The sequence below is a fragment of the Musca autumnalis genome, unplaced genomic scaffold (assembly GCF_047663935.1).
Source record: "Musca autumnalis isolate F117 unplaced genomic scaffold, ASM4766393v1 scaffold_4, whole genome shotgun sequence".
NCBI classification, from domain to species: Eukaryota; Metazoa; Arthropoda; class Insecta; order Diptera; family Muscidae; genus Musca; species Musca autumnalis.
In genome coordinates, this window is record NW_027411977.1 from 19,553,445 (window position 1) to 19,605,429 (window position 51,985).

Sequence of the window (51,985 nt, forward strand, 5' to 3'; positions counted from 1 at the left end):
CCAAAAGTAAAAGTCTATGTTTTATTGTATGTTTGTCCATAAATTCGATATGAACAGCTATAAAGTGACAATTTTACTTCATTTATTAATATATTTGGTAAATTTGTATTTTTACCGTAGAATGGTACCTATCGATATTCGGTATTTTAAAGATTTCTACCACATTATCCAACCGAAACGGCTAGGATTTGGTATTTAGTCTCCGTGGGGGTTATGCATACACTCCTATAAACATTTTCGGTATAGGACCATGTTTTCATATAGCCCCCATAGACCGGTACCACCGATTTCGGTAATTTTGGAGATTTTAGCCATATTATCCAACCGATATAGCTGAAAGTTGACATTTAGTCTTCGTTGGTGGTATAAAATATTCCGACGGAGAATTTTCGGCACAGGTACACGCATTGATATGGCCCCCATAGAAAGGTACCGCTCTAATTTCAGAATTTTTACATAAAAAATGATATTAATAAAAATAGTAATAAAATAAAATGTTGCAGTTTGTTGCAGCTAAAATTTTACAAATTAGTTAAGAACTATGTGTACTAAAAATAAAATAAAAAATCTACGCGCCATCCCGCGACACTCCTTAGTAATAGCTTTAAGAAAGTGCTCATTTTGGAAACAAATCGGATGTCACATGTTTTAAGTGTAAAATCCGAGTTGCAATAAATAACATCTTATATTCAACATTTTTTAAATCACCTGCTTCACGAAATGTTAAATTCAATAAAGCTTTAAAATTACTTTGTAGGAAGAGTGTATGCGACGATCACAAATTTACTACTAAACTATATTATGAAAACTAGTTAAAAAAATATCAACCAAAAACGGACCGTTATTCCGCTTAGACTGATGCAAAACAAATTATTTTAAATGCCGTTGCATTCTGTGGACACCTTAGATTAATACTGCAACAATCATTTTTAAATTGGCGTATGTGATTTTTTTGACTTTTGGCGCGCTAGATCAGTATTTTTTTCCACTGTGACACGGTGTCATAGGGTTTTTGTAACTTTCAGGCTATTTTCTCAGGAAGTATGGACTTGCCCCTAATGAAACTTACAGCGTCGTATAGAGGACAGCGAATACAACTTGCGTAAACAAAAATCAAAGCGATTCGAAACCAGGTCCTAAACTCAACTTTTCCGAAATTTTGTTTGGGAGGTACCCGAAGGAGTGGACCGATTGAGTCCATATTGGAACCTAATCTAAGTTTGGTAGAAATTACACGATGTGCAAAGTATGGATCAAATCGGTTATTCCCTACCAGAGTTATCGTGCGCACAAGTTTTGCGACAATTTTTGAACATTTGTGGGGGAGGTACCTGAAGGAGAGGGCCTGTATGGCCCATCTTCGAACTTAAATCGAATCTGGACAAAATATTTCAATACCCAAAATTTGAACCGAATCGATTGATCCGTTCGAGAGTTATCGTGCGCACCAGCCAGACACACCGACAGACAGACAGGCGGACGGACATTGCTAGATCTACTCAAAATTGTCTGAAACGGATATCGTACAAACATACTTGGGGTCTAAAACCATTATTGCGATGAGGCACATTTTTGGTCGTATCAAAGTGTAAATACCCTCTTTAGCCTAAAGGCTGAGGGTATAATTACTTTACAATATTAGATATTATATGGAGAAATGATTTGTTAAACTTTTAGATTCTTAATTAAAATGTATTCCATACTGAGTCATAATCTCCTAAGAAGAAATGTTCCAAATCAAATTTCAATTCAAGTCTATGTTGTCGTATGTTTTTACAGCTTTATTATCTATCTCGGCAATTATAGACATTAAACCCCTCATGGATCTATGTTGACAAATTTTGGTGGAAAAGTTTTTACCACTAGAAACCTCAAATGTCAAACAACTGGTAGTTCAGTAACAAAAATGTAGCTAAATCCCTCAAAATATCGAAAATAGGGAGGTACCGCAATATGGGGTATGTACCAAAACATGGACCTATTTTCACAATTTTTTTGCTGGAATTACGTGACTGTAGGGACCTCAAATGTCAAATTACGCCGATGTTTGTCAAGGAATGTAGCTATAACTCTCCAACAAGCCAAAATCGGAACGTATCGATCAATATATGGACCTATGTTGAAAATTTTTGATGGAGAAGTTTTTGATCACTGGGGACCTCAAATGTCAAATAACTGGTAGTTCGGTCAACAAATGTATCTAAAACCCGCAAAATACCGAAAATCGGGAGGTACCGCAATATGGGGTATGTACCAAAACATGGACCTATTTTGAAAATTTTTGCTGGAATGCCAAATTACGGGTAGGTTAGTCAAGAAATGTAACTATAACCGCCAAAATGTCGAAAATCGGGAGGTACCCTTATATGGGGGGTATAACAAAACTTTAAAATTCTGCAAAAACACTGAAATTCGAGAAGTACCGTTAAATGGGGCATATATTCGATGACCACTTTCCATATACAATATACAATAGGTCCCATAGAATTTTCGATTTTCGGTATTTTGAAAGTTGTGGCCTAACTATTCCCCCGAAATGGCTGAAATTTGGTATATAGTCTTCGTTGGAGGTATAAAACTTTCCCCCAGAAATTTTTCGGTACAGGTCCACGCCGATTTTCGGTATTTTGAAGGTTATGGCCACAATAATCCATGGAAATGGCTGAAATTTGGTATTTAGTCTTCGTTGGGGGTTTTCAACGTTCCCCTATTAATTTGTCGGTATGGGTCTACGCCTGAATATAAGTGTACATCCCAATTTTCGGTATTTAAATTAAATTTATTACTTAGTCTTCGTTAGTGGTATAACATTTTTTCAGAAAATTGTCGGAACAAGTTGTGGTTGTGGCCACAAAAGCCCACCGAAATGACCGCAATTCGGTATTTGGTCTACATTGGAGGTTAAAACCTCTTCGATTGAAATTTGTTGGAATAGCCCACATAGAACGGCAATATGCCACTGAAATGACAGAAATTCGTTATTTAGTCTTCCATGGGGTTATAAAATATTCCAGAAGAGAATCAGAATAGGTAAGATAATGTGGTTAAAACCTAAAATTAAGAGGTACACTTCTATGGTGGATATAGGAAGACGTGGCTATATCCCCCATAAAAGCGCATCTCTTTCCATTTGAAGACCTTCAACGGTTTTCTGTTGCCTTTAGAATATTTCAGAAGGTCTTCTGTTGTCTTTAGAAGACCTCAAGAGGTCTTCTGCTGTCTATAGAAGACCTCCAAAGGTCTTCGATTGACTTCAGGATACATCTAAAAGTTTCCATTAGTTTCCAGTAGAAGACTTCAAGAGGTCTTCTGCTGTCAATAGAAGACCTCCAAAGGTCTTCGATTGTCTTCAGGATACATCTAAAGGTCTTCAGTTTCCATTAGAAGTCCTCCAACGGTTTTCTGTTGCCTTTAGAATACTTCAGAAGGTCTTCTGTTGTCTGCTGTCTATAGAAGACCTCCATAGGTCTTCGATTGTCTTCAGGATACATTTAAATGTTTTCAGTTTCCATTAGAAGACCTCCAACGGTTTTCTGTTGCCTTTAGAATACTTCAGAAAGTCTTCTGTTGTCTTTAGAAGACCTCAAGAGGTCTTCTGCTGTCTATAGAAGACCTCCAAAGGTCTTCGATTGTCTTCAGGACACATCTAAAGGTCTTCAGTCGCCTTTAGAAACCCGTCAAAAATTCTCTGTGTTCTTTAGAAGACCTCCAAAGTTCTTTTGTGGCCTGTAGAAGACCACCAGAGGTTTTCTGTTGTTTTTAGAAGATCACCAAAAGGCTTCTGTTGGCTTTAGAAGACCTCCAAAGGTCTTCTGTTGGCTTTAGAAGACCTCCAAAGGTCTTCGATTGACTTCAGGATACATCTAAAGGTCTTCAGTTTCCATTAAAACACCTTCAACGGGTTTCTGTTGCCTTTAGAGTACTTCAGAAGGTTTTCCAAGAGGTCTTCTGCTGTCTATAGAAGACCTCCAAAGGTCTTCGATTGTCTTCAGGATACATCTAAAGGTCTTCAGTTGCCTTTAGAAACCCGTCAAAAGTCCTCTGTGTTCTTTAGAAGACCTCCAAAGGACTTATGTTGTCTGTAGAAGACCACCAGAGGTTTTCTGTTGTTTTTAGAAGATCCCCAAAAGGCTTCTGTTGGCTTTAGAAGACTTGGAAAGGTCTTCTGTTTAGCTAAAACCAAAAATCAATAGATACCGTTATATGGGAGCTATACCAAAACATGGACCTATAGTAAAAATTTTTGTGCAGAAGCTTTGTGCTGTATTTCGGTCCAAAAATGTAGCTATCTGGTCCTGGTTTCTTTGTACTCATATACAAAAGTTCTACAACTTAGCCAAACAGATGAAGCGTATCGCACGATCCCAGTTCACAAGCTGAACAATTCGGTACCAATACCAATTGAGACGGCTGGATCGTCCTGTTCTTAATTTAGCTGCTGTGATGGATGGTGGTGGTCTCCATGTAAGACACTAAGAATTGACTGTGGCACTGCATTAGTGTGAATGATTTCCAAGCCTGCTCGTAGTTTTGGAGCTTGAATCGTTGATTGATGTTATACCTTAGATCATGAAAATATCTCCTGGCGTGATTGGATGAGGGAAGCTTATCCACAAAATTGTGACAGGGATTCTCACGGTAATACCACACAAGCCGGTGCGGAATCTACGACATGTTTTTGTGTTGATGCGCCGGTAAAATCTTAGGCTCCTAATAAAGGTGGTCCACGGATGGTGTCAAAGATATCAATGGTAAAGCAAATTGATAATGTGCAATTTTTAATCTCATCTCATTTCCTTCTATATGCGTCGAGCCGTCCATGGCTATTTTCAATAACCATGGATTTTATTCTCAATCATACCCCCTGTATAACACCCTTTTCTAATTCGCCATTACAGATCTGTATCTCGTCAAATCTTAATTTAATAAACATTTGCTTTTACAAGAATCGAATGGCATGACATTTAACTACAAAACTTGCTGCATTCACACAGTAGACCACTATAACAGTGTCGAGAACACACACACTTACAACAGTTTGCACAAATGCAAAAGTGAAGTAAAAGTAATGGTCTAGTGTTTATAATACTAAACTCTCGATAGTTGTTCAGTAAACTTTCCCGACACGAGGACGAGAGCAGTTTGGCCCAAAGTAAAACTGTGTTATCCGAGTAATATTTGTAATTTTATAGCAGGGAAGCTGTTGGTGGGCCACAAATCAGTGAGTGTGGGCGTCTCTGGGCGAAAGTAACGTGAAGGGAAACGCGAACCCAAATACATCAATAAACAGATCAGGAATTGAATACATCGTGCACATGGTACAAGTTAAAGTGCAGTCATACGATGAGCATAACAGCAAAAGTATTAGAAATACTTTACATCATGCTTTGGGGCCATGTAAGTGTTAGTTGGAGTGTGAAAAGATTTCGAGAGTGGTGAAGGTGTGGCTGGAAGTGGGAAATTATATTTTATTTTATATTCGATATGAAAGTTTAAGGTTTAATTTTAAATTCAATTGTTTCAAATATTTTATAGTTTAGCACGCTCGACCCGTACAAGGAAGGTCGTAGTTTTAAGCTAGATATCATAACGTCTTTCGGAGCCCACACAGTAAAGATTTAAAATCCGTGGATTAAAAAAAATAAGTACCATCACATCTCTAAGCGTAAATTTTTTAAAAAAATTTGTTTGAGGGACCATCACACTTCTAGGCCGGGATTTTTTAACACATTTCTTAGGGACTATCACAGCTCTAGGCGTTAATTTTTAACCACTTATTTTGGGGGACCATCACAGCTCTAGGCGTGGATTTATAAAAAAATTTTTGTGGGATCATCACTGCTCCAGGCGTGGATTTATAAACAAATTTTTTTGTGGGACCATCACAGCTCTCGGCGTGGATTTTTAAACAATTTTTTGAGTGGCCATCACAGCCCTATGCGTGAATTTTTAAACACATTTTTTTGAGAAACCATCACAACTCTAAGCGTGGATTTTTAAACAATTCTTTTTGAGGGACCATCACAGCTCTAGGCGTGGATTTTTAAACAATTCTTTTTGAGGGACCATCACAGCTCTAGGCGTGGATTTTTAAACAATTCTTTTTGAGGGACCATCACAGCTCTAGGCGTGGATTTTTAAACAATTCTTTTTGAGGGACCATCACAGCTCTAGGCGTGGATTTTTAAACAATTCTTTTTGAGGGACCATCACAGCTCTAGGCGTGGATTTTTAAACAATCCTTTTTGAGGGACCATCACAGCTCTAGGCGTGGATTTTTAAACAATTCTTTTTGAGGGACCATCACAGCTCTAGGCGTGGATTTTTAAACAATTCTTTTTGAGGGACCATCACAGCTCTAGGCGTGGATTTTTAAACAATTCTTTTTGAGGGACCATCACAGCTCTAGGCGTGGATTTTTAAACAATTCTTTTTGAGGGACCATCACAGCTCTAGGCGTGGATTTTTAAACAATTCTTTTTGAGGGACCATCACAGCTCTAGGCGTGGATTTTTAAACAATTCTTTTTGAGGGACCATCACAGCTCTAGGCGTGGATTTTTAAACAATTCTTTTTGAGGGACCATCACAGCTCTAGGCGTGGATTTTTAAACAATTCTTTTTGAGGGACCATCACAGCTCTAGGCGTGGATTTTTAAACAATTCTTTTTGAGGGACCATCACAGCTCTAGGCGTGGATTTTTAAACAATTCTTTTTGAGGGACCATCACAGCTCTAGGCGTGGATTTTTAAACAATTCTTTTTGAGGGACCATCACAGCTCTAGGCGTGGATTTTTAAACAATTCTTTTTGAGGGACCATCACAGCTCTAGGCGTGGATTTTTAAACAATTCTTTTTGAGGGACCATCACAGCTCTAGGCGTGGATTTTTAAACAATTCTTTTTGAGGGACCATCACAGCTCTAGGCGTGGATTTTTAAACAATTCTTTTTGAGGGACCATCACAGCTCTAGGCGTGGATTTTTAAACAATTCTTTTTGAGGGACCATCACAGCTCTAGGCGTGGATTTTTAAACAATTCTTTTTGAGGGACCATCACAGCTCTAGGCGTGGATTTTTAAACAATTCTTTTTGAGGGACCATCACAGCTCTAGGCGTGGATTTTTAAACAATTCTTTTTGAGGGACCATCACAGCTCTAGGCGTGGATTTTTAAACAATTCTTTTTGAGGGACCATCACAGCTCTAGGCGTGGATTTTTAAACAATTCTTTTTGAGGGACCATCACAGCTCTAGGCGTGGATTTTTAAACAATTCTTTTTGAGGGACCATCACAGCTCTAGGCGTGGATTTTTAAACAATTCTTTTTGAGGGACCATCACAGCTCTAGGCGTGGATTTTTAAACAATTCTTTTTGAGGGACCATCACAGCTCTAGGCGTGGATTTTTAAACAATTCTTTTTGAGGGACCATCACAGCTCTAGGCGTGGATTTTTAAACAATTCTTTTTGAGGGACCATCACAGCTCTAGGCGTGGATTTTTAAACAATTCTTTTTGAGGGACCATCACAGCTCTAGGCGTGGATTTTTAAACAATTCTTTTTGAGGGACCATCACAGCTCTAGGCGTGGATTTTTAAACAAATTTTTTTGAGGGAACATCACAGCTCTGGGCGTGGATTTTTAAACAAATTTTTTTGAGGGAACATCACAGCTCTGGGCGTGGATTTTTAAACAAATTTTTTTGAGGGAACATCACAGCTCTGGGCGTGGATTTTTAAACAAATTTTTTTGAGGGAACATCACAGCTCTGGGCGTGGATTTTTAAACAAATTTTTTTGAGGGAACATCACAGCTCTGGGCGTGGATTTTTAAACAAATTTTTTTGAGGGAACATCACAGCTCTGGGCGTGGATTTTTAAACAAATTTTTTTGAGGGACAAATTTCACCAGCTTTACAACAGAATTTATTTAAACAAAAAATATATGTATTAAAGCTATATATGAGTAATTCATTTTCAAAACAAACTCCATGTTGGTCTTTATTTCCTACCTATCCCTGGGGCTACATAAAACATAATGTCACTTCCATGTGCCTTTTTTCCTGAAATGCAAATTGAAATAGCTCCTTCCCCATACCTGTATCATTTAATGCTGTCCTGGTGTTGTCATTACACGTATCACCACAATCGTCTTCTTTGTTTCGGTAGTTTTGGTTTTGTCATGTTTCTTTGGCACCATGCCGGTTCTGGGAGTATGGCCTCAAGCAGATGTCGCATTGGTGCGTTTCAAATGGTTTAGCCTGCCCGTGTTGTTGACACTTACGTTGTGCATATTTGCGACCATCGACTTGTTTCTTTCGCTTAAAGTTCTTGCTGATATGGGAATAATGCTTACAACAACAGGTAAACAAAACATTAGACAATCAACAAACAGCAAACAGTTTGTCTAATATATTCTCCATCTCTCTCTCTCTCTAGGACCATTAAGCTTTAGCATTGAGTGCCTTACCGGCTTTATTGTATTCTTATGGCTATCACGTAAGTGGCCAAATTTGATTAAGTCCACGCGCCGCCTGGAAGTGATATTTCTTCGTGGACCCTATGCAGCATGTCCAGAATCACAAATACTGAGTCGTCGTATACGTCTTACGGGGACATTATTCCTTGTGGGATCAGTAGGTATGTGTGTATGAATGTGTGCATCTATGAATGTATGCATGTTAAATTAATTTTGCTCTTGATTTGTATAGTTCTATTTGATTTCTTTATTCATGTTGTTTGTTGTTTTTATTTTTGGTTGTTGTATTCTTTTTATTGCAATTACTTGAGCCAGTGGAACACTTGTGCTATGTGGCCAGTGGACTTTATAGCAATCACTTGCAAATCAAAGAATGTAATGTAACTGCGGGGTTTTGGAAAAACTATTATATGCGGGAACGTTTACAATTCTTCTCCCTTATCGATTATACCGTGTGGTTGGTTCCGCTATTGCAGGTATGTATTAATTACATTTGAAAAACAAGTATGGAAATGCTATAAAAACTTACGAACATGGTTGGTTTTGATATAAAGCTTAGAAGAATAGAAGCCGAGATATCTGCCATTCGACAAACTGGAAATTGGGATAGCCAAGCATCGTTATCTTTATCGGTGATAATTTGAAAATTGTTGGTAACATGGTGCCACATTAAAGCTCAGATAGTCTTCTTCAAAATTGGCCACATTAAAAATAGGAAATGGAGAAATGGGATTGGTTAGCGACGATTCTCAATATTCTTTGCAACAGTGTTAAGGTGAAATGTTCTACTTTCATTGACATACAGTCAAAGAATAAAGTCTACATACACCCTATAAATCTCGAATTTAAAGGGTAAGGAAACATTTTTTATGAAAATCCAAGCACTTAGTTCTATTTCATATTAGGGATATGAAACAAAATTAAATAAATGCATCAGGCGTACGCAGGAAAATAATGGGTTATTTAAAATTTTACATGGCAAAATTACTTACTTTACTCTCTTTACGTATGGGATGGAAGATACCAAGGAACGGTCCTGACCGGCTTTAACATGCCAAAGCCCAGGATTTATTTTGGTTCCTCTTTCATCTCAAGTGGACACTGACATCCCGGTGGTGTCACCTGGGGAACTGCCTTTAACACCCGTTAAAGGTAGTGAGCTAACATGTGCCGCGCGTTCACCCATAAGAACGTTAAAAACTTGGGTTTGGGCGTCGGGTTAGTAACCCTCCCCTAGAAAAAAAGCCTACTATCAAAAAGCGAAAGAAAAGAAAAACAAACCCCTCTAAAGCTGACGAACCCAGCAAACGTTTTAAGGACTATGATCTGCGAATCTGCACCTCGAATGTTCGCACTCTTTATAGAGAAGGTGCAGTTTATGCATTGTCAGATTTACTTGAAAGTACAAGGACGACATTACAGTCATACAGGAAATACGATGTAATGGGAAAGGCGTCACAACAACACCTAAAGGTGACGCGCAGTATTATAGCTGCCATGACACAAAGCATGAGTTTGGTTGCGGATTTGTAGTTAGTCGGAGGTTAAAACATGTGGTCTCCAGCTTCACCTCAGTGAATGAAAGACTCGCTGCAATTCGATTAAAAGCAAAATTCTTCAACGTCAGCTTTATTTGCGCTGTTGGTCCCACTGAAGACAATGACGAACAGACCAAAGATATATTTTACGAGCGCTTAGAAGAAACTTATGACCGTTGCCCTGCCCATGACATTAAAATTATACTAGGCGATTTTAATGCCAAAATTGGAAAGGAGAATATCTTTGGCCCAACAGTCGGGAAATTCAGTCTCCACAGTGAAACATCTGACAATGGTATGAGGCAGATAGACTTTGCAGTGCAAGAAACATGGTAGATGGCAGTACTAGATTTAAGCAACTTGATATTCATAAAGCCACTTGGCTGTCGCCAGATCAAAGAACAAGTAATCAAATTGATCACGTTGTGATATATGGAAGACATACATCAAGCGTGTTGGATGTACGATCGTTCTGAGGTGCAAACATAGACTCGGACCACTACCTTGTTGCAGCAAAGGTACGTACCAGACTAAACGTAGCAAACAAAGTGTGAACAGACACAACACGGAAGCTGGACATCGGTAAGCTGCAATCACAACAGATAGCCACAGAATATTCCACTCAACTGGCCCAATTGCTCCTAATCATCCCGATAACATATCAGCGCAATGGCAAAGCATTGCCCACTCCATGCAAACAGCCGCCAAATCAGAACTTGAATACCAGAGACCTCCACCAAGGAATCCATGGTATGACCAGGAGTGTCGTGCTGCTACCGAAGAGAAAATGCGGCATATAGGGCTACTTTACAATCAGTAGCAACGAGTAGCGAACAAGAGAGGTACCGGGAGAAAAGGAGAGAGGAGAAACGTCTTTCCGCAAGAAAAAAAGAGAGATGGATAAGCGATAATGTGAACAAATCGAAATGTACGGGGGACAGAATGAAGTCCGAAAATTCTACCAAAGAGTGAAACATCAAACAGGCACATCCTCCTGTAGAGACCAGCAAGGTAATCTGGTATCCAATAGTAGCGAAGTCGACGAAGATGCCACAGATCTAATCCCAGAAGATGGTATTGAATATATACCACCCGGCCAAGACAGCAATAAACCGGCTGAAGAATAATAAGGCAGCAGGAACTAATGGCCTACCAGCCGAGCTGTTTAAAACCGGAGGCGAAACGCTTATACGGTGTATGCATCAGCTAGTTAGCTGCTGAGCATCCTGTTTCCCGTCCATAAGAAAGGAGATAAGACTTTATGCTCCAACTATAGGGGCATAAGTCTTCTCCCTATCGCCTACAAGATAGTGTCAGGGATATTGTGCGAACGACTAAACCAAATGGCCAAGGAGATAATTGGACCATACCAATGCGGCTTTAGACCTGGCAAGTCCACCATTGACCAGATATTTACCCTGTGGCAAATCCTGGAGAAGACCCAAGAGATGCAGATCGACACCTACCACATTTTTTGTCGATTATAAAGCAGCCTTCGAAAGCCCGCTATGTTCAAAGGTATTCCAAGCCATGTCTGAATTTGGTATCCCCGTAAAGCTCATTCGGCTTTGTAAAATGACTCTAACTGACACAAGATCTTCAATTAAAATAGGAAAGAACCTCTCCGAAGAGTTTTGTACCAAAAGAGGTTTCAGACAAGAAGATAGGCTTTCGTGTGATCTTTTCAACATCCTGCTAGAAAAGGTTATACGAGAGGCAAACATCAAAAGAAGTGGCACAATCTACACCAACAGCTACATGTTACTTGCTTATGCTGATGATATAGACATCATGGGACGATCAGTAAAAGAAGTAACGGATATCTTTATGAAGGTCGAAGGAGAATCTGCTAAAGTTGGTCTGGCGGTAAACGGCGAGAAGACCACGTTAATGGTGTCGAAATCGGAGCAACTGTTGGAGTTGGTTCCTATAATTTTGAGGTAGTAAAAGACTTCGTATACCTCGGCACCGCCGTAAACCAGTTGTTACAATGGCTTAAGTAAGCACTTCAAAAACAAAACCACAACTCGTCAAACAAAAATAACGCCCTACAAAACACTGATACTGCCCGTGCTGATGTATGGTTCCGAAGCATGGGTACTTGCGCAAGCAGATAAGGCAGTGCTTGGCGTGTTTGAGAGAAAAATTATTCGAAGGATCTACGGACCAATCTGCGTTAACGGTTAATATCGACGTCGTATGAACCACAAGCTGTATCTGATATACAACGACATGAATATAGTTAAAGGTATCGAGATGCAACGATTGCGTTGGCTAGACCATATCATAAGAACGAGCGATGATGAACCCGCTAAAAAGGCGTGTTCCGCAAAAAGCAATAAAATTTTTTCAAATGGAAATACAATAGAAATTTATTTTTTACCATATATGATATTTTAATTAATTCTCTTTCAAGTTGAGCTGTTACGACCTAAGAGCTACATTGGATAATTTGGAGTCTACCAAAGTCCCACTCTGTCATCCATTATGTTACGTTTCACGTGTGGTTGTTGCAGTGAACCCATTCTGAAAACCATGCACATACATTGTTGCAGCAACCATGTATATTGTATTTTATAACAATAACACACTGTATATTGTTACAATAACTATGTATATTGTATTTTATATTTAATGTTGTAGCAATCATGAATATGGTAGAAACTATCATGTATGTATATTACTGCAACCATATATATTGTTGTAAGAAATATATATTTTGAGTTGCCAATGCACTACTTACTTTTCTTTGAAAATATGCTCTCATTAACAATATTCCTTCTCTGCGTGTTGAGTCTACTAAACAAACGTCAATGATTGGCATGGTCTATTGACCAGGGCCGTAATCCACGATACAACTTATAGCTTTTCACTTTGCGCTTATCACAAGGTCTTCTTATAGAAGGCCACAAGGACTTCTTATAGAACGCCACAAGGTCTTCTTATAGGTGACCACAAGGTCTTCTTCTAGGAGACCTCAAAGTCTTCTTCTAGGAGACCACAAGGTCTTCTTCAAGGAGACCACAAGGTCTTCTTCTAGCAGACCACAAGGTCTTCTTCTAGGAGACCACAAGGTCTTCTTCTAGGAGACCTCAAGGTGTTCTTATAGAAGACCTTAAGGTGTTCTTATAGAAGGCCTCAAGGTCTCTTTCTATAGAAGACCTTAAGGTCTTCTTATAGCAGACCTCAAGGTCTTCTTATAGAAGACATCCAGGTCTCCTTATAGAAGACCTCAAGGTATCTTCTTATAGAAGACCTCAAGGTCTCTTCTTATAGAAGACCTCAAGGTCTCTTCTTATAGAAGACCTCAAGGTATTCCTATTGAACACCTCAAGGTATTCCTATAGAAGACCTCAAGGTCTTGTTATAGAAGACCACAAGGTCTTGTTATAGAAGACCACAAGGTCTTGTTATAGAAGACCACAAGGTCTTCTTATAGAAGACCACAAGGTCTTCTTATAGAAGACATCAAGGTCTCTTCTTATAGAAGACCTCAAGGTATCTTCTTATAGAAGACCTCAAGGTATCTTCTTATAGAAGACCACAAGGTCTTCTTATAGAACACCACAAGGTCTTCTTATAGTAAACCACAAGACTTTCTTATAGAAGACCACAAGGTCTTCTTATAGAAGACCACAAGGTCTTCTTATAGAAGACCACAAGGTCTTCTTATAGAAGACCACAAGGTCTTCTTATAGAAGACCACAAGGTCTTCTTATAGAAGACCACAAGGTTTTCTTATAGAAGACCACAAGGACTTCTTATGGAAGACCACAAGGTCTTCTTATAGAAGACCACAAGGTCTTCTTATAGAAGACCACAAAATCTTCTTATAGTAGACCACAAAATCTTCTTATAGGAGACCACAAGTTCTTCTTATAGAAACCACAAGGTCTTCTTATAGAAGACCACAAGGTCTTCTTATAGAAGACCACAAGGTCTTCTTATAGAAGACCACAAGGTCTTGTTAATGAAACCACAAGGTCTTCTTAATGAAACCACAAGGTCTTCTTCTTATAGAAGACCATAAGGTCTTCTTATAGAAGACCACAAAGTTTCTTATAGAGGACCACAAGGTCTTCTTATAGAAGACCACAAGGTCTTCTTATAGAAGACCACAAGGTCTTCTTATAGAAGACCACAAGGTCTTCTTATAGAAGACCACAAGGTCTTCTTATAGAAGACCACAAGGTCTTCTTATAGAAGACCACAAGGTCTTCTTATAAAAGACCACAAAGACTTCTTATAGCAGACCACCCGGTCTTCTTATAGAAGACCACAAGGTCTTCTTATAGAAGACTACAAGGTCTTCTTATAGAAGACTACAAGGTCTTCTTAATGAAACCACAAGGTCTTCTTATGGAAGACCACAATGTCTTCTTATAGAAACCACAAGGTCTTCTTATAGAACACCTCAAGGTCTTCTTATAGAAGAACCTCAAAGTCTTCTTATAGAAGACCTCAAGGTCTTCTCATGGAACACTTCAAGGTGTTCTTATAGAACACCTCAAGAAGAAGAACCACGATGTCTTTCTGACCACAAGGTCTTCTTATCGAATTACTGGCTCTTTTCATTCCAACCGGGTTAAATATCAGGTGTTGTGTTGTGCAAAGTTCAAAGAAAAACAATCTCATTGGCATATTTACCTAATTTCCTCTCCATTCATCTCTGTTTTTTCTTCATCCTCTTCTTCTCTTTAGTGGATAACCATTTCAATGACATTTGTATGGAATTTTGTGGATGTTTTTCTAATTCTCGTGTCACAAGGATTGGCGATACGTTTCAATCAATTCAAATGGCACGTGCAATGTTATCAGAAAAAGGTGAGTATGTTCGAGTGTGTGTGTGTGAAGTCCTTTTTTCTGTTACTGAGATATGGGTTTGCCTCTTTTGTTATTTAATCCTGCCGTGTCTTCAAACATTTGACAGCATATGTCAAATGACTTTTGGCATGGCGTACGCAAAGATTTTCTTGCCTTGACAGATTTACTGCAGCTCTACGATAGAGATTTGTCCGGATTGGTGATGTTGTCATGTGCCCAGAATTTATATTTTTTGGCTGTCCAGACATTTCATGCATTTCTGTAAGTCAATCGATAAAACGGTTCAAATGGTGCGCTAGTGGACCATGTAATAAGCGGCGGACAAGAAAAGATGGTTATTGTTGTTTTTTGTTTTCTTTTCTTTTCACAGCTATCGAGACAATTTTATGAGTGAAATTTACTTTTGGTTTTCCCTGCTTCATGTGGCGACACGAACTTTTTACATGATGTGGTCGGCAGCGGCCATAAATGAAACGGCCTATGGAATTTTAAGTATAATTTATGAAATACCCACCGCCTACTGGTGTTTGGAGGTAAGACAAGAGAGCGTGATGGATTTTAATTAATATTTTGATATGAGATGAATAGTTGGACACAATGTATTTGACGATCTCAAATTGTGTCTAAAAATACAAATTTTTAATAAATTTTTTAAATAATTGAGCTATGACCAAAGGAGAATTGTATTGCAAAATTATATGTAGCGAATTCGCACACATTTAACCACATTTATGTTTTTCCTTCTATTTCAGCTCAAGCGCCTCAATGAAATAATTGTTTCCGATTTAATTGCCTTGAGTGGAAAAGGTTTCTTTTTCCTGACCAGACCTCTAATGTTGGCCGTGAGTTGAATTTCTTTTTATTTCAATATCCACATATCCTTTAGAAATATTTTTCTGGATATGTTCTTTAGATTTTTTTTCATTTAAAACATTTTTATCATCCACGTTTTTTGTTTGTCCTTGCAGATGGCCGGTACTTTGGTTATTTATGAGCTTGTCCTGCTCGATCAAGTCGATGGTAATGATGCCCAAACACCACTTTGCAATCAAAGGAAGGGTTGAAATTGTTCTTTATGTGTATCCTGTTTGATGTTGATATCCGTTACATGAGTAGTAAAATGTGTTTAAAAATTATGTCTTTTGTAAGCTTTAATGTCCATGGAAATACTTTAAAAACGTGCGTGCCCTTTCGATATTATTTCCTCATAAAGTCAATATTTATGTATGTCGTAACTGGTCTTTTATGTGGTAATAAAAAATCAATATTGCTTTCGTTTGAATGTTAGATTTAAATATTAATTTGAAAGACATTTGATTCAAGGTCAAAGTGAGATGTAAAAGAAAAGGCAACAACTGGCTGGAGGGCACGATAACTCTGGAACGGATTAATCGATTCGGTCCAAAATTTGGCTTTCGTAATATTTTGTCCAAACTTAGTTTAATAAATTATTGTACCAACTTCAATTCACTGTCCCCTATAAGATGGTACAAGTTTCATCAGGGGCAAGTCCATACTTCCTGCGCAAATAGCCTGAAAGGTGCAAAAAAACTCATGACCCGTGTGTAGTGGTTGGAGCGCAAGATAACTTTCGAAGGGATATGCCGATACTGTCCATATGTTTGTTGGCTTTCGTAATATTTTGTCCAAACTTAGTTTAAGTTCGAAGTTAAGCAATATCGGTCCACTCCTTCCGTTGCCTCCCCCACAAAAATTCAAAAATGTTCGGAAAAATTGTGTGCACGAAAACTCTTAAAGTGAGTGACCGAATTGACCAATACTTTACACATCCTAATATATCTACTAGATATAGTACTTACTTAATTTGCTGGCCCATTACAGAACATTTGTTCCATAGACCGAACTAAGAAAAAATCTCCAATTCTCTCTGTTTAGTGCTTCGCTTTCAGGAGTACCGCGTCTTGTCATCTCTTCATCCATTTGTTTGCTCCATCTATTCTTTGGCCTGCCAATTCTGCGTGCACCGCCATGTGGCTCGAATTTATACGCAGTTTTAGCGGGTTCATCATCGCTCATTCTTATTATATGGCCTAACCAACTCAATCGCTGCATCTCGATACGTTTAACTATATTGATGTCGTTGTATAGCAGATACAGCTCGTGGTTCATACGACGTCGATATTCACCGTCAACGCAGATCGGTCCGTAGATCTTTCGAAGAATTTTTCTCTCAAACAAGCACTGCCTGCACTGCCTTGTCTACTTGCGAAGTACCCAGGATTCCGAACCATACATCAGCACGGGTAGTATCAGTGTTTTGTAAAGCGTTATTTTTGTTTGACGAGTTGTGGCTTTGTTTTTGAAATACTTACTTATGTCATAGTAGCATATGTTTGCCAATACAATTATTCTTTTTATTTCACAACTGATGTCGTTTATTGTGTTTACGGAGGTGCCGAGGTATACGAAGTTTGTTACTACCTCAAAATTATAGGAACCAACTTCAACAGTTGGTCCGATTTCAATGGACGCATTGCGCTTCGACGCCATCAACGTGGTCTTCTCGCCGATTACCGCCAGACCCACTTTAGCAGATTCTCCTTCGACCTTCATAAAGGTATCGGTTACTTCTTTTACTGATCGTCCCATGATGTCTATATCATCAGCATAAGCAAGTAAGGTGTGGCTATTGGTGTTGATTGTGCAACTTCTGCTGTGTTCCAGAACTGCAAGAATCTACTAATTTTTACTATTTTTTCCGATAACATAGGGAAAAATATGATATCGTAGTAAAAAATAGTAGCTTCTTGCAGGTTCTGGAACAGAGCATTCTTTTGACGTTTGCCTCTCGTATAACCTTTTCTAGCAGGATGTGGGAAAGATAACCTCTTTTGGAACAAAAACTCTTCGGAGAGGTTCTTTCCTATTTTAACTGAGGACCTAGTGTCAGTTAAAGTCATTTTACAAAGCCGGATGAGCTTTGCGGGGATACCAAACTCAGACATGCCTTGGAATACCTTTGAACGCAGATGGCTGTCGAAGGCTGCTTTATAATCGACAAAAAGGTGGTAGGTGTCGATCTGCATCTCTTGGGTCTTCTCTAGGATTTTCCGCAGGGTAAATATCTGGTCAATGGTGGACTTGCCAGGTCTAAAGCCGCATTGGTATGGTCCAATTATCTCGTTGACCATAGGCTTTAGTCGTCCGCACAATATCCCTGACACGATCTTGTAGGCAATAGGGAGTAGACTTATGCCCCTATAGTTAGAGCATACAGTCTTATCTCCCTTCTTGTGGACGGGGCACAGAATGCTCAGGTTCCAATCGTCGGGTACGCCTTCTTCCTGCCAGATGGAGCTAACTAGCTGATGCAAGCTCCTTATCAGCGTGTCGCCTCCGGTTTTAAACAGCTCGGCTGGTAAGCCATAAGCTCCTGCTGCCTTATTATTGTTCAGCCGATTTATTGCTGTCCTTACCTCATCTTGGCCGGGTGTTATACATTAAATACCATCTTCTGGGATTGGGACTGTGGTATCTTCGTCGTCTTCGCTGCTATTGGATACTAACAGTTTTGAAAAATGTTCTTTCTATATCCTGAGTACACTATTTGTATCAGTTACCAAATTACCTTGCTGGTCTCTACAGGAGGATGTGCCTGTACCAAAGCCATTAGTTTGATGCTTGACTCTTTGGTAGAATTTTCGGACTTCATTCTGGTTCCTGTACAACTCGATTCGATCACACTCCCGCTTTGCATCTCTCTCTTTTTCCTGCGGAAAAGATGTTTCTTGTCTCTCCTTTTCTCCCGATACCTCTCTCGTGCGCTACGCGTTGCTATTGATTGTAAAGTAGCCCTATATGCCGCATTGTTCTCTTCGGTAGCAACACGACACTCCTGGTCATACCATGGATTCCTTGGTGGAGGTCTCTGGTATCCAAGTATGGATTTTGCGGCTGTTTGCATGGAGTGGGCAATATTTTGCTATTGCGCTGATATGATATCGTGACGAGGAGTGCTTTGATTAAGCAGTTGGGCCAGTTGAGTGGAATATGATGTGGCTATATGTTGTGATTGCAGCTTACCGATCCTCTACTTCCACGTTGTGTCTGTTCGCACTTTGTTTGCTATGTTTAACCGGGTGCGTACCTTTGCTGCCACAAGGTAGTGGTCCGAGTCTATGTTTGCACCGCGGAACGATCGTACATCCAACACGCTTGATCCATGTCTTCCATCTATCACAATGTGTTTAATTTGATTTCTTGTTCTTTGATCTGGCGACAGGCAGGTGCCCTTATTAATATCGAGATGCTTAAATCTGGTACTGCTAACTACCATGTTTCTTGCAGCTGCAAAGTCTATCAGCCTCATACCATTGTCAGATGTTTCACTGAGGAGACTGAATTTCCCGACTGTTGGGCCAAAGATATTCTCCTTTCCAATTTTGGCATTAAAATCGCCTAGTATAATTTTAATGTCATGGGCAGGGCAACGATCATAAGTTTCTTCTAAGCGTTCGTAAAATATATCTTTGGTCTGTTTGTCATTGTCTTCAGTGGGACCAACAGCGCAAATAAAGCTGATGTTGAAGAATTTTGCTTTTAATCGAATTGCAGCGAGTCTTTCATTCACTGGGGTGAAGCTGGAGACCAGATGTTTTAACCTCCGACCAACTACAAATCCGAAATCAAAATCATGATTTGTGCCATGGCAGGTATAATACAGTGCTTCTCCTTTTGGTGTTGTTGTGACGCCTTTCCCAATTAACCGTATTTCCTGTATGGCAGTAATGTCGGCCTTGTACTTTTCAAGCACATCTGCCAATGCGTAAACTGCAGCTTCTCTATAAAGAGTGCGAACATTCCAGGTGCAGGTTCGCAGATCATGGCCCTTAAAACGTTTGCGGGGTTCGTCATCTTTAGAGGGGTTTGTTTTTCTTTTCTTTGGTTTTTTCATAGTAGGTTGTTTTTTTAGGGAATGGTTACTAACCCGACGCCCAAAACCTAGTTTTTAACGTTATTATGGGTGAACGCGCGACACATGTTCGCTCACTACCTTTAACGGGTGTTAATGGCAGTTCCCTAGGTGACACCACGGGGAGGTCAGTGTCCAATGTATTTTCGGTCGATTTCATGTTTATGTTAAGTATGTCCAATTTCAATGCAATTTATATAATATCTTTGAGAGACTTCTGGAAAAAATAATTCCCATGTATAAAATAAATTACAACTATCCTCAAACTTAAGGTTCTCAAAGCTGATTCTATTCTTAATTGAATTCACTCAGGTAGATCTAAATCCAATCTGTAGAAAATTAAAAGGGTTAGTGTATATAACCTACGTAGGAATACTAATAGTCGAAAAGGCTTTAGGAGGAATGCTACCTCCTGACACATACAAAAATACCATAGTAGCTCCATAACAGCCCTGAATAGCTAGAGAACGCTTTCATATCTCCTATATGAATACGTTAAAATATTAAAAAAAAAATATAATTATAGCATTCCATTATATTTTCGGGGTAGTAAAGTCCACCGGGTTCAGCTAGTAATTTATAAAATGTAATATAAAATAAATAAAAACAAACTTTAGTTGACAATAGATCAAAAATCTTGTGATATAGGAGAGCACTTACTAATGACGTAGGAATAAAACTTACCATAGTATTTGTGAACATTGAAAAATGGCAGGACTATAGGAAATGTTTGAAGTTTCAATTAACTGGCATAATTTCGCATATGCATTTATCTAATGAAGTGCGATATATATATACTAGTTCCCAAGCTTTGCCTTCGTCTGCCACAAAAACAACATTCAATACGCCTGAAGATCGGCTTAACCACCCGTGAAACGTAGCGTAATGGTTGAATGCGTGGGACTTCGGTAGACTCCTAATTTGTCAATAGGTCTAATAAGCTCAACTCGAAAGAGAATTAATTAAATATCACTATAAATGACCTTCGCCTTAATAAGGCAAAAATAAAAAAAAAAACATTTTTAACTATCTCACATTTTTCAATTGCATTTTCTACAGTTCTTTGGAGCGCATGATTGATATATTAACTCTGTGTAATAGAACCCATACGCCAACCATGCATTCCATGCTCAATTCTGAAAACAGATATTGGTCATTAAAATACATACCAGAGGTCCGCAAAATGCCACTCGCTTTTAATGCATATTCGCGATTTCGTGCCTTTTTCATTGCTTGCTATTGCCATCTCTGTTTAGTGCTATTGCTTGCTTTGCCTTTACTTTCATGAGTGTGTGCCAATTGCACACACACAACACACTAAAAGAGCTCGTTGCCTTTTTGTTGCACGCTGCCTTCGAAAAAGCACGTTGCATTACAAAAAGCAGTAGATATTTCTGGTCAAATTTACATGTTAATAAACATACAAAATGAATGTTGAGACAATAAAAACAATAACTAGTAATGGTGTTTATCCTATTATTAAAGAAACTCAAAGAAAAAGCGAAATTTGGCAAATGTATTCATTTATTCAAACAGAAGATGGTACGATACTGTGTGGTGGTATGCAGTATTGTGCATACTGCATTTGCGAATCGTGTGAATACAAATGTAAAAGCAAGCAAGCATGCACTAAAGCAGTGAATCATTTCTTGGGGTGAATCTGCTTTTTGCACATTCATATTTTTTATGTGCAAGGCACTGCACTATTCGCTTTTGGGAAAAGGCAATAGAGTGTGCCTTTTATATGCATTTTGCGGACCTCTGATACATACATCATTTTTTAAACATTTATAACAATTATTTATTAACTTTATATCCATTAAATCATTAGTTTTTCTTTTCACTTCAAAACATCCATTTAAAAACTACAAATATTAACATTCAAATTGACTTCATTTATCAATAATTTATTTAATACTTAAAAAAATTACAACACATCCATTAGCCAAACTTAGGAGATTTGTTCGGCATTATCTACAGCAGCAGCAGCAGCAGCAGCAGTGGCCATAGCAAAGTTTTCCTCAAAACGTTCATAATGTTTGCAATAATTTGTCACTTGCTTAATGGCTCCTTCATTAATAACACTCGATACCATCAGCTGATAAGTGACAACAGTGCTGGCCATCTATAAATATTTTAAAAGGAACATTTTTGCACATCATCAGGACATCAGCATCATCATTGTCGTCATCATGAAGATAAGTTATACAGGTCAACAAATTGCGAAAAATAAACAAAAACACCACAAACAGGCCATTAATTTAAATAAGCTTACGAAAAACACAAATTCAAGTATAAATTGTCGTTACAGCTAAAATTAGTTTACGAGTCAAGGTAAAAAGTCCAGCAGCAGTAAGGGCTGTTACATCCACCGATAGTTGTTGGCTAAAACGTTGAGTCTGTAAAAGCAAAAAAACACACACATCAATATCCAGTCACACAGCAGCCGGGGTATAGCAAAAACAAACGAAATTCATTTTTAATAACTATTGAAAATTGATCATGTTTAAGCCAACCGACCAACCAACCAACCTCTATACACCAGGAGCGAGAGGGGACATCACGCAAACATGTTATAATCTTCTTGGTATACTCGTCCAACATGGAGGCCAAAGAGAATGTTAAAACTGTGCGAAAAATACTATAAAGTAGCGAGAACCAAAATGCCGTTTCAGCAACCCAATCTACACCAATGTTGCTGCAAGGATAAAGGAAACACAATTTGTAAATGATATGTACGTGCATACATACATACATATATGTAGGTATATTGTACATAATTATACATAGATGATGGACTTACGTAAAACTATTGAATAACTGACAACAAATGAAGTACATATTGTTGGCCCCAGATAACAAAATCAAAGCAGATATTTCTTTGTTGAGGTTTCGCAAAAGTCGTTTCAACATCAAATAATGTTCCCGGGTTTCTAACCAAAATATTGAGGGCATGGGCTATACAAAAATAAATAAACATAAAACATTATTAAATATCAGAACATTGGCGGGCGTTTGTATTGGGATAGGTGTTACAATTTTGTTATTTTTACAGCGTCTTATTTAACTTGCTCTGGTGTCCGTTTAGTTCAAATCTGGTAACTCGTTTTTAACACAGTTGCAGTTGACCAATCAAACTGAAACTTTGCACATTATTTAGATTTAGATGACAATACATGAAAGCCAATATTGGTCCATTTTATAGTGTTTTAACGGTGTTTTATTTAAATTGGATTTCAAATCTGGTAACTCAATTTTGACACAGTTGCAGTTGACCAATCGGACTAAAATTTTGCACACTTTTCAGATTTGGATGACAATACATGAATATGAAATTAAAACAAAAAATTGGTCCATTTTACAGGGTTTTAACGGAGTTTAATTTAACTTGCATTTCAACTCTTGTAACTCATTTTCCACACAGTTGCAGTTGACCAATCGAACTGAAACCTTGCACACTTTTCAGATTTGAATGACAATACATGAATATGGGTCCATTTTTTCCTATAGCCCCATTAACGGTACCACCCGATTAAGTTCAAATCTAGTAACTCATTTTTAACGCAGTTGCAGTTGACCAATCGAACTGAAACTTTGCGCACTTTTCAGATTTGGATGACAATACATGAATATGGGCCCATTTTTTCCTACAGCCCCCATATAGCGGTACCACCCGATTTTAAGTATTTTTAAGGGTTTTATCGTCGTTTTTTGCCCGAATTAGCTGTCATTTGGGATTTCCATTTATACAGGCATTCCCCCAACAAAAATGTTGAACATAGGTCCAGGTTTTGGTATAGCCCCCTTATGGCGGAGCCACCCGATTTCAAGTATTATGAGGATTTTATCTTCATTTTTAGGCCGAATTGGCTGTAACATGGCCATGGAACCCCCATTGGTACAGAAACTTCCTCACTAACAATGATAGCCAAAGGTACCGGTTTTGGTGTATCCCCCATATAGCGGTACCACCTGATTTCAAGTGTTTAAAGTATTTTATCTTCATTTTTTACCAGAATAGGCTGTAATTTGGCATTTGGGGTTCCCAATGGTACTGAAACTTCCCCACTAAAAATTGTGTACATAGGTCCAGGTTTTGGTATAGCCCCTTTATATCGGCACCACCCCATTTCAAGTATTATGAGGCTTTTATCTTCATTTTTAGGCTGAATTGGCTGTAACTGGCAATGTGACATTTTTAGCCAGATTTGCCTGTCACTTGGCATTTGGAGTTCCAAATGGTACAGAAACTTCCCCACCAAAAATTATGGACATAAGTTCAGGTTTTTGTATAGCCTTTATATAACGGTACTACACGATTTCAGGCATTTTAATGTTTTTATCAAAATTTTCGGACTATAATTTTGTTTTCAGTGGTCAAATAAATGTTCTGTAATGGGCCAACTAAGTAAGTAAGTCAAATAAATGTATTTACCAAAAAGTTAAAAATGAAACAAGTAAAAAGTCGTTAAGTTCGGCCGGGCCGAACTTTTTATACCCTCCACCATAAAAAAAATCTTAATTAAAATGGAATTATTAGGGTCCTTTTACAATTTTAGGTCTAACAACTTTTCGATACTTGTGAGTATATTAAAAGCCCCGAAGGACAGATGCGCCGTGAGTCGAACTTCCGCGTTATGGCGTGATGAAGTTTTTGCAAGAGACCCAGTAAGCCATAATGAATTAGCATTATATCTTTGACCAATGTTGACGATGTTTGGCGGAGATGTTTCATGACCACTGAGAACCTCAAATGTCAAATTGCAGGTAGTTTGGTTAAAAATTGTGGCTAAAATTCTCAAAATACCGAAAATCGGGAGGTACCGTTATATGGGGGCTATACCAAAACATGGACCTATGTTGACGATGTTTGGTGGAGATGTTTTTTGACCACTGAGAACCTCAAATGTCAAATTTCAGGTAGTTTGGTTAAAAATGGTGGCTAAAATTCTCAAAATACCGAAAATCGGGAGGTACCGTTATATGGGGACTATACCAAAACATGGACCTATGCCCATATCGTTTGGGATATAAGTTTGTTGATCATTAGGAACCCTAAGTGCCAAATTATAGCTAATTCGGTCAGCAAATGTGGCGAAGAACGTCAAAATACCTTTACCGTTATATGGGGGCTATACCAAAGAGTGGACCGATATAGTCCATCTTCGAACTTGACCTGCCTATGGGAAAAAGACCCTCGGGTGCAAAATTTCAGCACTCTATCTCAATTATTGCGGACGCTAGAGTGATTACAACAGACGGACAGACGGACGGACAGACGGACAGACGGACAGACGGACAAGGCTAGATCGTCTTAGAATTTTATCCTGATCAAGAATATATATACTTTATAGGGTCGCAAATGATTAGTTCGATGTGTTACAAACAGAATGACAAACTTAATATACCCTCCATACTATGGTGGAGGGTATAAAAAAAATAAAAAAATAAGTTTCAGTGTTTTATTTAGAAGTGCACTTAAAACTAGAAAATTGTTTGTCGTTTCGCATCAATAAATATATTCTTTCTCATGATGGAATCTCTCAAATAAAACACAAACAGTGTACAAATTTGTCATTGTTCGCAAATTGGTAAGGCAATATCCCAGCCAGCATTTGTTGACAATTATAATCAAATTCGAGTCTTTTTTGATCCGACTGCACGATTAAAAAGCTAGAATATGAGCTCATTTTCTGATCATAAATTACTCCTTTGTCGGTAGGAAAACATAACCTCAGGCGACTCGTCTAAGCAAATCACAAATGAGTCTTCCTCTGCATTAGTTTCGAGTCATTTTTTCCCATTTTCTGATGGTATATAAAGTCTTTTTCGATTCGCATTTCAATCATTTATTGGTGATTTGTTGAATAATTTAGGACTCTTTTTCGTGTCTTTTTTGGGTCATGTTTATAATCGTTTATAAATCTTTAGGGAGTCATTTATGAGTATTTTTATTAAACGAAATAAATTAAAAGAATTTTCCCTTTATTCTCTTTTTAAATGGTTTTATTTAGCTCACCCCGTTTGTTTTATTATTTATTCTTGGGTCAAATTTAGTAATTCAAATTTCACCCTCTTCCTGTCAACCGATTAATCTGAAATTTTGTATACACTTTGGATTTTGGTGACAATACAATTATATTTATTCATTATCATTATAAATTCAACATGGCCGCCGCTACAAAATGGGGGATAATTTATGTTTTATTAATCCCATAAATATGGGTATCAAATGAAAGGGCTCAACAAGCAGAATACAAAATACTATAAAAAATTGAAATCCAAGATGGCGGCCGCTACAAAATGGCGGATAACGTAGGTTTTATCAATCCCATCAATATGGGTATCAAATGAAAGGGCTCAACAAGCAGAATACAAAATACCATAAAAAATTGAAATCCAAGATGGCGGCCGCTACAAAATGGCGGATAACGTAGATTTTATCAATCCCATCAATATGGGTATCAAATGAAAGTGCTCAACCAGTAGAATACAATGTACTATATAAAATTAAAATCCAAGATGGCGGCCTCTACAAATGGCGGATAACTTAGGTTTTATCAATCCCATCAACATGGGTATCAAATGAAAGGTCTCAACAAGTAGAATAAAATTTACTATGCAAAATCGAAATCTAAGATGGCCGCCGCTACCAAATGGCTGACAACAATTTTTTATCAATCCCTCCAATATGGGTATCAAATAAAAGGGCTTGACAAGAAGAATACAGTGTACTATAAAGTACATTTTATACACCCGAAAGCCATACAGTTTCTAGCTAAGTACAATTACGGGACGGCTGAAAGAAGAATGTTGCCTTTAATACTATCATGGGCTTCTACAATACATAAAATGTAGGGCAGCACTGTGGATCACGCAGTCGTATACTTAGGTGCGAAACTGTTTGAAGAAGGTCAAGTCAAGGTCTTAGTAGAGTAAGATCTTTGCAGGGACTACGTATAGAGGAGTGTGACTGCAATAAACTAACGGGCAAGAAATCTTGCAATAATGAAGCACTAAATGAATTAAACAGAATGCGAAATAAAAACTAAAAACTAAAAAATAAAAATAGGTAAAAAAACTTTTTAAGTTAAACGGTTTTATGTTAAACATACATTGCAATGTTTAAGATAAATGTACTAAAAACCAAAAAATAATAAAATAGATACAGTCGTGGGAATTATAAACATATGCATAGACTAGACTAAAATAAAACCGTGGGTCACGTCAATTGTCTACAAATTATCGACTTAATGTGCGATAGAAGAATCGTTTAATTCGTCGTTAGGCAGTTACTATTTTCTTGCTCATGGAAATTCCAATAGTTATACATAGTTATACCATGTAAATAAAAGAGATGTTTCAACTAGTTTATCGTTGGACATTCACACTGCTGCCTGGCGAGGAAGCGTTTCACTGCTCGTAGTTTGTCTTTAATCGACAAAGTACTACTCGCTCACCACTACGAAACATTAAAACTCGCTTATAATCGAGCTTGCTAGCTTGTTTCCACATTCTAGCCCTACCTATCACACGTCCATCGTTGTCGGTTGAACAACTGCCTAATTATAGTGTAACATTACAAAACAAACATTTTAATCAACGATTGTAGACAATTGACGTGTCCCACGGTTTTATGTTATTTTAGTCTAGTCTATGCATATGTTTATAATTCCCACGACTGTATCTATTTGATTATTTTTTGGTTTTTAGTACATTTATCTTATACATTGCAATGTATGTTTAACATAAAACCGTTTAACTTAAAACGTTTTTTTACCTATTTTTATTTTTTCCAAAAAAAAACTTATGTATTTAGGGGGCAATTCAAAATTTTGATTAAAGCTCACACATTTGCGGAGTATATCTATAGAAAGGACTTTTGTAACATACTTGCCTACGAATCAGGGCATAACGAAAACCTCCTGTAAAATGTTCCAAAGGGAAATCGAAAAAAACCCTTAACCACACAAGGGCCCACATTTAAACATAAACGAAATATTTAAAGATCAAAAGTTTGGACCAAATCAGTTCCTACGTTTATGAGATATTGCGCGTACCATTGTAAAGAATATTTTCGAACATTTGTGTGGGAGGTACCGAAAGGAGTGAACCTATAAGCCAGGGACGTATGCAGGATTTCATTTCGGGGGAGGCCCAACTTGACCAAAAATCTTGAAAAATTCAAATGTTGTGTAGCGTTACGTTAAGTTATTTTAAAGGGTTATGGCCACTTATAAGTATCAGAAAGGCCATTTTCATGCACTTTTTATAAGAAATCTATTAAACCTTGAGTTACCTTCTAACTTTTTATACCCTACACCACTATGTGGTAAGGGGTTATGTGTTAGTGCATTTGTATGTAACATACAAAAGGAAGCGAGATAGACCCATAGTTCCTTCTAGGGATATACATAGAATAACTTTCTGAGTCGAGTTATGCATGTCCGTCCGTCCGTCCGTTCGCAACATACAGGTCGCATTTGTTGACCGATTTCGCTGAAAATTGGGGAATACCATTTTTTTAGCCGTCGGAAGATCAAGCTCGAAGATGGGCTATATCGGTCCAAGTTTTGGTATAGCCCCCATATAACGGTACCTCCCGATTTAAGGTATTTTAAGGATCTTAGCCGCATTTGTTGCCCAAACCAGCTGAAATTTTACATTTGAGGTTCCCAATGGCCGCGAAATTGCTCCACTAAAAATTGTCAAGATAGGTCCACGGTTCGGTATAGTCTCCATATAACGATACCTCCCGATTTAAGGTATTTTATGGATCTTAGCCACATTTTTTGCCCAAACTGGCTGAAATTTTACATTTGAGGTTCTCAATGGCCGCGAAATTGCTCCACTAAAAATTGTCAAGATAGGTCCACGGTTCGGTATAGTCCCCATATAACGATACCTCCCGATTTAATGTATTTTAGGGATCTTAGCCACATTTTTTGCTTGAACTAGCTGAAATTTTACATATGTGGTTCCCAGTGGCCACGAAATTTCGCCACTTAAATTGAGCCAAATAATATCGAAATCGGATCAGATTTGGATATAGCTCCCATATCAATGTTCGCCCGATTTCACGTATTTGCTGCACCAAACACGCTATATACGTCCGATTTTGATGAAATTTGGAATGTTTGACTGAATTCGGTCTAGAAATAAGTGTGCCAAATTATATCGAAATCGGTTCCGATTTGGATATAGCTCCCATATATATTTTCGGCCGATTTCATGTATTTTCTGTACGAAACACGCTATATATTTCCGGTTTCGATGAAATTTGGAATGTGTGACCGAATTCAGTCTAGAAATAAATGTGCCAAATTATATCGAAATCGGTTCAGATTTGGATATAACACCCATATATATTTTCGGCCGATTTCGTGTATTTTCAGCTCCAAACACGATATATAAGTCCGATTTCAATGATATTTGGAATGTGTGACTGAATTCGGTCCGGAAATAAATGTGCCAAATTATATCAAAATCGGTTAAGATCTGGATATAGCTCCGATTTATATTTTACATATTCACAGTGGTGTAGGGTATTATATAGTCGGCCCCGCCCGACTTTGATCCTTTCCTTACTGGTTTTGTATAATCTTTGTGACAAATGCCCGCCTATAAAGCACTGTTTTTACTAAAGCAGTTTGCGGTACCCACTGTAGTTCGAAAAAGAATAAACCGATCAGCACATATTTTTGTGGGATCATTACGAACCTAATAATCGTGTCCATTATCGAAACGGAATTAAAAAAAATAAATTTTTGAAAATTTTCAAAATTTCGGTTTAAAAAAACGGACTCCGTCAGCAGTTTTTTAAAGATTCTCTCGGTTAAGCACATGGTTTATGTGTATAATAGTCCCAAAAAACATATAAAGACCGGAGCATCCGTTTTCGAGCTACAGTGGACACCGCTTTCAAAAGTGCCAATTCGAGGAAAAGACGCTTTTAGATTCTATGCTACATACAGAACACAATAAATGTTTCCTTTCGAAAGCTAATATCTCCGTAAATTTTTATCCGATGGACAGGAAAATTTTGGCACATATTCCATTCTACATGTTCGATTTTTCGAATTTTATATGAAATATTGGTACAAAGTATATAAATTCAATAGAAAGAATTCATAATATTTAGGATCTTAGCCAAATTTTTAAGAATATCGGCTGCCGTTGTCGTTGCTATGTTTCCAAATGAAAACATTAAGAAAAAATTAACAGTTTTAGAAATATGGTGCGAAATCTATACAGATTATATAAATTTAAGAAATATTATAAAATTTGAGGTAATAATTGTAGTTTTTCCAGTTCAATATTTGTTCAAATATTTTATTCTGACCCTTATCTACAAATTTGCGTCAGAGGTCAGAAGAAGATTTGCATTGGTTTCAGGGACATATCCCCGTGTTGCTTTAAAAAGTCGATAATTAACAATGTTTAGTGGGGGCCATAAAATCCAAGCTAGATCTGACTCAACAAAACGCAACTAGGGATTTTGTACTTTGGATCTGTACTTTCAAAAAATCCTCACTACAAATTGTTTGCACAAGATTACCTTAAAAATGCTGCATAGTGTTACTTACCGGAAGAGATAGAGTCTGATACCCCGGTTACATTTAACCGGATTAACCAAGTGGGTTCGGATTTCAAATGTCAATTCCATTACGCAAACGTCAAATAAATCCTCTCGAAGTGGGTTAACCCGGCATAAAACTATAGTGTAACCGTACTATGATTCAGGATTATTTTTTACTTTTAATATAATGTTAAAAAAGAAGCATTATATTTTTTTTCTAAATTGTACGATTAGAAGTTTTTGGACTCGATGACAAACACTTTGATGGACTTAGTTCTATATAGTTTTGACAAATAACAATCGATCCTTATTGAACCCCACTTAATTATTCGCAAATAATAAGCTAATTCATTTTAGAAATGGATCTTATTTTGAGAGACACTCCTCTCGATAGTTACCGCGCCCATACGCTATTTTAGTTGGTCACCGTAGCATTGAGAGCTTTGTCAGGAAGCATGAACTTGTCCACGAAAAATAGGATATCGCTGTAAACAAGACTACAAAATGTCCAAAGGATCCTCGAACAATCTTTAAACTGCAGTTATGTTAGACTTGTATGAGTGACCTGAAGATGTTGTCCAAACATATTCTCTTGGAACTTGATGTACTTTTGGAAGTAATTTTGCGAGTGGACCGAGATAGTCCATATTAGGTTCGATTTTAGACCGAATCGGTTAGTCCCTTCAACCATTTTATTGAAAATTGTTGAACTTTTATGGCGGAGGTACCGATATGACTTAAATTTAATTGGGACAAAACATTACGAGATCCATATTTACTTGGACCAAATCGGTTGATCCGTTCGACAGTTATCATGAGTTCCAACCTGCCAGACAAACAGAGATACAGACAGATGGACGGTGGTAAGTACTTCCATCATCTCCAAACATATTTATGTGGAGTCTAAAATCATTATTTTGATGAGACCTATTTGCATCGTATTCTAGTGTATATAATCTCGTAACCTTAAAGTCTGAGGCTACAATTAAACTTCGGTGATGATAAGGAAAAAAAAATCAAGTCACGCACAACAATTCATTTGTCTTCATTATTTTCTAATACTGTTTAGCAGCAAATTTGTCTAAAATAGAATAACAAAATTTTGCGATGGCAGTAAAACAAATTTCTAATTCGCTTTCAAGATGTAGTCCACGAAGGACCGACCCTTCATACATTGTATCCAATAGACATTTTTTCATATACTTCCATTCCACAGTGGTCCCACTTGTATGGGAAGGTGCGACAAAAATATTTATAATCACGGATCAATCTGATTTTTTCAGTGTATGCTAAAAATAAGTAAAGAAATACTTTAGCCATAACATCATCAATATGGGTCCAGTTTTTCCTATAGCCCCCATGAAGCTTTTATCTACATTTTCGGCCCTAATTGGCTGTACTTTGGTATTTGGGGTCCCAATGGTCAAAAACCTTCTGCGCCAAAAATTGTGGTCTTAGGTCCAGGTTTTAGTTTAGCTCTCATATTACGATACCTCCCGTTTTCGGGTGTCTTGAAGATATTATTAAAATTTTCGGCCCGAATTGGTTGTAATTTGCCATTTGGAGTTCTCAATGATCAAAAACCTTCTGCGCCAAACATTGTGGTCTTAGGTCCAGGTTTCGGTATAGCTCTCATATTACGATACCTCCCGTTTTCAGGTATCTTGAAGATATTATCAAAATTTTCGACCCGAATTGGTTGTAATTTGCCATTTGGAGTTTAAATGATCAAAAACCTTCTGCGCCAAACATTGTGGTCTTAGGTCCAGGTTTTGGTATAGCTCTCATATTACGATACCTCCCGTTTTCAGGTATCTTGAAGATATTATCAAAATTTTCGGCCCGAATTGGTTGTAATTTGCCATTTGGAGTTCTAATGATCAAAAACCTTTTTAGGACTTGGAAAAAAAAAACCATAAGAAAGTATTATAATAATAATTATAATAATTGTTCCACAAACATCCCAGACGGGACAGGGGAGACTTCTCTCATATCAATGAGTGCACCCCGATTCATATTAGTTCAATGATATGGGACCTACCGTTTATGGCCGAGTCCGAACGGCGTGTCTTACGACACCACTTTATAGAGAAGTTTTACATGGCTGAAATACTCAGGAAATGTCGCCAACATTACTGAGGGGTATTTTGCCACCGTTGAAAATTTTGATGTTGACTGGCCGGGGAATCGAACCCACGACCTTCTACGTGCAAGGCTGGATGCCTATGGCTTATTTTTAAACTTAAACTAAGTTTGGTGTTGTCAGGTCAGGTGTTGATATTAGAGAGTAAAGAAAGGAGTTTGTACAGGTAAGGAGATAATTATAATATTGAGAAAGAAATATGAGTGATAGTGGTGGAAAAGGGTATTAAGGTGGGTAGACGAATGTGACTATAGGGGCTTTTTGCAACTTTCAGGCTATTTTCTCAGGAAGTATGGACTTGCCCCTGATGAAACTTGCACCGTCGTATGGGGGCAGTGAATACAGTTGCTACCACAAAAATCGAAGAGATTCGAGAGCAGGTTAAGGAACTGAACTTTTTCGAAATTTTGTGTGGGAGGTACCCGAAGAAGTGAACCAATTGTGTCCATATTGGGACCTGATCTAAGTCTGGTAGAAATTTTACGATGTGCTAAGTATGAAACAAATCGGTCACTCACATCAAGAGTTATCGTGCTCACAAATTTTCCGAACATTTTCGAACTTTTGTGGGGAGGGGAGGAGTGGACCAATATAACCCATCTTCGAACTTAAACCAAGTTTGGACCAACTATTACGAAAGCCCACTTTTGGACCAAATCGGTTGATCCGTTCAAGAGTTATCGTGCGCTCCAGACAGCCAACCAGACAGACGGACGGACATGGCTAAATCAACTCCAAATTGTCTGAAACACATTTCGTCCAATCATACTTGGGGTGTAAAATCATTATGTACCCTCGTTAGCATAAATGCTGAGGGTATAAACTTAAAATAATAATGCAGTAAACAAAGGACATAAGGCATGTCACTAAGAGACAAGTATGGAAGTATCAGTCGGCTTTGAAGGCAGATACATAACCTCGGCCTGTGACATACAGGAAAATGTCTATAAAAACAATAAAAAAATTGTGTGTGAATTGAAACTCTTTTTTATGTACATATGTATGTATTTAGGAGGTTTTCAGAATTTTGGACATATGAATATTAGGGTTATGACTTTTCCACATTTTTTCTCAAAAATGATTTCCTGTGGCACGGCAGAATGAACTTTTCAATATTAATCACTAAAATAACGTTTATTCCATTGAAGCATAAAAAAGTTCACGCACAAATCGATTTTTTTTTTTTTTTTTTTTTTTTTTGAGAAAATGTATGAAGTGAAAAAAAAAAGTTCTCAAAAAATATTTCCTGTTGCACGAATGAGTAAACTTACTTACTTAGCTGGCCCATTACAGAACATTTGTTCCATAGACCGAACTAAGAAAAGATCTACATTTCTCTCTGTTTAGTGCTTCGCTTTTTGGAATACTGCGTCTTGGCATCCCATCATCCACTTGTTTGCGACATCTATTAATTGGCCTACTAATTCTGCGTGCACCGCCATTTGGCCCGAATTTATACGCCTTTTTAGCGGGTTCCTCATCGCTCATTCTTATGATATGGCCTTGCCAACGCAATCCCTGCATCTCGATACGTTTAACTATACTGATGTCTTTGTATAGCTGATACAGCTTGTGGTCCATGCGACGTCGGTGAATATCGTTAAAGCAGATTGGTCGTAGATCTTTCGAAGATTTTTTCCCTCAAACACGCCAAGCACTGCTTTGTCCGCCTGCGCAAGTACCCAGGCTTCGGAACCATACAAGCCAAAGTAGCATCTGTTGACCAATAAAATTCTTCTTCGTATTTCACAACTGATGTCATTTGTTGTGTTTACGGCGGTGCCGAGGTATACGAAGTTTTTTACTACCTCAAAATTATAGAAACCAACTTCAACAGTTGGTCCGATCTCAAGGAACGCATTGCGCGTCGACACCATCAACTTGATCTTCGCGCCGTTTACCGCCATACCCACTTTAGCAGATTCTCCTTCAACCTTTATAAAGACATCAGTTACTTCGTTTACTGATCAGCATAAAAATGTAACATGTGGCTATTGGTGTAGACTGTGTCACTTCTTTTGACGTTTGCCTCTCGTATAACATTTTTTAGCAGGATGTTGAAAAGATCACACGAAAGGCTGTCTCCTTGCCTGAAACCTGAAACTGAGGATCTCGTGTAAGTTAGAGTCATTTTACAAAGCCGAATGAGCTTTGCGGGGATACGAAATTCAGACATGGCTTGAAGTATTTTTAAGGTAGCGGGCTGTCGAAGGCTGCTTTATAATCGACAAAAAGGTGGTCGGTGTCGATTTGCATCTCTTGGGTCTTCTCCAGGATTTGCCGCAGGGTAAATATATGGTCAATGGAGGATTTGCCAGGTGTAAAGCGGCATTGGTATAATCCAATTATTTCGTTGACCTTGGGCTTTAGTCGTTCACACAATATCCCTGATACTATCTTGTAGGTGATAGGGAGAAGACTTATGTCCCTATAGTTGGAGCATAAAGTCTTATCTCCTTTCTTATGGACGGGGCACAGGATACTCAGGTTCCAATCGTCGGGTACGCGTTCTTCCTGCCAGATGGAGCTAACTAGCTGATGCATACACTTTATCAGCGTGTCGCCTCCGGTCTTAAACAGCTCGTATGGTAGGCCTGCTGCCTCATTTTTCTTCAGCCAGTTTATTGCTGTCTTTACCTCATCTTGGCCGGGTGGTATACATTCAATACCATCTTTTGGGATTGAATCTGTGGTATCATCGTCGACTTAGCTACTATTGAATACTAAGAGTTTGGAAAAATGCTCTTTCCATATCCTTAGAGGTAGTTTACACTATCTGTTTGAGGATTGCCTATTTTGACAACCCCGGAATTCGTCCAATATGTAACCGCACAAACTCCTAACTCAAGGGTCCGACTTGAGTATGCAAATGTTGTACTTACTCAGTGGTCACCAATAGTTTGTTTCAAGGCACAGCAGAAACACACGCTTATTCCAACGAGGCCGCAAGAATTCAATTCGTGTCTCAGCAAACATCAATCTTCCCCAGAGTAAGTGTAAATGGTGGTTGTAACTATATCTCCAATAATCGAGTAAGAACTCCACAGACTGTTGAATTTCCAATAACACCTCAAATATGGTTCCACACGTTGCCTCAATGTATGAACAAGTTGATTAATTAGACTTTTACGAATGCCTCAATGAGTAAGGCAATTAAATTATTAACTTCAAAAAGAATAGAAACACTTGTACTTATTGCAAATATTCTTCCCAATTCCTTTGTTGGGTAATTTCTTTCCTTAAATTTTGCCCACTGGCCCGTCACCAAAATGAAACAACTTCTTTCTCGTTCAAAGGTTCACAATTAGAATGTTTTATTTCTTCTCTATTATTGTTGAAAATACCAAAGGGATAGCGGGATAATATGTACAAAATGTATGTATTTTTTTCTTTTTGCAATACCCACCAATAGAATAACAAGCAGAGGCCGAGAAGGTAATATGCACTCAAATGTATGTATGTACATATGTGCATATACAACATACTGGTTGATCGTTCTATTGCTGAGACAACTCCACAACAACATCACACTGCTGGTTATTCTCTCTGTTGGGCGAATTTAAGTATTGCTTGTAATTCTCTCTGCTGGGCGAATTCGCCCACAAAACAGAAAGAAGAATAACAAAGTACCAAAAGGGCATTAGGGTGGTTCTAGTTGCATTAACAATAATGAATAAATGAAATGCTATTAAAATACCAAATTTTTCGGCCAGCATATTTAACATAAATTCAAATGATTAAATTAAACGAAACAACATAATTTTAAGAGAAATGTTAATAAATTTTCGAATGTCCCATGGGGACAAGAATACAATTTCCAATTACATTAACGACATAATAATGTGCCTTAACACTATCTATCAATGTCATATGACACGAAATAAAAACATTCCATATCTAACCACGCAGGCAATGTGCAGACGTAATTTTATTACAATTTTGCTAGTGTGGACGCACAAAGTAAATGGCGTAAGGAAAATCCCCAATATTGCACATATTAGCGACTTTATAATGATGGAAAATTTGATGTCACATGACATTTACATATAGTGTAAACTGCCCCTTAGCACACTATCTGTATCAGTTACCAGATTACCTTGTTGGTCTCTACAGGAGGATGTGCCAGTTCCAAAGCCATCAGTTTGATGTTTCAGACTTTTGTAGAATTTTCGGACTTCATTCTGTCTCCTGTACATCTCGATTTGTTCACATTCCCGCTTTTCCATATCTCTATTTTTCCTGCGGAAAAGACGTTTCCCCACTCGCCTTTTCTCCCAGTTGGGCCAGTTGAGTGGAATATGCTGTGGCTATCTGTTGTGATTGCAACTTACCGATGTACAACTTCCCTGTTGTGTCTATTCGCACTTTGTTTCCTACGTATAACCTGGTACGTACCTGTTTGCACCTCGGAACGATCGTACATCCAACACGCTTGATGCATGTCTTCCATCTATCACAACGTGATCAATTTGATTTCTTGTTCTTTGATCTGGCTACAGCCAGGTGCCCTTATGAATATCGAGATGCTTAAATCTGGTGCTGCTAACTTCCATGTTTCTTGCAGCTGCAAAGTCTATCAGCCTCATACCATTTGTTGGGCCAAAGATATTCTCTTTTCCAATTTTGGCATTAAAATCGCCTAGTATAATTTTAATGTAATTCGCAGCGCAACGGTCATAAGTTTCTTCTAAGAGCTTGTAAAATATATCTTTGGTCAGTGGGAGCATGAGCGCACATAAAGCTGGTGTTAAAGAATTTTGCTTTTAATCGAATTACTGCTGGAGACCAGATGTTTTAACCTCCGACCAACTACAAATCCGCAACCAAACGCATGATTTTTGTCATGGCAGCTATAACACAGTGCGCCACCTTTACGTGTTGTTGTGACGCCTTTCCCATTCCATCGTATTTCCTGTATGACAGTAATACCGGTCTTGTACTTTTTAAGTACATCTGCCAATGCGTAAACTGGACCATTCCAGGTGCAGATTCGCAGATCATGGTCCTTAAAACTTTTTCGGGGTTCGTCAACTATAGAGGGGTTTGTTTTTCTTTTCTTTCGCTTTTTCATAGTAAGCTGTTTTTTCTAGGGGATGGTTACTTACCCGACGCCCAAACCCAAGTTTTTAACGTTCTTATGGGTGAACACGCAGCACATGTTAGCTCACTACCTTTAACGGGTGTTAAAGGCAGTTCCCCAAGTGACACCACGGGGAGGTCAGTGTCCACTTGAGATGAAAGAGGGACCAAGGTAAATCCTGTTCTTTGCTATGTCAAAGCCGGTCAGGACCGTTCCTTGGTTTCTTCCATCCCCTACGTCACCTAAACAGAAGCCTAAAAATCATGAAGTTGCTTTAAACATTTTTCTATACTACTTCCGCCGAAATTGGGGTCGTGGTTATGAGCAACATCTCTTTGAATTATATTGTTCTTACCTTTCCTTGCACATGCTTGATGCGTAAATATATCTGACGAAATCTAGTTGCCAAGCCTACACTGACAAGGGCAATAAAGGTATCAGTAAAGTTTCGTGGATATGCTAAAGACAAATTAAGCCACTAAAATTTAAAAACTGCAAATTATCTTTTATAGTTCTTAGACAAATTCATCTAAATATCACCTCAAGTAGGGGCAACAACCACCCATGAAATGACAACACCATTCTTAGATGCGGTCTTTCGCGGCCATACAACGTTTCCCAATAACTAACGTTCAAATTACACTGGGTACGTTCCAAATCGGCTTTTTGAAAAGAATTAAAGACCAGCAAACAATGTTCCACTGCAAAGATATAAAATGAATTTTTATGTTAACCACGGAAAAAATCTACTCACCCAAGGCATTACACATAATTATCAAATACCAGAACCATAACCAATGCTTCATATTAAAGGTAAAATAGTTGGGATAGGGGGACTTGAAGAAAACCTCTTCCACCTGATGCCATTCTTTTATCAATTTCGGCCACTTGACCGATAAACGCCAAAAGAAATAATGTTCCAACAGGCAAACTAAGAATAAGGCAATTGTTCCTGAAAACAGAAATTAGAATTATAAACTGATTCTGTAAAATTGAATTCGTTGAAGTTGCTGCCAAATTGCCTGATTGATAGTTTAGAATCATACACGGAGGAAAAATGCCTCTCTAACACATTGGGTTCTACAAACAAATATATGTTTGGGTGCAAACAAAGTATATATTTGGGTACAAACAAATATGTGTTTGTTTGCAAACAAATACAAACCCAAAAGCCACACAAAAACAAACACATGCACCAGTGGGTGCTTTCTGAGAGCAAGGGAGCGTAAACTTCAATGTGAAACACATTGAAATGTATGCTCACTTGCTCTAAGTAAGCGCTCACTGAATATCTCAAACATATACACACATTTATAAATGGTGGTGGTTTATTGAAAGGCATAGAAAAAAGCAAAATCAACAATACGGTATATAAACGGTGAATATCGACTTCGTATGAACCACGAGCTGTGTCTGCTATACAACGATATCGATATAGTTAAACGTATTGAGATGCAACGATTGCGTTGGCTAGGCCATATCATAAGAATGAGAGATGATGAACCCACTAAAAAGGCGTATAAATACGTGCCACATGGCGGTGCACGCAGAATTGGCAGGCCAAAGAATAGATGGCGCAAACAAGTGGATGAAGAGATGACAAGGCGAAGCACTAAACAGAGAGAGTTGGAAATCTTTTTCTTTTGCCTTTAGAATTTTTTATGTACCGTACATAAAAAATTCTAAAATTAATAAAAGAAAAACTGAATGAAATAATTTATAATAAGTCACACTTTTAAAAAGAAAAAAATGATATAGAAACATCGTTGAACGCTTCTCCTTAGTTGTGAAATAAAACACATTTTCCTCAATGTTGAAATCATCAGTGGGACATCGGTATCTAGAATCAAATGATTATATAATGTAATAAACATCCATATTTCAAATATACATATGTATGTATGTACTTACTTACATAGCTAGCTCATTAAAGAACATTTGTTCCGTAAGCCGAACTAAGAAAAGATCCCCAACTCTCTGTGTAGTGCTTCGCTTTCTGGAATATCGCGCCTTGTCATCTCTTCATCCACTTGTTTGCGCCATATATTCTTTGGCCTGCCAATTCTGCGGGCACAGCCATGTGGCACGTATTTATACGACTTTTTAGCGGGTTCATCATCTCGCATTCTTATGATATGGCCTAGCCAACGCAATCGTTGCATCTCGATACGTTTAACTATACTGATGTCGCCGTATAGCAGATACAGCTCGTGGTTCATACAACGTCGATATTCACCGTCAACGCAGATTGATCCATAGATCTTTCGACGATTTTGTTCTCCCAAACACACCAAGCACTGCCTAGTCTGCTTGCGCAAGTACCCAGGCTTCTGAACCATACATCAGCACGGGTAGTATCAGGTTTTGTAAAGCCTTGTTTTTGTTTGGCGAGATGTGGCTTTATTCCTAAACTGCTTAATCAGCCCGAAGTAGCATCTGTTGGCCAACACTATCCACAACTGATGTTGGTTGTTGTGCTTACGGCGGCGCCGAGGTAGACGAAGTCCCTTACTACCTCAAAATTATAGGAACCAACGTCAACAGTTGGGCCGTTCTCTATGGACGCATTGCGCAGCGAGAACATCAACCCACTTTAGCAGATTCCCTTTCGACTTTTTCAAAGGTATCAGTTACTTCCTTTACCGATCGACCTATGATGTCAATGTCATCGACATAAGCAAGTAACATATGGCTGTTTGTGTATATTGTGCCACTTCTTTTCTCCTTCGCATCTCGTATAACCTTTTCTAGCAGAATGTTCAAAAGATCACACGAGAGGCCATCACCTTGTCTGAAACCTCTTTTGGTACCAAACTCTTCGGAGAGGTTCTTTCCTATTTTAACTGACGATCGAGTGTCAGTTAATGTTATTCTACAAAGTCGAATGAGCTTTGCAGGGATCCCAAATTCAGGCATGGCTTGGAATATCTTTGAACGTAGGGGGCTGTCTAAGGCTGCTTTGTAATAAAAAAGGTGGTAAGTGTCGATGTGGATCTCTTGGATCTTCACCAGGATTTGCCGCAGGGTAAATATCTGATCTGGGTGCCACCGTGGTGCAATGGTATGCACGCCCGCCTTGCACGCAGAAGGTCGGGGGTTCGATTCCACGGCCAGGCAACATCAAACATTTTTCAACGGTGGCAAAATATCCCTCAGTAATGTTGGCGGCATTTCCAGAGTATTTCAGCCTTGAAAAACTTCTCCACAAGTGGTGTCTTAAGACACGCCGTTCGGACTCGGCAATAAACAGTAGGTCCCATATCATTGAACTAAATATGAATCGGGCTGCACTCATTGATATGAGAGAAGTCTCCCTTGTCCCGTATGGGATGTTGTGGAACAATGTTTTTTTTTTTTGTTTTTTAAATATCTGGTCAATGGTGGATTTGCCAGGTTTAAAGCCGCACTGATAGGGTCCAATTATTTCATTGACCATAGGCTTTAGTCGTTCGCACATTATCCCTGACACTATATTGTACGCAATAGGGAGAAGACTTATGCCCCCTTTCTTGTGGACAGGGTACAGTATGCTCAGTTTCCAATCGTCGGGTGTTCATTCTTCATGCCAGATGGTGCTAACTAGCTGATGATTACACCTTATCAGCGTGTCGCCTCTTGTTTTGAACAGCTCGGCTGGTAAGCCATCGGCTCCTGCTTCCTTATTACTCTTCAGCAGATTATTGCTGTCTTTACCTCATGTTGGCTGGGTGGTATACATTCAATACCATCTTCTGGGATTGGATTTGTGGTATCTTCGTCGACTTCGCTACTATTGGTTACCAACAGTTTGGAAAAATGCTCTTTCCACATACTTAGCACAATATCTGTATCAGCTACCAAATTACCTTGCAGGTCTCTGCAGGAGGATGTGTCTGTAGCAAAGCCATCAGTTTGATGTTTCACTCTTTGGTAGTATTTTCGCACTTCCTTCTGTCTCCTGTACATCGCGATTTGTTCACACACCCGCTTTTCCATCTCTGTCTCTTTTTCCCACGGAAAATACGTTTCTCTCTCTCCTTTTCTCCCGATAACTCTCTCGTGCGCTACGTTGCTACTGATTGTAGAATAGCCCTATATGCCGCATTTTTCTCTTCGGTAGCAGCACGACATTCCTGGTCATACCATGGATTCTTTGGTGGAGGTCTCTGGTATCCAAGTACTGATTTTGCGGCTGTTTGCAAGGAGTGGGCAATGTTTTTCCATTGTCCTGATATGTTATCGGGCCGAGGAGTGCTTTGATTAAGCAGTTGGGCCAGTTGAGTGAAATATGCTGTGGCTATCTGTTGTGATTGCAGCTTACGGATGTCAAACTTCCGTGTTGTGCGGTCCGAATATATGTTTGCACCGTACATCGAACACGCTCGAAGCATGTCTTCCATCTATCACAACATGATCAATTTGATTTCTTGTTCTTTGATCTGGCTACAGCCAGGTGCTCTTATGAATATCGATATGCTTAAATCTGGTACTGCTAACTACCATGTTTTTTGCAGCTGCAAAGTCTATCAGCCTCATACCATTGTCAGATGTTTCACTGTGTAGACTGAATTGCCCGACTGTTGGGCCGAAGATATTCTCCTTTCCAATTTTGGCATTAAAATCTCATAGAATAATTTTAAGGTCATTGGCAGGGCAACGGTCATAAGTTTCTTCTAAGCGCTCGTAAAATATATCTGTGGTCTGTTCTTCCTTGTCTTCAGTGGGAGCATGAGCGCAAATAAAGCTGTATGGCAGTAATGTCGGCCTTGTACTTTTCAAATACATCTGCCAATGCGTAAACTGCGCCTTCTCTATAAAGAGAGCGAACATTCCAGGTGCAGATTCGCAGATCATGGTCCTTAAAACGTTTGCGGGGTTCGTCCACTTTAGAGGGGTTTGTTTTTCTTTTCTTTCGTTTTTTCATAGTAGACTGTTTTTTCTAGGGGAGGGTTACTAACCCGACGCCCAAACCCAAGTTGTTAACGTTCTTATGGGTGAACGCTCGGCACATGTTAGCTCACTACCGGTCAGGATCGTTCCTTGGTATCTTCCATCCCCTACGTCACCCATGTATGTATATGAATGTATGTATGTATACGAAAAATGTATTTATATAATTACCAATATTGTCCAATAAAATATTTATGTTTACCTTTTTGATTCAATTATAAAATGTATTGGACATTTAATTTACTAAAAAGCACAATTTCTTTAAGAACAGAAAGAACACTGATTTACTCACTCACTTTAACGTCTTTACTCAACGATTGTATTAAGAAAACTGAAGAAAAAATAACAACATAATTAATCCCATTTTGTTATTCTCATCTTCGCTTGCCACGTTGGTTAACAACAACACAGCAGGAAACACACGTGCTTTACCGCATACACACCACCAAAGCTTCTGCGTCTCCTTCCAGCAAATTAATCGTACCGACGATCGTAACGAAATGGGAACAAAATTCGGAAGATACGTCCGATATCTGATCCGAAATCTCAACGACATCTTAACGAAAGTTGTATGAAGTGGTTGACATAATTTCGGTCCGATTTCGTAACGAAATCTGAAGAAAATCATTGGGAAATTCGAAAAGGAAATTTCTTTCCGACATTCGTTCCGAAATCGGAACGAAATCGGTACAAAATCTGAACTATTCCGTCTCCGAAAAATCGTTTAGAAATCGGAACGAAATCTGAACGACTTTGCTTCAGAAATTGTTCAGACGTGTCGGACATCAGACATTAGGTTCGCTGGGCTATTACACCACACACACAGCTCCGCAGACGCGAGAGCCCTGTTGTTACTCTCTTTGACAAAAATCCTCTCTCCACCCATAAAAAATATGTTCTAACATAAAAAAATGTATATATAAAAAATATGCTACAAATAACATTGAGATATGTTACAAAATGTTGCAAACATATATTTATTTGGACACAAACGAAATATGTTTGGATCCAAACATATATTTGTTTGCAATCAGTGCCAAAAAAATATTTGTTTAGATCCAAACATATTTCTAACATATATTTTTCTGCGTGTACAAAAGAAGTTTGGCAGCGAATTCGTTTGCTTCGAATTTGAAAAGAATCAGGCTGTTGAGTGGTGTTCTTTTTTGCATTTCGTGTACCAAATTCCAATCAAACTTACCCAACGAATGAAAATTGATGCCAGTATAAACAACATAATAAATTACAGCAATAAATTCCAAAATATTTAATATCATAATGATCGATGCATAAAATGTGGGAATGCTAATCCATTTGTATTGAATTTTAGAAATATCTGCACGATAAACATTCGATATGGGGAAAAGACCAAAAAATTGTGATAGGAAAAAAACTGAAACGAAAGAAAGAGAAATAAGTTAAAACTCTAAACACAGTGTTATGAAATAGGGAAGACATAATGGAAACAAGTAAAGAAGTGGGGGTTTATATCGTTAAAGTCATCTTACAAAGCCGAATGAGCTTTGCAGGTATACCAAATTCAGATATGACTTGGTATACATTTGAAGTCTGCTTTCGATGGTTGTTTTATAATCGACCAAAATATGGAAAGTGTCGATCTGCATCTCTTGGGTCTTTTCCAAGATTTGCCGCAGGGTAAATATATATTTATATACCATTGACTTTAGTCGATCGCACAATATACCTGACACTATTCTGGAAGCTATAGGCAGTAGACTTACGCCCCTATAGTTAATCTTTGTCTCATCTCCTTCTTTGTAGACGGGGCAGATGATGCTCAGGTCCCAGTCACCGGCAACGCGTTCTTCCTGCCAGGTGGTGATAACTAGCTGATGCATACACCTGCAAGTCGAATACCCGAAATCAGACCAAATTTCCCAGCAGAGACGACGACGGGACTAGGAAATCAGCATGGTGATCTTCGTCGTACAAACCCTGAAGACCTAAGAGTTAAAAAACTTACCCTTTAAGTCAACAGGTTAGTAGGCGAACATAAGCGGAAAAAGTGGCTAGACTTCCAGAAGCTGTGCAACATTGGTACAGGATTATGTAAATTATGGGCAACAATTGAATCACTCTCTGTAGGGGATGAAAGACACCAAGGAACGGTCCTGACCGGCTTTAATATGACAAACCCCAGGATTTATCTTGGTCCCTCTTTCATATCAAGTGGACACTGGCCTCCCCGTGGTGCCACCTAGGGAGTTGTCTTTAACGCCCGTTAAAGGTAGTGAGCTAACATGTGCCGAGCGTTCACCCGTAAGAACGTTAAAAGCTTGGGTTTAGGCTTAGAAAAAACTGCTTTCTCTGAACAAATGAAAGAAAAGAAAAACTCCTCTAAAGTTAACGAACGCCGCAAACGTTTTAAGGACAATGATATGCATATCTGCACGTGAAATGTTCGCACTCTTTATAGAGAAGGAGCAGTTTACGCGCTACAGATGTACTTGAAAAGTACAAGGCCGATATAATTGCCATACAAGAAATACGATGGATTGGGAAAGAAGTCACAGCAACACCTAAAGGTGAAGAGAAACGTCTTTTCCAAGATGAACAGATGCCAGATTGAAGTCCGAAAGTTCTACCAAACAGTGAAACATCGTACTGATGGATTTGGTACAGGCACATCCTCCTGTAGAGACCAGCAAGGTAATTTGGTAACTGATACAAATAGTGTTCTTAGGATATGGAAAGAACATTTTCCCAAATTGTTGGTATCCAATACCCGTGCTAATTTATGGTTCGGAAGCCTGACTATTTGCGCAAGCAGACAAGGCAGTGCTTGGTGTGTCTGGGACAAAAATTCTTCAAAAGATCTATGGACTAATCTGCGTTGACGGTGAATATCGACGTCGTATGAACCACGAGCTGTAACTGCTATACAACGACATCCGTATAGATAAACTTATCGAGATGCAAAAATTGCATTGGCTACGCCATATTATAAGAATGAGCGATTATGAGCCCGCTTAAAAGTCGTATAAATACGTGCCACATGGCGGTGCACGCAGAATTGGCAGGCCTATGCATAGATAGAGCAAACAAGTGGATGAAGAGATGAAACAGCGAGGTATTTCAGAAAGCGAAGCAACAAACTGAAAGAATTGGATATCTTTTCTTAGTTCGGCTTATGGAACAAATGTTCTGTAATGGGGCAGCTAAATAAGTAAGTACGTTAAATCACTCCCGAATCTGGGAAAAAAGGATGATAGAACGGCTGTTACTTTCAAAGCGGTGCTCGTGTTGCATAGTGCTACAACAGCATTACACGCCATATCCACCCATATCAGTAGAGGGCTGAACAGAAATAAGACGACCAAACTTCGTAGAGTGAAACAGAAAGTTCTCTAGGGCGGGGTGATGTCCCCGGACCTGTTTAATCTTCACCTTTCTGAAATTCCACACTCTCCAGACGGCATATAGATCGTAACGTATGCGGATGATTGTATGATCTTAGCGTCGGGTCCAACCACTAACTACCCTAAAATATTGCATGTAACATTCGATCAGAAGTAGGAAAAAGGTCCACAAGACGTTGGAACGCAGCACTTGGGTTGCTGACAAAGAAACTTTGTTGACCCCTTACTAAAGAGTAGGTCGGTCTGTGATTAGCTATGAGGCACAGCGTGGTACGCAAATGTTAGCGCTACGCAATGGATGAATATTAAAACCTGCCAGAATGCCACACTACGGACTGCAACACGGTGCCTCCTCATGACACCAGGAGACCATCTTCGTGAGGACACGAAGGTTTTACCGGTGCATAAGCACAAGAGGGTGTTTTTGATGCAGTACCTGTCAGACACGTCAGGAGGGATTTTGATGATCTAAAGAGAGAGAGGTCCTAATGTATAAAAGATAACCTCTACACCAACGAGCCTATCAGACAGGCTTGAATAGAATTCACACTCAGCATTTATGCAAACGAGGCTATATGCACTCTCATACGGGCAAAATGTGCCTCATCGAAATAATAGTTTTAGACCCCAAGTTTGTTTGGACGAAATTCGTTTCAGACAATTTGAAGTCGATTTATCAATGTCCGTCCGTCTGTCTGGCAGGAGTGAACGATAACTCTCGAAGTGATGAACCGATTTGGTCCAAAATTTGGCCTTCGTTAATGTTCGGAAAATTGTGCGCACGATAACTCTTGAAGAAAGTATAAATCGGTTACATACTTTGCATATGTTCCAATATGGACTCTATTGGTCCACTCCTTCGGGTATCTCAAACACATAATTTCGGAAAAGTTCAGTTTATAACCTGTTCTCGAACCGTTTCGATTTTTTTTTTGTAACAACTTGTTTTCACTGCCCGCATTACGACGGTACAAGTTTTATCAGTCCATACTTCCTGAGAAAATAGTTCGAAAGGTGTAAAATACCCCACCATGATCTGCCGATTCGGTCCAAAATTTGTCTTTGGTAATATTTTGTCCATACTTAGTTTAAGTTCGAAGATGGGTTATGTCGGTCCACTCCTTCCGGTACCTCCCCCACAAATGTTCAAAAATGTTCGGATAATTCGTGCGCTCGGTAACTCTTGAAGGGAGTAACCGATTTGGTTCATACTTTGCACATCTTGAAGTTTCTACCAGACTTAGATGAGGTTTCAATATGGATCCTATCGGTCCACTCCTTCGGCTACCTCCCACACAAATTTTCGGATAAGTTCAGTTTAGGACCTGCTCTCGGATAAGATCACTTTAAGGCCTGTTCTCGAATCACTTCCATTTTTGATGAAGCAACTTGAATTCGCTGCCTCAATTACGATGGTTAAAGTTGTTTTCAGGGGCTAGTCCATACTTCTTGAGAAAACAGCCCGAATAGAGTAAAAAAGAAACCCCTATGGCACCATATGCAATGGCTGGAGAGAACGGTAGCTCTCGAACTGATTAACCTATTTGGTTCAAAATTCTGCCTCGTCATTTTTTGTCTATACTCAGTTTCAGTTCGAAGATTGGTAATACCGGTCCACAACTTCCGGTACTTCGCCAATATTTAAAAAATTTCACTAAAATGGTATGCCCGATATCTCTTGAACGGGGCAACCAATTTGGTTCACACGTTGGATCTCCAAATATTTTGTCCAATTTTAGTTTAACTTCTAAAATGATCCATATCGGTACTCTTGTGTCTAAGAGCAGTTTAGGATCTGTTCGAAGATCCTTTGGAAACATATACCAATGCTGTTCGTTGTGGTCCTGTTTACAGCGATATCATCTTTTGCGTGGGCAAGTCTATACTTTCAGGCTAATTCACATAGACTGAAGGTATATCTCTGGCGGCAAAGCCGACTGATACTTTTTTTACTTGTTTTTTTTTTTTTTTTTTTTTAATATTTTTATGTTGTTAAGTCAAATTTCAATCGGCAACTAAAAACGAGTTTTTCTCGAAACTGCGTTTTTTGAGATTTGTCACTCTTTGAGTAAAAGAGCGACATTTACTTCCTCATGGAGTTATAAAGCATTCTCGTTATTTTGAAATTATTTGTTAACATACTTTTTCTCACAGACTGATGAAATGTTTGCTTTTCCATGTTAGTGAAAATTTTGTTAATTTTCGTTTATTTATTTACAAATTTATAACAACTTTTAACTTAAACTTTTACCGCACTTTTTATTTTGCTTAACTTTCCGTTAGACTGAAATATTTCAATTAAAATTTGTCGTTTGCAGAAATTTGTGTATGTGGGTGCCACAAGGATTATCACCCAAACTACGAACACAAACACATACCTTCTGTCATTTTTCGTTACCCTTTTGACAGCAAAAGAATAGAATTGTTGTCGCGTATTTTCAAGCATTTTATGATTTACTTTTTTCTTATTTTTTAAACTGAATTTATACAAATAACAATTTATTTCTACTTAAAGTGATAGTGTATATGCACTTAATTGGTATTTTTTACCGTGTGAATATGCACAGTGGTGGGCAATATACAAAAATGTTTTCCATATTTACTCGATCGATTTCACTTATTGGATTTTATGGAATAGAAATTATTCATGGATAAAAATGAATTTCAATTAATATTCCAAAGGTGTCCCCAAAACGCTGTTCTGACTATTTTGGGTCATTTTTGGTAAATATGGAAAGGATACCATCTTTTGAATTCATTCGATCGTGTTTCGATTCAACTTCATAAAAATCATCGAATTATCAAATAATTAATTAAAAAATCGCTAAAGAATATAATGGAATGTGAAGACATGTATTTCATGACTGATAGTAAATTTTCTCTTTCGTTGGTAACCGTCTTTTTTCGTTCTTTCCTCTAACATCTGAGACAGGTTCCTACCACTGTTTGGATTTGATTCCTTAATGCAAATCATTATTACATCAACTGTCGACAAACAATAAAGAATGACTAATGAAATTAGTCGGTGACACGCATTTATTAAATTTATTTCTCATTATCACTTCGTATTAAAATTATGGCAAATAATTTCAAAATTACAAAGAACAAATTGCCAGTAAATATGAATGTAAGGTTAAGGTGGGAGATTGTATGGCATTCTTGCTTAAGTCGTATCAGCTAAAAGAACAAAGAAATGCCAGAATCACATTAGGAATTACATACGTCGTAATTGTTATACCCTCAGCATTTATGTACGGTAACGAGGGTATAAGCACTTTCATACGGGCAAAATTGGCCTCATCGAAATAACGCTTCTAGACCCCAAGTGTGTTTGGACGAAATCCGTTTCAGACAATTTGGAGTCGATTTAGCAATGTCCGTTTGTCTGGCTAGGCGCACTCTCGAACGGATTATATTTTATCCAAACTTAGTTTAAGTTCGATGTTAGGCCATATCAGCCCATTCCCCCGGGTACCTGTCCCACAAAAGTTAAATTTTTTTCGCAAAAATTATGCGCACGATAAATCTCGAAGGAACTTACCGATTTGGTCCATATTTTGCATAACGTAATATTTCTACCAGACATAGATACAGTTCGAATATGGACAATACCGGTTCACTCCTTCGCGTACCACCCACACAGAAAAGAGCAGTTTAAGACCTCCTTTTGATTTTTATTGTAACAACTTGGATTCGCTGCCCCCATTACGACAAGGCATGTTTTTTCAGGAGCAAGCCCATACTTCCTGAGAAAATTACCTAAATATTTTAAAACCCGCTAAGGCACCATGTGTTGTGTATAGAGCGTGCGGTAACTCTCCAACGGATAAACCGATTCGATCCAAACTTTTGGAATCGAAATGTTTTGCCCAAAGTTAAATAAAGTTCTAAGATGGGTCTTATCGGTCCACTTCTTTGCGTACCTCCCCCACAAAAGTTCAAAACATTTCGCTAAATGGTGCGCACGTTAACTTTCGAAGGTAGTAACCAATTTGGACCATACTTTGCACATCGTAATATTTCCATGAGACATAGATCCGGTTAGAAAGAAAGGTTAGAATATGGACTATATATGTCAACTCCTTCGGATATCTCCCACACCAAATTCCGGATAAATTCACTTTAAGACCTCCACTCGAATCGTTTTGATTTTCCTTGCAACATCGAATATTAGATGAAATTCGATAATGGTGCTTATAGGTCCACTCTTTCCGGTACCTGCCCTACAACATATCAGAAATGTTCGCTAAAAAGGTAAGCGCAAAATATCATAAACGGAGCACCCGATTTTGTCCAAACATAGTTTATGTTCAAAAAAGGGCCCTATCGGTACATTCCTTAGGGTACCACCCACACCAATGATCAACATTTATATTTAAGTGCGGTTAAGGGTCTGTTCGAGAATCTTTTGGGTCTATAGAAGCACCCTTTCTTTGAGAAAGGGTCTATAGAAGCACCCTTTCTTTGAGAAAGGGTCTATAGAAGCACCCTTTCTTTGAGAAAGGGTCTATAGAAGCACCCTTTCTTTGAGAAAGGGTCTATAGAAGCACCCTTTCTTTGAGAAAGGGTCTATAGAAGCACCCTTTCTTTGAGAAAGGGTCTATAGAAGCACCCTTTCTTTGAGAAAGGGTCTATAGAAGCACCCTTTCTTTGAGAAAGGGTCTATAGAAGCACCCTTTCTTTGAGAAAGGGTCTATAGAAGCACCCTTTCTTTGAGAAAGGGTCTATAGAAGCACCCTTTCTTTGAGAAAGGGTCTATAGAAGCACCCTTTCTTTGAGAAAGGGTCTATAGAAGCACCCTTTCTTTGAGAAAGGGTCTATAGAAGCACCCTTTCTTTGAGAAAGGGTCTATAGAAGCACCCTTTCTTTGAGAAAGGGTCTATAGAAGCACCCTTTCTTTGAGAAAGGGTCTATAGAAGCACCCTTTCTTTGAGAAAGGGTCTATAGAAGCACCCTTTCTTTGAGAAAGGGTCTATAGAAGCACCCTTTCTTTGAGAAAGGGTCTATAGAAGCACCCTTTCTTTGAGAAAGGGTCTATAGAAGCACCCTTTCTTTGAGAAAGGGTCTATAGAAGCACCCTTTCTTTGAGAAAGGGTCTATAGAAGCACCCTTTCTTTGAGAAAGGGTCTATAGAAGCACCCTTTCTTTGAGAAAGGGTCTATAGAAGCACCCTTTCTTTGAGAAAGGGTCTATAGAAGCACCCTTTCTTTGAGAAAGGGTCTATAGAAGCACCCTTTCTTTGAGAAAGGGTCTATAGAAGCACCCTTTCTTTGAGAAAGGGTCTATAGAAGCACCCTTTCTTTGAGAAAGGGTCTATAGAAGCACCCTTTCTTTGAGAAAGGATCTATAGAAGCACCCTTTCTTTGAGAAAGGGTCTATAGAAGCACCCTTTCTTTGAGAAAGGATCTATAGAAGCACCCTTTCTTTGATAAAGGGTCTATAGAAGCACCCTTTCTTTGAGAAAGGGTCTATAGAAGCACCCTTTCTTTGAGAAAGGGTCTATAGAAGCACCCTTTCTTTGAGAAAGGGTCTATAGAAGCACCCTTTCTTTGAGAAAGGGTCTATAGAAGCACCCTTTCTTTGAGAAAGGGTCTATAGAAGCACCCTTTCTTTGAGAAAGGGTCTATAGAAGCACCCTTTCTTTGAGAAAGGGTCTATAGAAGCACCCTTTCTTTGAGAAAGGGTCTATAGAAGCACCCTTTCTTTGAGAAAGGGTCTATAGAAGCACCCTTTCTTTGAGAAAGGGTCTATAGAAGCACCCTTTCTTTGAGAAAGGGTCTATAGAAGCACCCTTTCTTTGAGAAAGGGTCTATAGAAGCACCCTTTCTTTGAGAAAGGGTCTATAGAAGCACCCTTTCTTTGAGAAAGGGTCTATAGAAGCACCCTTTCTTTGAGAAAGGGTCTATAGAAGCACCCTTTCTTTGAGAAAGGGTCTATAGAAGCACCCTTTCTTTGAGAAAGGGTCTATAGAAGCACCCTTTCTTTGAGAAAGGGTCTATAGAAGCACCCTTTCTTTGAGAAAGGGTCTATAGAAGCACCCTTTCTTTGAGAAAGGGTCTATAGAAGCACCCTTTCTTTGAGAAAGGGTCTATAGAAGCACC

At 38.5% G+C, this 51,985-nt stretch overlaps 2 protein-coding genes across 2 annotated transcripts; one reads left to right on the forward strand and one right to left on the reverse strand.

Annotated features, from left to right (window-relative positions):
- The first annotated feature begins 5,105 nt into the window (after nucleotides 1–5,105).
- On the forward strand, nucleotides 5,106–16,138 carry LOC141401876 (gustatory receptor for sugar taste 64c-like). Its single transcript, XM_073982429.1, has 9 exons — nucleotides 5,106–5,397; nucleotides 8,169–8,363; nucleotides 8,439–8,639; nucleotides 8,794–8,954; nucleotides 14,718–14,840; nucleotides 14,947–15,101; nucleotides 15,211–15,373; nucleotides 15,593–15,682; nucleotides 15,809–16,138. Exons 1-9 carry the CDS (start codon nucleotides 5,316–5,318, stop codon nucleotides 15,902–15,904), a joined length of 1,266 nt encoding a protein of 421 aa, XP_073838530.1. The 5' UTR covers nucleotides 5,106–5,315; the 3' UTR covers nucleotides 15,905–16,138.
- Nucleotides 16,139–21,724: 5,586 nt separating this feature from the next.
- On the reverse strand, nucleotides 21,725–48,272 carry LOC141401891 (gustatory receptor for sugar taste 64b-like). Its single transcript, XM_073982443.1, has 9 exons — nucleotides 48,263–48,272; nucleotides 43,706–43,897; nucleotides 38,330–38,527; nucleotides 38,116–38,276; nucleotides 37,931–38,053; nucleotides 22,577–22,731; nucleotides 22,306–22,471; nucleotides 22,083–22,172; nucleotides 21,725–21,898 (listed from the first exon to the last, which is right to left on the reverse strand). Exons 1-9 carry the CDS (start codon nucleotides 48,270–48,272, stop codon nucleotides 21,725–21,727), a joined length of 1,269 nt encoding a protein of 422 aa, XP_073838544.1.
- Nucleotides 48,273–51,985: the final 3,713 nt, after the last annotated feature.

Coding starts and splice junctions, on each gene's coding strand:
- LOC141401891 (XM_073982443.1), bottom strand. Junction 38,528..43,705: donor CATCAATTTTCATTCGTTGG/GTAAGTTTGATT, acceptor TTCTGTTTTCAG/GAACAATTGCCTTATTCTTA. Junction 22,173..22,305: donor CTCGCTCCTGGTGTATAGAG/GTTGGTTGGTTG, acceptor TTGCTTTTACAG/ACTCAACGTTTTAGCCAACA.
- LOC141401876 (XM_073982429.1), top strand. CDS start 5,316: ATGGTACAAGTTAAAGTGCAGTCATACGATGAGCATAACAGCAAAAGT. Junction 15,102..15,210: donor CAGACATTTCATGCATTTCT/GTAAGTCAATCG, acceptor TTCTTTTCACAG/CTATCGAGACAATTTTATGA. Junction 15,683..15,808: donor CCAGACCTCTAATGTTGGCC/GTGAGTTGAATT, acceptor TTGTCCTTGCAG/ATGGCCGGTACTTTGGTTAT.